The following is a 60948-nucleotide window of genomic DNA, read 5'->3' on the forward strand; positions in this document are numbered from 1 at the left end:
ACAATTGTGATACGTGATACTCCAGTTCCTACATGTGTATATGATATAAATGGGTTTTATCAAATTCTTCGTCCACTGTATTTTGTACACAAGTTTAATTTTACATTGCAAATAAAAATGTATTAAAATTAATTGTATCCCTAATAGATTTTAAAAAATTTTGGTCTATATTAGAGATGCTCATGGGCCGGGTTGGGTCGAATTCTGGTTAGGTCTAAGTATGATATTAACATATTTTATGTTTGTCCAAGTTCGGCCCGATCTGAAAAATGGGCCTAAAATTTTGCCTAAACCCGCCCATATTTGCAAAAGACTAGCTCAAACCCATTTTAGTTTTTTAAACTTTTTTTAAAAATATTTATATTATATTATTTTAATATTTAATAAAATTATATTTTTATTAAAAGTTTTATATAGTCATCTTAACATTTTTTAATGTTTATATTAGAGTAGTATTATATATTTAGGATAGATTTTTTTAAATGTGTTCTAAATTACATAATATATAAAAATAACATAATATAAAGAATTATAAACTTAAAAACAGACCAGTCGGGCATTGAATGTTCGAGCCCGAGTCCAACCCATATTTTAAACAGGCCTAATATTTTTGTCCAATCCCATTTTTCGAACCTAATATTTTTACCCAAATCCTCTCAAATTTCGAGCAGACCTTCGAACTTGGATGGGCAGCTCAACCCATGAACTGGCCTAGTATATATGCAATGATTTGTGCTAAAAGAGGCAAGATTAATTACAACCAAGTAACTATTTAACTGTTGTTAATTTGTCTAAAAAAGTTACTTATCTTTAGCTTCAAAAACAAATAATTACAACGGTAATTCCACATGTTAATTTTCCTATCTAAGATGTTTAGCTTGCCGTTCTCTAAAATATTACTGCTTCAAATATATGTTACTACTTTTAACCCCAAAGCTAAATTACCCATACGAAACTGTCTTCACTTTATTTTATTTTTTTATCCTCTTATAAAAAAAACAACGTGAAATTTTTCTTTTACTTGGGTTCGTAAAAACAAATAACATCAACTTTAAAGAAAAACAACAAAAGTAACCAGGTGGTAATTTTTTTTCACCCCCGTGTAAAACATTGAAATCGTCACGGCAGCAAAGTTTTCAAAGCTTAGTTCCAAGGGTGGTAAAAAAGTCAAAAAATTACCCTTTTTTTTAGTTTTAAAAACTTGTTAGCTAACTACCTTTAAAAGGGTAAAAATAAATGACTGACTTTCTACCTCTATTTTATCTTTGTTTTAACCACCATTTGTTAGAAGAAATGCTTCTTGCTTTGAACAATGAGTAGAAAAATAAGTGGTACTACCTTTTTTTAAAAATATTATTAATTTATCGGTATTATTTATCTAAACTCGAAGCTTTTCTGATATTTAAGAAGTTTAAACAAAATAACATGAAAATTGAGCTCGAGCAAAAAAATTAGGCATGTTTAATGTGGGTTGGGCCAAGCTTCAATATTCAAGGCTAGCTCTACCTTGGCTAGGGGAGAGCATTTAGTTTTTCGGTCGACTTTTTTATTAACCTAGCTTAATCGACTATAATATATTGAATTAGATTTCAAAAATATAAATAACCGAACCAGTTTTAAGTTAGGCAGTTAACCAAATTTAATTATCAGACTTAAATAATTTATATTTATTTTATACATTATAAATATAAATATATTTTAAATAATTAAAAATATTAAACTAAGTAGGTTTTTTCGATCGGATCGGTTTGAAAATTCAAAAACCGATAACCGATTGAAATAGTTGAAAAAACCAAACCCATAGCCAAAAAATAGACCAAACCTCCAAATTGAGATTAACTAAACCAATTGGATTGGTTTAGTTACTTTTCTCGGTTTTAACCGAAAATTGTTCCCCTAGTCTTGGCTAGTTCTTTTAATATTAGGTTCTGATCATATCTACTCTTTTACAATGCCTAGAACTATCCATATTCCCTCCTCAACCCATAAATAGGAAGATAATACACTTTAACGCACTCAAACCTATACATTCACGCATTGGCAATAATACTCATACAAATCGAACTAAACACTATGCTTTTCACCTAAACTTAGGTTTCACTATAGTAATTCTTATTTAATTAATCCAAAAAGGTGGAATAAAATTAGTTTATAATTTAGTCTAAAAGGTAATTAACACCCAAATTCCAAGGAAGGTAAGTGATAAGTGGATATTGTCTACAGAATGTAGACAAATTTAATTATCCCAATTTTTTTAATAATATTATATTTTTAATTAAAAATGGTATGGCTTGTTGGTTGAAAAAATATGTGAAAAAAAAAATAAATAAACATTAAATTCAATGTAACTTGTAAATAAAGATAATGAGGTAAGGATTAGGAGGAAAAAACTCTTGGAAAGTTGGAAGCTCTAACTACTCTTTTTAACTCCGTATTGACTTAGTGAATGAAAGTGATATCACCTTTTTTTTATTGGGGTTAATATGATTTTTAATCCCTGAATTAGACAAATAGGTCCACTTTAGGACCTATATTTTTTCCGGTCCACTTTGGTAACTAAACTTAGAAACTAAGCTCATTTTGGTCTTCACGTAATCTTATAGTATCACATCATCAAATCTTGATTGAATTTAAGTACTAAAGTAAACCTAATTACCATGTTTAAGGACTAAAAGTTATATTAACCCTTATCCAAGTTTTATATTTTAAACTAGTATTAGAAAAATACTATAAATTACACACATTCAAAGAACTATCACTCAAATTAATCATTACAATATACGACCAGTTGAATAATTAAAATAATATCCAAACATAAAATCAGAATAAATCTAATTCGATATTTATATTAAAAATATTTTAAATATGGAATTAAATACATGAACAGTCAAATGAGATTTTGAGACTTGAAAAGTATTTAGCCGTAATTGTAAAGGCAAATACTGATAAGAGGAGGATATTGGAAATGGAATTAGATAGATTGTGGTTGACTGTCATTTTCTTATCCCTGTTTCCAAACAAATGTATCCTTTGACTCAATGTCAATTTCTCTTGGCAGCCTTCTTATTAGATTCAATTTCTTTTTTCTTCGAAACATTTCATTTTCATCAATAATATTCTTCATCATCAGATTTTGGTTGCTTTTCCTTTTAATTTTCTTTTGTCGATTGAGTCTTAACTCGATTAGTATAAGTATTATTGTTAATATAGAATGATATGGATTTAAGTGCACTAAAACACGTTATCCTCCTATTTATAAGGTTAGAGAGGATTATGAATAATTCTAAAGAGAATAGATATAATACACATACAAATACAATAAATATATTATCCTCCTATTTATACATTAAAATTTTATATTTAAAAAAATAAAATAATGCAAGTTTTTTTCATTTTCAACTGTATCATACATATGCAAATACAATTTACTCATTCTTTTCAAATATAATAATATTTATTAATTAATAACATTATTTAAATATAATCTTAACCAATATGTAAATACCAAATTAATATTAAAAAAGAAAAAAAAGGATAGTGTAGAGTAACTTGCAATTAAAAATTAAATTTAGTTATAAGTTCCAAAGGGTATGACATTATTATTATTTTCTACTTATAAGAGGATAATGCGCTTCAAGACACTTGAACCCATGTTATTCGTATTGAAAATAATATTCATGCCAATCAAATTAAAACTTAATTGACATTTTCTTTCCATTTTAGTTTGATATATATTTTTTAATATTAAGTTATATTACATCGTCATCCTCTAATTTTTTCCAATATTTCTCTCTTCTTTGTTGTTGTTAATACATTTGTTTATAATTTTACAATACTTATTGACCAAAAATGGTGATATTGTTCCTCCAATGATCAAGAATTTTGGTTTTTTAGAAGTATTATGATCATCCAATAAGAAAGGTTTCAATTTTTTCAAATGAACGATTTGAAGACCTATTATTCTAACATCTGATTGCAAAGTTGATCATTCGGACCTTTCAATTCATAGATGTTGATCTCAAACCTATGAATGGGGCCATTCCCGAAACTCACAAAAAAGAAAAAGAAAAAGGAAGTGAATTAGACAAAAAAGAGAAGCAACTTGGACAAAAAGAAACGAAGTGGCTTAGACAAATTTTTTTTGTCGATAACCTTAGACTAATCAAATGAATATTGATTACTATGTAATCGATCGAACACTACTTGAAAACGACTCTTCTGCACAGAAACTAAATGTTCCAAATGCTCCTGGAAATTCTTGCTTTCACTGGACTGTAGCGACGTAAAAATTTTAGCTTAGCTTGGTCGCTAATTGTGGCGATTTATTGAAAAAAAGTTTGAAATTTGACGTTTGATTTTTGAAATAAACAGGGAGTCGCCACCGATCCTTTTTCCTAGGTGTGATAGGACACCTATTAGATCTCTTATTAAAACAAATAAAAGGCTAAGTTTAGGTCTACGTTAAATCCAGAGAAAATTTAGGGTTCGGGAGTCGGTTACGCGCGAGGAAGGTATTAGCACCCTCGCGACGCCCAAAATTGGTATTTTATTAAACACATGTTGTCTTGATTTTCAAAAATACGAATTCATTTTGACATTTAAGTGTGATCCGATTGAAGGAAATGAGAAGTTGCAAGTTTTTTTGTTTTTTAGAAGGACGTCCCGTTTTTAACACGCCGATTAATTTCACCCAACATAGCGATAAAATCGATGACTTAATGTTAAAATCGGTACATTGCCTTATTCTTAAAATTAAAATGTAAAAAATTTTTAAAATGATAGTAAAAAAATCCAAGAATATTATTGTCAAAAAATGCGAATAATGATGTGAATAATAAAATATAAAATATTAAAATATCAAAATATTAGAATAATAATAATTAATATTGACAAATAAAAATAAAATAGAAATAAAAAAATGTACATAATATATATATATTAGAAATAATAATGATGTTTAAAATCAATACTATTAATAATACTACATCAATATGTACATATATAAAAAATAAATACGTGATAATATTAAAAATATGTACATAATATAGTGTTAAAATACATACATAATATAGTTAAGATATATACATAAGATAACATGTAAAAAAAAATATATATATATATATATAAATAATATAATATTAAAGATATATACATAAAATAGTATAAAATATATATATATATACACGTAATATAGAATTTAAAATATACCTAATATATTAAAAGAATATATATAATATAATATTAAGAAATATAATAATAACAAAAAAGGAGAGAGAGGGAGAGGGTGGATGATTTTCGGCCACAAGGTCGGCCATCGTCCGTCACGGACATGGCCGGCCACACATCAGACACAGCAATCGGACCTCAAAAAACTTTTTCGGTAAAATGGGTAAGCTTCCTCCTTTTATTTTTTTTACTTTAGATAAAAGAAACAAAATAAGATTGAAAGGAAAACAATAAGTAAACAAAGAACTTAAAATGAGAATAGACAAAGAGACCTCTTTTGCTTTGATCTTTGATTAATCTTCAAAAAAAACTAGCTTCTCTAAAAACTAGCCTTCACAATAACTCTTCTCCTTGATTACTTTAAAAAGAAACCTCTCCAAAAATCCTTTACAATAACTTTCTCTCTCAAAAACTCTCCAAAAAAAAATCCCCCCATATACAAAATATGAGAAGGCTTATATAGCCATTTACAAAATATTTTTTTTATTGTTTATGTCTTCATTTGTAGGTACAAGTGGTGGTGGAGCAAGTGTGGTTAGTGGAGTAGGTAATGGAGCAAGTGTGGCTAGTGGATTTGGTGGTGGAGAAGGTGTGGCTAATGGAGTTGGTGGTGGAAAAGGAGTGGCTAGTGGAGTTGGTGGTGGAAAAGGTGTGGCTAGTGGAGTTGGTGGTGGAAAAGGTGTGGCTAGTGGAGAAAAGTTTAAGTTGTGGGCTAGGTTTTTTTATTTTGATTTGGGCTTAGGGTTTGGGCCATTGGGGTTTTGATGTAAATTGGGCTTTGGGTAGTTAAGATTTTGGGTTTTGAGTTTAATTTTGGTGGGTTAGGTAAGGCTAAATTGGGTTTTGATGTAAATGGGCTAAAATTGGCCTACAACATGGACCATTTGTATCTATATGCATTAGGATCCCGATTCATAGATCTCTGGATCCGAGAAATCAAAATAAGAGGATCGAACCATTGATTTAAAGTTGTTAATTAAAATCAATTTTATTTATCTATTGATTTAAAGTAATTTTTAACTTACATATCATTAAATTGTTTTATGCTATTTTTTCTTTTTGTTGTCAAAGATATTGTTACTATAATTATATTCCTATTAAATTACATTCATATTGACAAAGATTATGTTTATAACTGTAATCATATTACATTATATGCATATGACAGTCTTCATCTTGTTAATAATTTGTGATAAAGCAGCATTTAAGTAAATTTTTTAATTTGACCCCTACAATTTTTTCTAATCTACATTAACTCAGAAGTTTGGTAACCTTTTCCAATTTAATCTTTGAATTTGAATTTCGTTAAAGAGTGATGATGTGGTACTTTGGGGTTACTCCGTGTCATCACCTAAAATTTTCTAAAAATATTATTTAAAATCTACAAAAAGACAAAAAATTATTAAGAAATCATTAAAAATTAAAAGAAATTATAAATATTCAAAAACAAATTTTAAAAATTAGGTGATTACACAACATTTTAGAGTGTAACATCATCACACCTAACAAAGATCCAAGTTCAAGGACCAAATTAAAAAATGTCAAATTCTTAGACCGATGTGGACTAAAAATAATTTATAGACCAAAATGTAAATAAAATTACTAAATTTGAACACAAAATATTATCCCTAATCATTTTTATGTCAACATCAATACTATAGCAAGATTTTCTATAATAGTAGAAAAATATTCTCTACAATTTTTCTGATTAATATAAGCCTAGTGTATATATTTTATATTTTTCAAAGGTTTAAAATTTATTATGTTTAATATTTGTGGATATATAATTTTATTTTATTTTATGTATGATAGATGGATAAACTGCATTTTACATGTAGTTATTTTATACTCCCATTATTGTTTCTTTCCCTGAAATTACTTACCTAATTTAATTTTCTTTTTGAATAATCTAATTATAAGTTATGATCATATCTGCTCTTTTCTTAAGCAATGTGTAACGCCCCAATTTTCGCGAATTCTGTGAATGTTGGCATAGGTTTAATGTGGGCCTCTAGAAGGCCCAAGCTTAAGATGGAACCCGCTAATTTTAGTTAATTTTTGTTCCATAAGAAAAAGGGAGTGAAATTATAAAATAGGACCTATGTGAAAATATTTGAAAATGCTATAGGCTAATTTGTAGTGGCCAAATAAATAGTAGTACAAAATAGGAGGATTTGCATGTCAAATTCCCCACTTTTAATGTAGTGGCCGGCCAAGGTGATGGATAGTTGATAATGTATGCATTTTAGCATTTTAATAGTTAATGGATGATAATGGATGATGGGCATTAGCATTTTAATAGTTAATGGATGATGGGCATGGTAAGCATTATGGGCATATTTTTATTGGAATTATGGCATGAGTATGGCACAAATATTAGTATATCATTTATGCGTCATAAAATGTTGAGTGATAAGAATAACAAAAGGAAGTAAAGGAAGGTTTTGTTCATTCTTTGTTCTTCATAGCCAATTTGAGAGAGAGCAAATAGGGAGGAAACCCTTGAATATTCGGTCACTAGGAGGGGGAAAAATTGAAGGTAAGTTCTTGGTACTTTGCTTCTATCTTGATGTTCATGAGTTCTTCTTGATTCTACCCTAACTCATGAAGCATATTTTGGTTTTTGGTTGTTGTTTCATGTTCTTTTGATGAAAAATGGAAGATAGGTGAAGTTGAGCCAAACAAATGATCATGCATGTGCCTTAGATGCTAAAGGGAAAAATCGGCTAACATGTTGTGCTTTAAAATGATGAAATGGAGATAATGCTTAAGTAAAAATCATAGATATGTGATGATTGATTGGTGATATACATGTTTAAATAACATACATGCAAGATAGGTGTAAGAAAGAGTGATTTGGTAATAAATCTGCTTGGGACAACAGAAGTAATGTGACTTTGGAAAATCACCATAAATTGTGGGAGATGAATTAGAAGCTGAATAAATTATGTAATTAAAGCTTAATGAGTCTAGTTTCAAATGAAATAAACTAGAACATATTTTGAATTCTGTACAATGAGAAATTTGATTTGTAATGAAGAGTGGTCAGATTAGTCAAGCAGTGAAACATGGGAAACTTTGAGAAAAATCTGGTATTGATTGGCTAAACCAAAAATTCTGAAAATTTTATCGATAGAAGATATATGAGTCTATTTTCAGGGAAAATTAACGGCACTTGATTTGGAGTTTCGTAGCTCCAGTTATAAATGATTTAGTGACTATTGCTCAGGAAGACAGCTTGCAGTGAAATTATGATTATGTGGTAAACATTGACAAAAATTTGTTAATGAGTTGCTTATTGATTTCTTATAAACTTACTATGATCTGTGGGTGTGGTTGGCCGAATATTGTAAGGGGTTAATACGTAGTTTGTATTTGAATAGTTAGATTAACGTGTTAGTAATCCAATTGTAGGCGGTTCGTGTGTGGATCTCGTCAGCATATCGTCGCAAACAGGTGCGTAACTAACACCCTCTTTCTTAGTCTGGATCGGCAAAAGTCGAAAAGCCGAAATGCCGAAAACCGGTATTTTGTAGATTTGCAAGTGTACGAATGCTCGTGAGGTAAATCGATTAATGTTTTTGGTAAGCTGCAAAATTTGGACTACAAAGTGCATGATTTACGTGCCTCGATATTTTTGGGCTTAATGGGCCAAAATTGGAATGATGGGCCAACGGCCCAATTCGTAAGAACCCTCGACGTGATTCTGTTAGTACGTGAAAAGTAGGAATATGCATGAAAAACCCTAAAATAGATAAATTACTGAAATACCTTTCAAAGTGAAAATTTACGCTTTTACCCTAGTAGATAAATTATCGAAATACCCCTAGGTTAAATTGACCTAAATGCATGTTTGATTGTTGTTATTTATCGCATGCCATGTTGTTATTATCTGATGCATGGGATTGGGATATTGACGGAGGAAGTACCGAAAGTGGCTTGTCCATGTCTTTGGAGGCTTTGCCTCAATTCTATCGTTAATCGAGCAAGCAAGGTTGCAATCTGTGGAGTGTTGGGTGGGTGGGTTGAGCTATTCCCACATGGAATGTATGGCTGGTACGGGTGGAGTGTAGTGGTTGGTGGGTTGAGTAGTCTCCCAAATGGGCTTGCATATGTTTACTTGATGTTGCATGTATTTTGAAATGGGCCTATGGGCCATCATCATTATCTGAATAAGGGCTAAGGCCCGCTTTATTGTAATCTGAAAAGGGCTTTGGCCCAGTACCACTCTTACCTGAATGGGCTTAGGCCCAATGGGCTTGAGTTGACTTGGGCTTTGAATGGGTTTTCCTTACACACTGAGTTTCCCCAAACTCATCTCTTCTTTAACCTTGCAGGTGAGCCTTGATGTGGGTGAGTTGGAGCCAGAGGGGATTCAGAGTGGCCATGGTGAACACTTTTGGGTTTGAAAAAGAGACTGGTTTTCTTAAGTTATTTTTAATTACTATTTAATTTTTGGATTGTAATAAGGCCATTTTAACTTTATTTTCTTCTTTGATTTTCTGGGATTATATTATTTTAAACAACTTTAAATTGATGGATAATAATTCAAATAGGCTAGACTTAGGGCACGATTTCAAGACGATACTTGTTTTTTTTTTTAAATAACACGATGACACGAATATTCAATTTACCAAAGATAACCACTCAAAAAATTTCAACTTGTTATAACCAAGTGTGGCAATGGATGTGGACATGTCTAGGATTGGATCCAATCGGAGAGCTTGGTACTTAAGCGACCTTCATGGCTCACCTCCTCCGTATGGATACCTACCGGTGCCCACTTCCATTCACTTGGTTAGTTTGACAAAAGTCGGCTTTTTAAAACACTAAAAAGGGAACACGGGTTTTTGACTTCAAAGTGGCACGTCGGATTCGGCCTTAATGTCTGGGCCGGGTTTGGGGTGCTACACAATGTTTAGAACTAGATGTGTTCCTGGGTTGGGTTGTGCTTAAACATGATATTAACATATTTTATATTTATCTAAGCCTGACCTGATCCAAAATTTGGACCTAAAATTTTGCTCAAACTTGCCCATATTTATAAAGTGCTAACCTAGGCTCACTTTAGACCCGCCCATATTATTTTTTATTTAAAAAAATTATTTATATTATATTATTTTAATATTTAATAATTTTATACAATTTTTATTTATTGAAAGACTTTATATAGTCATCTTAACCTTTTTTTTAATGTTTACATTAGAGAAGTATTATATATTTAGTATATGCTTATTTTTTTGATGTGTTCTAAATTACATGATATAAAGTATTATAAACTTCAAACGGATCGGGCCCAAGCCCGGCTCATATTTTAAATAGGCTTAATTTTTTTGCCTAAACTCATTTTTCGGACTTAATATTTTTACCCAAACGTTGCTGAATTTCAAGTGGACCTGAATGAACAACCCGGCCCATGAACAGGTCTACTTAGAACTTCCTATAGCCCCTCCCTAATCTTTAAATAGGAAGATAATGCACTTTAGCGCACTCGAACTCACATCCTCTTGCATTGACAATAATACCCATACCAATCAAACTAAAACTCAATTAGCTACTTAGGTCTTTAATTATACTATCATATCATTATGAAATCAATTATTTTGATAATATAAAATATAATATTATATAAAATATAATATCAATTAAGAAAAAATTGTTATCCAAATTCTAAGTCTGATATTGAGAGATTAATATGGGAGTTATGGCCTAGAGATTAGAAATATATTATTAATTGCTATCTAAATAAATACATTTGCTTATATAATTTGTAAACTTTATTTGGAATTTAATTTATTAACTAAAAATTTATTTATATTACTATTTTTCATATTGTGTAATTTATATTTCAAATTTCTATCATGTGCAGCCTATTAACTTTATATCTTAATTATTGTTATTGTTTTGTATTAGCTTGCTTAATATAAAATTTATTTATATCGGTTAGATGTTGAAATTCACTTAGATACGTCATCTACATAAATTATTAAAAATAATATATCTAATTATGAAAGATAATCTTAATTTGTGGGTGGTATGAAAGAATGGTTAGACCAAAAAAAAAAATAGTAATACTCTTAAAAGCTCATTACGATTAGATATACTATAATTGCAAGACTTTAAAACTATAAGATGAAATTCAAAAATTTTCAAAGTTAAATCTCAACTAAAATAATGTGGAGAAAAATAATGAGGACTAGGAAGAGAAAAAACTTTCAACTTTTCTAGTATTTAATGTGCTCCTAAACAACAATGTCGTGAAAAAGATTTTTAAAATGTACTATGAATTGATCTCATTTTTTTCCAATGACTAAGTAAAATAATGAATTATTAATGAAAAATCACACAATTCGTCCTGCTAATTCTACTTCATTCCCTAAAATGTATGTGGCAACACATAACACTTTTAAAATTGAAAAATATATAGCTATGGTTGCGGTCGTAGTCGTGATCATGGTTAGGAATGTGGGGAGGACGTAATAGTTACCATTTTTATGACAGTCATGCATAGACTTATAGTAACTACACATTTATCTATCATAAAAAGAATAATAATGAAGGACGAGAAAAAAGTGGTCAAAATAAATTCCAGAAATTTTATGTTACCGATGTAATATGAAGAGACATTGAACACGTATTTTTCATACATTCTAACAGGTACTTATGGTTTTAAGAAAAAGGGTGATATAAAAGTTCAACAAATTTGTGTAAGTAATCATTTAGCTTATCTATTAACTATGGGATTAGAAACGTCCACATTTGAATGGATCATATATGAAATTGGGATGTGTCAACTTAGAGATGTTAAGCGACACTGTATCCGTTTTTTTTTTAACTAAAGTTTTGTTTCACTAGATTTTCCTAATGAAGGTTTTTACCGGAAAGTTTAAAATAAGAGTTAAAAATATTATGTACTCTATTTACTTTTAAATTTTTTTTATCTCACTTTATTTTTTTTAGTTAAAATTTTAAGGAAGGACAATTTTCCATATTCATCAACATCCAAAAAGAGTATTGCAAATCTAATCACAAAATGAAAAGGGTTTATTCTCAAAAATCTTATAAACCCTAAACAATTTATATAGTTGAATTAGGAAGATTTAATTTTTATTTAATTATTTATTGTAACTTATGAAATATCATTATAATTAAAGAGGCCATGAACATCCTTACAAGATATTAAAGGAAAAAGGAAATTATATTTCTCATTTTTGTCTTATATTTCTGTCTTCTCTAATTTCTCTTGTTCATAATTTTCATAGATTGAGTTATAGTGTCGCACACATGCGTTTTCACTAACTAAAGGTAGAGACACAATAGATATATCTCCATCGACTAAGTTATGGAAACGCGCGAATTTTTGTATCATCAACCCTTAAAAAACATACTCAATAGTGAAACATACGGATGCATCACCACTCATGTCATCAAACTCTATAACGATGATTGTAGTGTTTATATTTTTGTTACAAAACTTTGAACATTTCCATTTATTTTTAATATCGAATCTAAAGATTGGCCATGGTTTCCCAGATTGATACTACTAATTATGGCTTTTGTCATGCATGATAAGTGATAACACAATATATATATATATATATATATATATATATATATATAGAAATTAAAACAATTAAGAAGAAAAAGACATGATGAGATATTCTTTTAAAAACTTATTAAAGCTTTAAAGAAAAAAAGTTTAAATGAAGCAATACAAAGAATTCAAAGCTGCCCACACATTCAAACATATAATCATATCCCATCTTTCTTTCTACAATTAACAAAACAAAAAATTGAAACCTAACATTGTGGACTACTTTTGCATATGGAATCTCAACAATTTCATTTAGTTTAAGCTAAAGGGTTTGGTTCTAATTTGAACTACTAACCAAACCATACACACATATATATATATATATATATATATATATAAAAGGTTAGTATTTTGTATATTGTCAATAAATAAGACATATGTTATCCTTAAAATCCTACTTTATAGAGTAATAGTATACCAAAGACTTGACTAACAATCAGGGGTGAAGCCAAAATTTTAACATTGAGGAGTCGAAATAAAAATTTTAAAAATTTTGGGAGGGTTTAAAATAAAAATTTCACTTCAAAAAAGGCTTAAATTGAATACTTTGTAATTGGGAGAGACTAAAATTGTTATTTCTCCATTTATATATTAAAAATGATTGTAACATAAGAAATACATATTTATTGTTCTTCTTCATATAACTTGTCAAAGGAGGTAATAAACTAATTTCTTTTAGTCATTGGGTGTATGATTTGGGTAATTGTAGACACTTGGTATTTTGACTTGTAACATTTTTAAAAGATGTACAAGTAACAATTATGTTTGTTTTGGGAGAAAATTCTAGAAAGACAAAAGGAATGTTTGAATTTGTAAAATCAAGATTTTGTAAGTTGGTATATAGATATAAAAAAACAAAATTAATATGTTTTTCATGAAAATAATACAATAAGGTCTCGTTTGGTTACTAATGTAATAACATAAGGAAAAAATTTATTTAATTCATATAGTTTAACACGAGAAAAAAAAACTAATGTACTAACATAATGAATAAATATTCCATCGTTCGTAAGTAGATTGTAAATCATGTAATAAACATATATTACTTTTATTTGGTCAAAATATTAAAAAGTAAAAATAAGTGTTATTCTATAAAATATCAAATTTGCCCATAAATGAATCTATACACCATAAATCTCAATCCAAGAATTCAATTGCATGTATAAAAATGGATGGATACATCATAAATTTGGTTCTTGTTTATCTATTTATTTTCAATCTGGCAATCAATTTATCTCTCGATTGCTTAGAACTACTCATAGTCCCTCCTTAACTCATATAAATGAGAGGATAATGCGTTTCAGTGTACTCAAACCCATGTCAATCAAGCTAAGACTTAATCGAAATATGTTGATTCTTTTTAAATCAAACAACTGATTATTTTAAACTGATGTATTAAAATTGTAATACTCCTATTAAATGAGACATACTCAAACTTAATATTAAATTATATTATAAAATAAAATAACGTATGTAAGATTAATAAATGATGGGAGTGCTACTACAAAAAGCTAACTGTTGCAGTTCACCAAATTGAGGCAGAATTTAAAATGTTGTTTTTTTGGGTACATGGAATTTAAAATGATTTAATTTCAATGGACTTTTTCTTCGCAAATAAATATTATATCATTGGACTTTTTTGCACATACTCATTAATTTTCACTTGAAAACTTTTCTAGAAACTCTTTCTTTCATTTTCTTTTTATATTTTATAACTTTTATTAATTTTATAACTTTTAATAGGAACTAATTTAAAATAAAATTATATGGACTGATCGAGTTTTAGTTTATTTGGTGTGGGTATTGTTGTCAATGCAAGAAGACGTGGGTTCGAGTGCACTAAAGTGCATTATCCTCCTATTTATGGGTTGGGGAGGGATTATGGGTAGTTCCTAAGCATTGTGTCCATAAAAGTTTAGTTTACTTTTTCTTTTTGTTTTATATTTCCTTTAAAATGACGAAATTATAAATTAATAAATGATAAATTTATGTTTTAATCTCTCAAAATTGATAATTAAATTCGGTCTCCACTAAAAAAATTCTAGATTCACCCATAATTGGTGTCACGGATTAATTGGACACCATGTCAATTATAAAATTATTAAAATATCCTCTCATATACAAATTAAGTTATACTTATGAGAATATTTTTGTCTTTTTCGATAAAACTAAATTAATAAAAAATTGATCATAATGAAATTTAAACTCGAATACCATGATGCACCATTAACTTTACCATTGTAACCAAAACATCAATTAATTTTTATATAAATTTTAATAAATATATTTATTATATATTTTTCACTTACATCATAAATGTGCCATAAATCTAATATTAACTAGAATAAATATAAATTAAAAAATCAATAAAATTATAGCCAACTTCTAATCCTATCTTCCCTTTTTTACACAATATTCAGCCCTTCCTCGAAACATATCAATCGAGCTAAGACTCAATCGGTAACATAAAATTACATAAATTAATAATATAATTTAACATCCATAATAATAATAATAATAATAATAATGTAATAATTAAATAAAAGTTAAAATCAGTCGTTAAGGTTTGGTGGGTGTGGAGAATAATATCTTATAGTTTCTTCCCTTTTGCGTGCATTTTTCTGCTTAGTAATCAAACACCAAATAAAATAACGTATAATAAATTAATAGAATAAATCAAATTGATTAAAAATAATAATTAAAGTTTATGTTAATATAAATAATTGTTTTGTGAGGGAGGTTTCGTCTCAAGTGAAGCAACAGAGAGAATTTAGGGAAATGAAACATTGGGTGAACGCCACGTGTTATATTAGTCTTAAAATTGTTGTAATTTAGTTGCTGACGTGCAAAGTAAATAGATAAATAAGATGGAAAAAAAGGTGGCAAAAAGGCTGCCTTCTTTTACAAGGGAAACTCAATGTTAGAAAAGGGTTCAACTTTTGGGTACGTATTATTATTATATTTAAATTACTTTTTAAGTCATTAAATTATTAATATGTTTATATCTTAGTCACTTAATTATAAAAATAAAAAAAGAGAATTTTTATTGGTGTAGGCAGTGCTAATAGAGAAAGTTATATCGTAACAATTTTAATAACCCAATGACTTAAATGAAATCTTTCAAATAGTTTAATGATCATTTTGTAATTTTTAAAGTTAAGTGACTAAAACGTAAACTTACTAATAGTTTAATGACCTTAGGTGTATTTTACCCTATTATTATATTAGTTCCTAAACTGCCTTATATGGAATTTTGTATGTCAAATTGTTGTTTTGCTTTTATTTTTCTTGATGAAAACGTGGGCTAGAACAAAATAAAAATAATTTATAAATTATGAATAAAATAAAAATAATTTATAAATTATGTATTGAAATAAATATGATTAATGATACAAAATAAATCTAACGACCTCTTAATTCTCATGTCTGAGATGATTGGATTTATTTTAATTTTAATTTTTAGATTTCATCTAAATTTATTATGAATTAAATTAGATATATTTTTAATTATTATTAGTTTGATAGTGTATTATAATGTTTCGTTTTAATTATTATTAATCGAATGTATTAAGAATAATTGTAAAGCTAATTATATTTATAATCAAGGATGTTTGAATTGGATTAGGCCGAGCGATTGGATTGAGAACCGTTTGGGGTATTAATTTGGAGAAAGTCATTAGATTGGTTAATTTGGGAATCAATACGGACTGGTTGAACCAAATAAAAAATCAGTTAAACCAAGCAATTGAATTAGATTTTTTTTTAAATTTTTAATGATTTATTTCATCAAACAGTTAATTGAGTCTTAAACTGGCATGAGCATTGTTGTCAATGCAAGAGGACGTGGGTTCAAGTGCGCTGAAACGCATTATCCTCCTATTTATGAGTTGGGAAGAGGTTATAAGTAATTCTATATATTGTATCAAATGCCAATCAGTAAAACAAAGTTGAAAAATGTCAAAAAAAATACAATGACTAAATTTCGGGTTTGAGCATAGAAAAATAGGGTCCAAAATCATAATTTGACCCATTCATTCATCTTTATAGATAAGGATACAAGAGTAATTTTCTTTTTTATAATACCATGAAAATGCATGTCAAGATGGTATCATGTTACACAAACACTTCCTTTGCACTCTAAGCTTTTTTTGTCTTTAGTTCCCTAAACAAACCTAAATTCCCCACACTATATAAACAAGTCCCCTCATTCACTTACATTCCCAAGGGCCTAACCATATCCCATTACTCACAGCTCTTTTCCCGTCAACAGTTCCGTAAAGGTTTCCAAATCTTTTTTCTATTTGATGAACAAACTCTTTGTGGTGATGATAATGATGATGATGATATAGTGTAATTATTCTTTTTGTGTGTGTTTTGTAGGGATGATGGCGAGACCGCCTAGCGGTAACGACGAAAACGGGGTTAAAAAAGGGCCGTGGACACCCGAAGAAGACCGGATTCTCATCGATTACATTCAAAAACATGGTCATGGAAGTTGGAGAGCACTTCCCAATTTAGCTGGTTTAAATAGGTGTGGGAAAAGTTGTAGGCTAAGATGGACTAATTATCTTAGGCCTGATATCAAAAGAGGCAAATTTTCTGATGAAGAAGAACAAACCATTATCAACCTTCATGCAGTCCTTGGCAATAAGTAAACCCTCTTTCGAGCTAACATCTGCTATGTCTTCAATCACGATATATATGTTATTCTAACACTGTAACTACACAGGTGGTCGGCAATAGCGACCCACTTACCTGGAAGAACCGATAACGAGATCAAAAACTTCTGGAACACGCATATGAGGAAGAAGCTTCTTCAAATGGGGATCGATCCCGTGACGCATAGACCGAGAACCGATCATCTGAACATTCTAGCTAGCTTGCCACAGTTACTCGCAGCTGCCAACTTTAATAACATGAATAATCTATTAGATGTCAATGCTATTAACAGGCTTCAATTAGATGCTGCAACACTAGCCAAACTCCATTTGTTACACAACATGCTTCAAATCCTAGGCACACCAGCAATAAATGCAATGGATTTTCTATCCGGACCCACTTTCCGGGATCATCAGTTATCTCATCTTCAACCGACTACCGGTGAATATCAGCCCTCGAATTTGATCGAAGCTTCTCAAAATACGCATCCATTGAAAGATTTGAAATTCAGTTCCTATATCAACAATGATCGATTCGCTTCTTCTTATTCTTCTTCTTCTTCTTCATTGTTTGTTGCTAATAATAATATTCCGAGTTCGAGTATTCCTCAGCTTCCGGCATTGATTCCGGCATCACCAGAACATCGACCGGCGGTTGTCGAAAACAACAAGATTAATAACCCAAATGAGATTTCTAATCCTTCATCTACTTCAACTACCTTTGAAGCTTGGGGAGATTTAATGGATGATGAAGCAAGTGATTCTTATTGGAGAGACATTATAGAGTAAGTGCACTACTTCTTTTTTTTCTTTTTGTCTTTAATGCATTGCCTACCTCATTATTACACAAATAAATTATGTTAATAAGGGTTACTCATAACCCAAATTTAATCAAAGTTTAATATGATTATCGATACAATAAATTTTAGAATCGAATTATTAATCAAAATCTGATTCAAAACTGGCTTTATATATATTATTCGAAATATACATTATGTTTTATTTATTAATTTATGATTTTTTTTTCTTAAATTGCAGCCAGGCATCATCACAATCATGGCCCATCTCTTAGTTAAGTGGAGCTTTCGGGTTGATATATTATAATTAGTATTTCATTAGATTTAAATAGAATGAACATAAAAATTGCAGGCTAGATGCCATTGTATAAAGAAAATAAATTATAAAGTATTACTATATAGTATATACTGTGTAGTACCAACATGGATTTTATTTATATACATATATATACATAGACTTTCTTTTTCTTTTCCTTAATAAATATTCCCATGGTTTGCGTCATTAAATTTACAACCTTTTTTTTTTTTTTCTGAGAATAAGAACAATTACGTACATATCATAGAATTATATGGAAAAGAAAAAACGCCTTTTGCTTTATCTGCTTCAAGAGGAACTAGAGTTTTCTTTGGAGGGAAATCAAAAGTTTGCTAGTCTTCTCTATTGGCAGAAGCCAACTTTGTTAAACAATTCGTAATTTGATTGTCCTCTCTAAAGATGTATCGCGTGAGCCATTGGCCTTCTTAAAACAAAATACGTTATATTTGTCTGATCGAAGCTGAGTTTGCTGTGTTGGAGGTGCTTCTTTGTATGATTTTGGCAACTTCCAATAATCATAATTATTATATATTTTATATCGTAATGATAAAATATAAAATAAGTAAATCCCAAATTATAACTTATTAAACAAATTTTTCACGAAAATAATCCGAATTTAAATCATCGTCATAAAAAAAGAAAAAAAAGGTTAATTTTAAAGATTTTGCAAATTCATTGAATAGTTGTTAATTATACGAAAGAAGGAAAAAGTGGACGAATAAAAAACAAGTTAGTTGTAGATTGTATTGTACACGAAATTGGCTGAAAATAACCCTTTTCTATCTAATTAGGAAAGGGTTTGACCTTTTATTGTATTAATATTCACATATTTACCCAAAAGATCTAATTCTTTTAGAAAAATTATGAATATATATAAATATTAAATTTGGTTTTACGAATCAATTAAATATTAATTTAATTAAAAATTATTAAAATATTTTTTATATTTTATATAAAAATTAATAAAGTTTCACTTATAATAAGATTTTAACTCGTAAAATAATTGATTTTAAACCTTAATTTAATTTTATTATTTTAACTAAAATTGGTTTTTATATCAAATGAGAGTTTTAAGATGTATTAAAAATGGCGATTGAGTCTCAGCTTATTTAACTGTTAAAGAAGAATTATGAATAATTTTAAGTATTTTATAAAAAACATTTTAAATAATTTTTAAAAATGCTAACTTATTGCAAAAAGTAATAAAAAAATTATAAAAGCATTGTTTACTAAACTATGACATAGCAAAATCTTCCTCATTATAATTTTTTTAAAGTCAAAATTATTCGTTACTCATTAGGTAAGACTATACTTCCTAGAGCTTACTAGAAGTTAATTGATGTGCAATGTTTTAAAGATTATCTCTTATTATTTTATATATTTACTTTTAATTGAATGCATTGCTTTTGCTTAATTTGAAAAACAAAATTGATTGGAAATGTTAATCAATGTCACTAATATCAGGGAGAAGGTGGAGATAAAATATAAATTAATAGAGGATCAAAATTAAAATTTTATGTTAAAAAAGTTAAATTGAATTTTTTAAACAATTTTATTATAAGTTCGATCACATTTTTTTAAATACAATATCTAGAAATACTGATAGCTTCTCCTCAATTCATAAATAGGTGAATAATGTATTTCAAAGCACTTAAACTCATATAAAAGTAAAAAATAAAGTCAAAAGGAGGGGAATTTATTATTATTATTATTATTATTATTATTATTATTATTATTGTTATTATTCATTGAATTAAGTAAAAGTATTGTATTAAATAGAAAAATCATTTTTGAAATTACAATTAAATAATCATTCACTAGTTCCAATAAATCTATGCCATGAATCCTAAGAACTATGCTTTACCTTCTGTCAATTAATGAATTGTGTTGCAATAGTAATGTTGTGAAAAAAAATGTTACCTATATATTATGAAGGGTTTAATAATTTCAAACATAAGATTAATTGTATATTTATTTGCCTTAACATTGAAGGGAAATATGGAAAAACAAAAATGATATAATCATAAGCTAATAACCGATTGAGTTTTAGTTCAATTGACATGAACATTATTGTCAATGCAGGAAGACATAAGTTCAAGTGCGTTCAAGCGGATTATCCTCCATGAGTTGAAGAGAGGCTATGGATAATTCTAAGCATTATGTCAAAAAGAACCAATATGATCAAAATCTATAATGAGTTTATTCAAAAAATAATAATAAACTAATAGTAACGTTTTTAACTTCACAAGTGAAATTATAATACCGCTATGTATCGAATAAATTTTTTTTTCGAAATAGAATTGAAGAAATCCCTAATTACAAGCTAACCTTGTGGAGGGAGGGACTTAGATGATAAATTTAGTAGGTATCCTATTTGACCTTTAAAAAACAACTAACTCTACCTACTTTGCCAAATATGTTGATTGTTATTTAATTAACATTTCTAAATCACAAAATTTTAAATTAAAAAAAAACCAAGTTCCTTTTAACCTTTCTTTTTCAATCGAAATTTTAATTTTAGAATTTAGTTTTTTTTATTTCTAGAAATTTAGTCCCTATACTTTTAGATTTCAAAATTCAAGTCCAATTATTAACGTTATTAAATTTATTTTATTAAATTCAGGTTCATTACAATATTTTTTTAGTTACATAACTATCAAGTGAGTATTTTAATTTCAAAATGTCACACCAATAAATTTAACAAAAAAATTAACAATGTTTACAATTGGACCTGAATTTTGAAATTTGAAAAGTAGGATTGAATTCCTAAAAATAAAAGTATAAGGACTAAATTCTAAATTTATGAAGGGTACAGAGATCTATGACATATTTTAACCAATTTACATCTAACTTTTTATTTTCCTTTTGTATTATCTTTTTATTATAAAATGAGGTTCACGACATGAATTTATTTATACTTATAGCTCTCAACTTTTCTTATTGTTCCCATTAATCCATTCGTAAAATTTTGTTTAATTGTTACATATATATCTTTGGGCTGAGTTTGGGTAGAAATTTGAGCCCATATTTCTAGGGGGTCGAGTTTGGGTAAAGAAAATAAATATAAACTAGAATTTCTATCAATCGTGTATACACGTAGAAGTCACAAATAAAGAACAAAATTGTGTTTAAAAATAACATACAATAAATAATGAAAATATTAGTTTGAAACTAATTAATAATAACACATGAAATATGTACAATATTAAAATATTTTAAAAATAAATTGTTTATCTTTCGTTGTCATCAATCTTAAGTCGATGTCGAGCTAGCTTATAACACCAACTTAATCAAATACATTATTAATATATATATATACACAAATGATAGAAGTAATAAAGTGTACATAATAAAATAAAATGTTAAAAAATTAGTTGGGTAGGAAATTAAAGGTTTTACTAATGTAAGTTCAAATCCCTATTATATGCTTATTTTTATTATTTTTAAATAAAAAGACTAAAATATCCTCGAATAATATAATTTATTTTAATTACGAAAGGGTATGTTCATAATTTCTATAACCAAGTTGGTGATCTGGTTGAGGGTGACACTAACTCAATTAAGAGCTTAAATATTAATATAGATGTCTTGTATGAGTTTGACTCAATCCGGCCCATTTTATGAAACCTTAATTCAAACTCTAATATTGTTATCTGCAACTTTCCATAACATAATACATAATCAATGTCGTTTAAAAAAGTAACACATGCCCGTAACATTTAATAAAAAAATTGTGATATGGTGTTACACATATTTCGATTTTGATATGGTGTTACATGAGAGTCCAACATGAAGAAGTTTTAGGGTTCCAAATTGCCGGAAGTAAAAACTTTTGATCTTTTATTCCATGAGCATTGAAGCTTCCACCAGTGTGGGCATCAATATGGACCTTTCCGGGGTTTCCCGGGAAAGCGCCACTTCCGAAGATGGCTTTGCAAGCCGTGCCGACACCGATCGAATTCTTAGGAAGTCCATCGTAGAAGCCGGTGTTTAAAGGGTTAGTGACCGTATCGGCCAACGTTGTCGCCAAGGCAATCACCATCGCATCAGCTGCCTTGTCCAGGTTTGGTGGTTGTAGGAAGAAAATGGATTTTGGACCGGAATCAATTTGGATGAAAGGCCATTCACATTTTCTAGGGCACTCGAGTTCTGGATTCCCGAGTATGATGTATGGTGTGATGTTACCTGTCATTTTAAAATAGTGAACAAGTTAAGTAATAAATTTATCGATGAAGATATTTGTGGGTTGGGTTAGGTTGCAACCTCAAAATATTCATATCTCTTACTCAACCTCATTTGAACCGACCCATGTAACTTATTTCACTGATTAAAAATTATATTTAATAATTAGCTTTAAATAAAAAAAAATATCAATTCAGAAAATGGATATATTAGAGGTAATAGCCATGTCCATCACAAATATTAATTCAAATATCTGAATCCACAATAACCTGAATCCGAACAAATAAAAGAACCTAAATCAGATATCCTCGAATATTTGAAAGAGTCGGAAGCTTACCGACGATCCCATTATAGGCACATGTTTTAGTGCAAACTCCTTCCATATTAACATCCTTTGCAGTAATTATAATGGGAAGCATGTTTTTCGCTTCCTTTGTGTGCTCTTTCACAATTTTTGTAATAAAATCACCAATGGTCAAATTCCTCCCATACTTATAGGAAGTATCATTGATTTGTTTAGCCACATTCACAATGATTTTAGGGACTTTATCATGTTTAGCTCCGGGCAACATGGCTTGGTAGCTTTCCACCATTTTCCACCACTTTGTGACTTGAGGTTGGAGGTTGAAATTGCCATCGGTGTTCAACGATTTTAAAAAACTGGCGATGGCTTCTTTTTTGTTGAGAGATACGTTGCCGTACCAAATGAGGGCTACGTTGATGGTTTCGATGAGGATAGGGCCACCGTGGTAGACGATTTTCGCTCGTGTTAGGATAGAATGTCTGGTCAGTTGGCCATTATTTAGGGAAGGAAGGAAGGAGATGGAGAAGAGGGCAAGAGAGATGATTCGGATCGGAAAAGAAGACATTTTCGCCATCAATTTTAAAATGAATTCTTAAAAAAATTGAATGGAATTGAGATTAAGATATCTAATTAAGAATAAAAAATCGAATATCTAAATATGATAAGCTTAATTCAAGGAATTAAATGTTGGGTTGATCTTTAGAATTTTCTTAAGATAAAAAAACATGTTATCAATGGTAAATTAATTTCGAACACTTCAATTTTACTATTGAGTGGATATCCTTAAATTCCGAATATTTTATGTTCCTTATATTATAAATATATTTCAATTAAATATTGGTATTATGGGCTCTTTATAGATTTAGTTTCTTTCTAATCCCTATATTCTCTTTTAAGTGTGCATTTTTTCACCATATATACACCTAAATATTTTTTACCCCACAATTTTGTAAAGAAAAGATAAAATAATAATAATAATAATAATATTTGTTCAACTATACTAAAAATGCCAAATTATGACATGTTTAATAGATATTGATTACTTCACTGTTAAATGGTCACAAAATATTGACCGCAAAATTAGGGTAAACTACTCATTAATCACTCTAAATAGAGATCATTCTTATTTTGGTCACCCAAAGACAATATGTGAAAATGCATCATTAGTTTTTCCTGTTACCATTTAACCGTGGAATGACCAATTTGATCAATTTCTTTTCAAAGAGTGATCAAATTAACCAAAAAACAATTTGAAATAACAAAAAAAGGAACAACCACTACTTAAGAGTGACTAATGGGGTAATTAACCCTAAATTATTTGATAAAATTAACGGGAAAAAATTACCTTTGGAGTTTGGCATAAATATACATTTCAAAGAGTTGAGAATTAGAAATAATCCACAAAGAAAACGCATAAAACAGGGACTTTCCACAGAATTTGACCAAAAAAATTAACACTCAAAAACTAGAAGATTAATTATAAATATTTAACTTCAGAAGAAAAACGGAAATTAGAATTACATATGTAATATTTACAAACAATCTTGAAATAATATGTACATTATTTTTTATGCCACAAACAAAATTTTAACACCAAATAAATAAGTTCTAGAGCAAGGGAAAATGGGAAGAATTACATATCTGTAGTCTGTACTGTGTTTACATTTTCCAGGTCTTGGGAACTAACAGCATATCCTTCTACTGTTACACAAGCATCAATGAACCAAAAGCTTCATTAACTTACAATGCAGTGAAAAAAAGAAACCAACAGTTGTATTGTTATGTAAAGAAGACAAATCCCGACTTTGAGATGAATATTAAGGATATTGATAGGTGGTTCAAGAGACTCTTGCTACAATCTATCACGATAATGCATTTTATTGTTTGATCATGTTTGAAAGACTGCAACAAGTTTCTCTAACTCAAGGACACCTTTTCTGTACAAAATACTTCAAACCAGAATCTAAGAAAAGTATAAAAGCAAAAAATTTCCTAGGGCAATTTACCTATGGTAATTAGATGAACACAGTAGAAGTATCATAAGGCTCTTGTATTAAGTCAGATTGCATTTTGCCCCTTCTACTAAAAAAAGGGGCAAATTAGTCCTTATACGTTAAATCAAAGAGCAAGTCGGTTCTTTCTGTTAAAAATTTCGTCCATTTGTACTGTTAAAAACTGGTATAGTTGATGGAATAACCAGACAGTGGCAAGTGGCATGCCACGTGTACCTCATACTGTTGTACAAGGACAGTTTTTAATAATAGAAATGGATGAAAATTTTAATAAAATGACCGATTAGTTTTTTTATCTAACATACAAAAACTAATTTGCTCATTTTTTGAGTAGAAGGGACAAAATGCAATTCAACTTCTAGTACAGGGGCCTCATGGTACTTTTACCTATATAACAGAAAGAATAGCTACTATAAATCGATGTATAAATTAGAATGGAAAACAAAATGTTCAACTCATCTAATGAAATATGTGATGACTGCATCATTTTAGGTAAACTTTACCTTAAATCATTGGAAGTCAAAGAACATTAGCAGTCAGGAAGCGGTGATTAGCAACAGCTTCTGCTATTGGCCGTTTTCGAAAGTCGGGATTCAGCATTGCCTGCAACGAGATGAAAATTTGTTAGAGCCAAATTGCGAATAAAGACGAAAGGTAACCTGGCTGTGAACCCCCTCCATGTAAAAGAACCCATATCATATATACTAGCCTGTAAAAAAGTTCAATAAAATTAAGACATTTACACCAGGTACTATCTGGTTATTAATCTCCTCTACTTGCTAACACCTTCCTTGACCATGTTTTAGGCAAATTAACATTCCTACCGGTCATAAGAAAGATGAAAATATGTAATAAAACTTTCATATTGCAACTTACCTGAAGTAATTCCCAACCAGCAGCATCACCCAGATCTAGAAATTTGACAGCTTCTAACAACCGGTCATCTGCCAAACAATACCTGCACAGAACAAGTGAAACAAAGGATAAAATTTGAACACTGATTATACTAGCTGGCTAAAATGAAAATTTGAAACCCATTTCCAATTTCTCACAAGATATATCGAGTAAATGAGAGATAATCATTTTATTTTCCTTCAAAGGTGTCCAATAGAACCTACACCTAGCAGAAACTTCTAAACTTTTACTTCAGAAAAATTAGAAAAGAAAAGTGCAACCAATTTTCGCAGTGTAAATAAAAAAAAAAAAGTTCTTTCAACTTTTATATGTGACAGCTTCCTGTTTCAAGTCATTAAGGAGAAGATCAGTTTTTACGGTTTATAGAACTTTCGAAGGCTGTCAACAATATATTAGGTAGAAGTACCATAGAAACTCCCGTACTATAAGTCAGACTGCATATTACCCCCCTTTACTCGAAAATTGGGGAAATTAGTCATTGTACACTAAATCAAAGAGTAAATTGGTTCTATTAAAAACTGGTTCCTATATGTTAGCATGAGGTACATGTGGCACATCACATGTAATTGTTTGATTATTTCGTCAACTTCGCCAGTTTTTAACAGTAGAAATTGATGAAATTTTTAACAGAAAGAATCAGTTTACTCTTTAATCAAACGTACGAGTACTAAATTGCCCTTTTTTAAAAAATGAGGCAAAATGCAATTTGACTCAAAGTACTAGAGCTTCCACGGTAGTTTTACCCAATATATTATGTATAGGCACTAAACACTGCATTGTCCTATAAACTGGATTGTATTATGATCATATGATTAAAAAAAAAGGAACAATATGCCCCTCAGTACAATCAGTACTTGTTTTGAAGATTTGAAAGGCTTACTCTCTTGTAGCCATGACATCAAGTTTGAAAGTGCTTTCCAAAAGCCGCTAGCAATACATGAAACCACAATTAGTTTGGTCAGAGAACTGCTCTTCTTTTTGGGGGAGGATGCTTACGTACAATGGGCCGAACCAAAACATTTTAAAAGGAAATGCTGATATAGTTGCTTACTTGCAATGAAAGGCCATCCATGATCCCTGCTTCACAAAATGGAACAAAAGCCAAGTATGCAAAAAGAAGACCTGCTTCGTAGCTGTCTAGAGACAACAAAAGAATTAATTTCTGGTATAAACAGCCAATAAGGAGTAGCTAGAAATCAAAACATTACATGTCATCCGCAATTCCGAAGGATCTTCTCTCCATAGGTGTAAATGCACCGGCAGATGATGCCCTTCTCCAAAGATCCTCTGAGAATGTGCTAGGACCTTCTTCCAAAGATGAAAAGCTATAAAGCAAAATGCCATATCATTGGATATGAATAATACTATGTTGAAAAATTAGAGCAGTTCCAAGCAATATTTAATGGTGTGTTTCCCTTTTTTTGGGAGAATACTCTAATTAGCAAAAAAGGGAACCAAGATGTATTTCTATATCTTTTAAATAGATGATATTATACCTGCTCATGTAAAGGATCCTTAACCTTATTCTCAACAAGATTGGTATCTTTTTTGCACCCTTCATAAGTGTCATCTTATAGCTTTTCGGTCAAACAGCCAATCATTGTGATATCATGCAAAAGGGGCTTAATCTAAAATATTCAAAATTTCTGTAAAAACTATGTCCCTTCTGGCATTATATCACTTCTGGTAGCACACAATGATTTTGCGATGGCCATCTAGAAGAAGAGCTAAACAACAACATAGCAGTACCTGATGTCAACAGAAAAGGCTAGATCTCGAAGCTTTGGAACCAAATAAACGGCATCTCTTTCTACTATTGTACTGCCATCATTCAGTGAAAAGTTTGATTAAACTTCGAAGTGAACAGAGTAAACTGATTGTCTTTTAAGGAGGACAAACAAATCCAGACTTCAAAAGAAAATGGTCAAAAAATAACAACATATACTTGAGTATAACAGAAGCCGGTCCAAGACTCTGGTGTAATCTTTCATGATTATGCATGTAGGCTAAACCATTCATAGCACCCTGAAATAGCCTAATGACAAAGTATGTTCTGCGCTTAAATGCTTGCTCTTGCTCAAAAGGATTCCAAGGCTTTTCTTGTAGAGAACGGGCTCTTGATATTTTCTCACTAGTTGCTTTTGCAAAGTCAGCCGCACTATATTTACCATTGTCACGGAAGGCTAGCCACTGTACAGAACAAAGCTACATCATTTGTAAAATTACTTAAAACAAAAAGCAACTTGACTACTCACATATAGTTGATATGAAATGACAGACCTGCTCTCCTGTTTTTGTCTCAAATCCACCAAGAAGTAATAGAAGATTCTTACATATACCTTCGGAACTGCTCTGTTAAAAAGGTGCATAATCAAGATAAATCAGTACCATTCTTTTGTAATTGTCAAAAGAAACACAAATTTACTTTTGTAATTGGTTGAAATTTATTGTTGCACTTCATTTTACCTGGAGGAAAGCATGGGCATTGAGTTCATTGGCCGCCATCATATCAGCCTCAATACCGGCAGCTCGTTGTCCTGGATAAACCTTCATAGCCAATGGTTTTTGTAAAGTAAATAAAACTAACTAAATGGTTAACAACACCAAATGTAGTCTAAGAGCCTAATTTGTGACTCGGTTTAGATTGCATTTTCTTTCTTTGCGGTTCTTTGTAATGGTAGATGAGCTAATACTAGAGAAAATTTAGTAGACAAGCTCAACCTCCAATCATTTAAACTCCACATAATTATACCATGGTACATTAATTCAAAAGCAACTCCCTGCGACAAGTTATTGACATCCTTTCTTTCTATTTGAAACTGGAGAATCCTAATAACTTGGCCCAGCAAAATTTTACCTATGAAGAACTCTAAGGCGTAATCAGGATTGAAATTTAAAATAGATGTTAACTATGTCACATACTTACATTTTTCTTCTACGTCGTGAAAATATGGATGTTAAAATAGGTGATTCTTGAGGAAAATATATAAATAATATCACCTTAAAGATCACTGGTGTGCCTTTAAATGGACCCTGAGCTATTCTTCCTTCATAAAGCCTGCAGATGGACTGCCATGAATAACATCAGTAGGAAGATGGAAAAGATTCTGCAAGTTTCATCAACGGTAGCAAACATATTTATTGTGTAGATGTGCATGCATTTATCCATGGAAATGCACCTGATTTTTACACTCCCTTCTCCAACATCTTGAACTCTCAATTGCCCCAAATCTCCAGATGAAAATTCAAGATCAGCCCCTGACTGGAACCCTGAATAGCTGGAAAATAAAAAATTAAACCATTTTCCATGTCATATTTCAATAAGAGTTGTATCCAAATCCAGAATTTAACAGAAAGTACTAATAACACTTTCCAGTTGCAGATTCAAAACCTCATTTAGTCCCCGAAAAACACAAAAGGGAAATAAATAAAGAAAGAATACACTTTTGAGAATGAGCAGAGCTTAAAGTTCCTTTACTATATACCTGCAAGGCTAATTAACAAATATATCTAACACAATGAGGTTCACACTTCAGATAAGTAACTGAAGGTCATCTCCAAGGTTTGAACATGCATTCTCAAGGTGAGAATGCAATGTGCCTCATCACTGCACTCAAAACTTAGTTACTAATAAACCCCAACTTGTCATACCTCAAACAAAATTAATATTTATCATTTTTCCCATACTTTCTTGGAAAAAACACACACATATACACACGAAGTCCAAATTTTCTATTCTTTTGTTGTCTTTTCTTAGTTTCCCAGAAAATATAACCCATTGACTAATGCTTAGTACCTAAAAATGATCAAATAACAGAACCCCAAAACACTAAACATCCACACCCAAATGCCTGAAAATTACAGAATGAAAAAACCGAATTTACCTAGTAACATTCATGAAACCATAGCTACCAATTAGTCTCCCAACTTCGAATGAGTCAGGACTGGTAATAAGACTCGCTGTACAGAGTGAACTCGACCGAGTTCGACTACTCACCCAGGTGCTCAATCGCGGTTTTTTCGAAAGGAAAAAACTGGGTTTTTTAGAAAGGGAAAAAGGAAGAGAAGTAGAACAAGAGAAGAAGCAATGGGGTGTGGTAAAGGTCATGGCTTGTTGGGTTTTCACCTTATTAAAGACTCTTCTTTTTAACTGAAAAAAAGTTTGTATAAAGAAAGAGGTAATGAACCTGGAAATGGCGGGGCAAAACGATAAGATTCTTTTTTTTTCTTTTTTTGGGGGTTAACATTAAACCATATTACTCATCTTTTTTTTTAATATTTTTTTTGGTAAAAAAAGTTAATATAACTTTTAGTCCCTAAACTTATCAATTAATTTCACTTTGGTACATATTTTTTTTGTCGACTTTTGTAACTGATCTTGACAATTAGGTCTATTTTAGTTCTTTGAATTTGAAAAATATAAAATTTTGATGACGTGATATTCTTTAACATTATCAAATCTAGATAAATTCTAAGTTCAAGGACAAAGACAATGACAAAGGGTTGGTAAAGCCCCAACGCCTAAAATGTGAAATTCATGAACCTTTAAATTTTATAAAATTTTAATTTAATAAATGGTAAAATTATACTTTAACCTCTAAAAATAATAAAATTGTGGTTTAGTTTAGCTTTCATAAAAATATACGATTTAATTCTAGCCTATTCAAAAAAATCCTAGTTTCAACCCTGTACGAGAATCTAAATGAAATTAATTTTAAGTTCTAGTACTAAAATGGACTTAATTGTCAAATTCAAAGACTAAAAGTTATATTGACCAATTAGATAATTTTGATGATTTTACTATCTATACAACTATATATAAAAGGAAGGTGGCGTTACTTATATAACACGTGTAATAATTTTTTAATATGAGAAGATAATAACTAAGTTTTAATACTAATTACTCTAGTTTTTATGGCTAAATTTCAGTTTTGATCCTTATATATTACTCAGATTTCGAGAAGATAATTGCTAAATTTCAATTCTAATCATTTAAATTTTTATGGTTAAATTTTAATTTTGATCCCTATATTTCACTCAAATCTATAACCCTACCCCTAAGGCCTTCCTGACATGACACATGACAAATTTTTTTTGGACATGACAAGATAATGGCTAAATTTCAATTCTAATCCTCTAATGTTTATGGTTAAATTTCAGTTTAATCCTTATATTTTATTCAAATTTGAGATTTAATCTTTATACTTTACTTTTAACATAAATTAGTACTTACATTTTTATAATATCATTGGTTAATCTAAATACTTTATTTTGATTAAAATGCTAATGTGAATTTTTAAAATTGTTAATACTATTAAAATTCTCTATTAAATTCGTAAATTACAATGTTATTTTTTGTTACATGGATATCAATTAAGTATTTGTTTTTCAAGTTTCAAAATGTCACACTAACAAATTTACCAAAAGAATTTTAATGGTGTTTACAAACGAACCTAAATTTTCAAATTCGAAAAGTAGAAGAACAAAATTCTCGAAAATAAAAGTATGAATATTAAATTCTAAATTTAGGAAGACTTTGAGCATTTTGTAACATTTAAAATTTTACTCTATAATTTAGCAAAAAATAAATAATTAACCCATCGCTAAGCGTGAGTGAAAACCATACTAGTTTTCATATAATAACCTCCTTTCAATATCAAAATACATTATTTTGTTCTTATTTAAAATAATATTAGAATATCACTAGCTTTCAAAAACAATAGATTAATGTTTTCATCATAAGTGTAAACTATAATCAAAGTTACTAAATTATTAGTAAATTTTTGTTTTAGTCACTCGACATCAAAAAGTTACAAAATAATGATTGAACTATTCAAACTTTTATTTACTAATAGTTTAATAACCTTAAGTGTAATTTACCGTTTTAATTTCTAAGGTTCACTTTCAAAATTTGCATCCATAACCAAACCAAGAAGAGCTGAATTTCAATATCCTTATCAATAAACCACTTGATCATGTTAAAAGAATATTATAAGAATATGTAAAAATAAAATAAATTATTAGGGTATATAAATATATGGAAAAAAACACAAATATAAATATATAAAATTTTATCTTAGCTAAGTAAATTAATTCAAAAAAATATTCAAAATTATTTTCTTTACTAATTATTTAGTGTAATGGTAAGTCACATTGCATTTCTAAGGGGAGACGTTAGTTTGAACATTGGAGTCAACATTATTAGGAGAGACAATTACGAACCTTAAATATAGACTGTAAAACAGACTTGAAAAAATAATATTTTTTTTTACTTTTTTTTCTTTTAGATATTCTCCATGTCTGTTTTATGATTAATTGTTGGAACTGTTTTTTGGTTCATGGGAATGGCCCCACGTTTTGTTGCCCACTACTTTCACACATTTGTTTGTGTGATAGTGGGACATGTAGTTGATGAGTTTTTATAGAGAACCACTACTATAAATACCAACTTAGCTTAAGGTCCCTAAACATTAAAAAATCAAAAAACAAAAATATTCCATCTAGTGTTTTTAATTTTTCATACAGTTAAATTTGACGTCCTCGTTGGTGGTTTGACGTGCTTGCCAATGGTGTCACAACATTTAGATTTTGGCATTTGGTTCAGACAATGACTGGAGGTATTTACGTTCTATCTTTTTCCCTGCTCTATATTGTAAATCATTATTTATGCTAACATTTATGTATGAAGTTTGTGATTCCTCCAACAATATTATCTCCAAGTTTCAAACTTACGTCTCTTCTTAAAAATACAATGTACCTTCCCATTATCTAATACTTACTGATATTATTTTTCTTTAATAATATAATTTATCTCAACTAACCTCAATTTAAATTTTAATCACACTACATATGTGTCAGAATAAGCCAACTTCTCAATCTTTAATTAAGAGATCTCATGCAATAGGTATTGCTTTAATAGTAGGTAGGTTACAATCAATATTATAATTGTTTATGATATTAAATAATTAAATATATAATTATTATATTTAGTTAATATAATTTAATAAAAATATAAATAGAAAAAAATTATTTGGTAGATTATTGACATTTTTATTATATATTAAATATAAATAAAAATTTTAATTATTATTTAATCGAAATGTAATTCTAGTTTTATTATTTAATACAAATATAATTTTAATAATTTAAAGTTTTTATTATATTTACATATATTTTAATCTAATGCCTTTTAAGACCATTTTAATCTTAGTAAACATATAAATAAATATGCTAAGTTGGCAAAATTGATACAAAGTATTAACAATATTAATTATTAGATTATAATTTTGGGGAGATATCCATTTACATCAATGTAAAACTAACATGTTTTTACACGCTTTCATAACTTTTTCTATGATTGATGTTTTAACAATTCAACCGTTAAGTTTATCAACATAATTATATTTATCATGCATGTAAAATTTTGAATGATCCAATATCTCTATTATATCGATCTGAAATATTGTTTATATTAATATATATTTAATTGTTGAAGTTTTGCTTTACATAAAACAAATAGCTAATATAATTTTCTTTACTTTAAACTTGACTTGCATAATCTTCATGAATGAAACATGAAATATAACAATTGGATTTTTAAATGTCAATAATTGAAAAAGTTACAAAAGAGTTTTAAACGGTGTTAGTTCTACTCAGATAAATGAATCCTTTCCCAAAATTTTTAAATAAAAAGTAAGAAAATTTAATTTTATGGAACTTAAATCTTGAACTTTACCAAAATACAAGAATACACAACATATTTTGACATTTTTAGAAAGACTAACTATGGTTTAGTCCATCTACTATGCTAAAATTAGAGATTTAATCTCTATTTTTAAATTGTCATTATTTGATCCTTTACTTTTATAATGTTATATTGATATATCTAAATTAATAACATCATTGTTTGTTATCGTTAAAGTGGTTATGTGAAATTTTTTTATTGATAATCTATTATACAATTAGGGTTACATGAAAATCGATCAACTATGTTCAACTAATAATAAATTTACATATTGATCGAATCTTAAATTTGCTTTTTTTTTTAAAATCTATGACGTCACTTTAAAGACAATAACCAATGCTTTTTACAAGCATCAAAAGAGATTAAGTCTAAAACCATATAAGCATGAAGGGAGTGTGAGGTAAGTGGTTGAGGCACCACATAAGCATGTCCCAACAATTACGTAATTAACAATGTTTCCCTTTATAACACCACCCGAAAAAATTCCCATGAAAAATTTACTCATATCATCACCCCCAAATGACCATCAAGCTGATGGCAACTCACACAATACTCACAATGTTTGCTCTTCTAATGGCAGCACAATCCAAATCAATATCTTCAACGAACCTTCCACCAAAGGACGATCAAGATCTCCGTCTTGCCATGGAAGAGATGCAAAAAGCCAATTACTTCACATTTGTAATGTTGCTCAACATGTTGCCCCTTGACCCAAAGTTCCTTGCTAACGTAACTTTTTTAATGCCCAATGATCGGATGTTGTCAAAAACGGTAATCCCAGATAACGCGGTTTCCAGCTTCTTGCATCGTCATTCAATCCCTTCACCATTGATTTTCGAGCATCTTTTATATATCCCGACGGGTTCGGTTCTTCCCAGTTTAATGCCGGAGTACTTGATGAATGTCTCGAATGGCGGTGGTCGAAGAACTTTTGTCCTCAACAATGTTAAAATCATTAGCCCGAATATATGTACTGTCGGGTCGTCCATCCGGTGCCATGGTATCGATGGGGTGTTAAACCCTGAAAGTAATATATCTCTACATACTTGCTCTAACACCATGGTTCCTGTACCACCACCACCTTCTCTGGTGGCCCCATCACCTTTATTGCCACCACCACCTCCATCACCAGTCCCATTTTTTTCTTCCCCTGAAGATGATTTTCCGGTGCCTGCCCCATTACCGGCTGATAGTAGCCAACATATTTCTGGGTCTTCAAAGTTATCATTAGGTAGAAAAATGTTGAAATCAATGGCTACCATTTTGGTACCACTAATGATTGGTGTTTCCATTTGAAAAGTTGATAAGTATTTGGTGAAATTGTTGGCAATAGTTTTAAGATTAAATGTTTGAAAATTAATGCATATGTATGTGAGCAATATTCTAGTAAACCTTATTTCAATTTATTGTGTATTTTTTTTATAATAACTTGTATGAGTTATCTCGAGTTAGTAGAGGAACTAATTAGACATATATAATTAGACCTCAAATAATTTATAATTAAGTTTTGGCTTTCCACTTATTAATTACAACTTATTTAATTACAAAGTCATTTCATTATAGTACCATGGCTAAACTCTCATTTATTATATATCATTATGAAACCTACTTATTAAGTGTTCATCCAATAACCTTGTCTTAAGTATTTTACACTCATGGGATATCATTAATCTCTTTGGGACAAAATTTTTCCTCTCAATATGATCGTTTTTATCTCATGGTTTCCATTACATCTTCCGATATGAAAAAGTCAATTAGTAACACATAGTAATTAAATAATTTGTCTTATGCCAAATGACCCATAATCACGTTCCTTTTTCATCAATCATGTAATACCAATGGGATGATACTATTGACTCTTATAAGGTTACAATTCTACTATTATGGAATGATACTACATCATGCAAAAGTACATCATGCAAAAGTCATATACCCAACGTACGAGCTTTCAGTTCCTTATCTATTTGACTTAAACTTTTACTACATCAAAGTATATGAGTCACGCATATATAGTTCATCATTCACTCAGGATTAAGGTATGCCACACTATGAATGTCATAAGTGAATAAATTCATAAATGGATTCAAGATGAATTCAAATTAGATTCTATCTGATGTATTGTTAGTCCAGATAAAGACATCTATGTCTCTATCTTCTGGGAGTCATTCACTCCGATGTCCAAGACAAAACATCTCCCTAATTGGATTTGATAGATGTCACAATAATTTTTCAATTGATTTTCTCAATGTCGATTAGATTAAGAGCTGTTTAGATTATTTACTAATACAAGTTGTCTTATCACATTATGATCCGACGCATAATACAACTTAGTATATTTAAATATTAGATAATCAATGAGCCAATATTTGTTTACATTTTACTTTATATGCAAAAACTGTTGAGAAAAAATACAAATAATTTAATATATTATGGGATTTTATTTAAACCAAGTTGTTCGAAAAATTACAAATATAAAATGACTAATATACTAAACATAAGGCACTTGATCCTAACACATACACCTCAATGATCAAAATTAGATGAAGTTTAATTATAGGAAGAACCTTACACCTCTACTGAGTAGCCACCGCATGACACCCAAGCACCCAACAGAGGAAACCAATATGAAGTCCTAGATAACAAGGGCTAGAGAAGGAAGTTCTCAAATACATTACTGCAAGTTTCAAAATCTTTATGCTTAATTGGAAAATATTTGACTTGAGTGTCAGAGTGCACATTAAGAAAAATCTTCGACATCTTCTAACTAGTGTTTGCCTTGCAAGTTTGTTGGCCACTGATATGAAAGCTTGAACCAAAGAGATCTTCACCACCCAGAAGGCCTCCTAACTAGAAGAATCCTACCAAGGGATCATCTCCAAATGAGTTTTTACCCACAAAGAACTCCACCAAAGGAACATCACTAAAGGAGTCCTCATTTTGGAGAACTCCACCTAAAGAAGCACCATTAAAAGAGTCTTCACTAAAGAGACTTTTGTCATCGTAAAGACCACCATTAAAATATGTCATCACCTAGAAAATTTTCGCTAAAGATACAACATCCCTGAGTCCTACATCACCATAAAACTTACACTATAGTAAACTTTACCGAGGGGATCTATACCATTATGAAGACCTTCACAAGACTGAGACCTCTCCAAAGAGCACATTATTTACCATGGTCACCATAGTCTCTACATAACGACCAACGATAAGGCATCGATCTACCACGGTACAATGGTCCTCGTACCATGGCCATATTGATCACCAATGTGAACCACTCCTACTGGTCCTTTTCACCTCGAGTATCATGGTGACTCATGCCTAATAGCTTTTTCCAACTTGGTCATCACGACCTCCTCACCTCAATAACCCATGTCAAAAAGCTCATTCTCCCTCTATAACAAGACCACCATGATTACCACAAGCATTGTGGTTCCCTTGCCTCTTAGGCTTACTTCTAAATATCCCTTTTGCACCCATTTACTGTGGCTACCATTATTACCATAAAACCAATTCACCTCGGTGATGCCTACCCATCATGATCATTGTTAATTTACATACACTATTAAGGCCTTTTAGTCTAATATCTCTCATTGTTGTGGTTTAAGAATATTTAAATGAGTGGCTTATCTTTGTATTTACTTTCAAAGAATTTAGAGGTAAGACAATGACTAGAGCTTTAGTATTGATTAGTCATGCATGTTAGACTATTAGGAAAGTAGGTGTCAAGTTGTGTTTCAAAAGAAAGAGTTAAAACCAAGTAACAAGAAAAATTCAGAAGGTAATAGCTATATTGGAAATGGAAGAAGAATGTTGATAGGTAAGAGGTTTGTGATGGAATTATGGTCAACATTGGAAGTGGATTGGGTGAAAGTGAATTATATTGAAGCTTATAATGAGAAAAATAAAATTGTTGGGATACAAATGGTGATAAGGAATTGTAAGTACACTTATTGGTGTCATTTTTGAAAGGTATCTATTCAAAAGAGCTTGAAAGCAAAAGCTATATGTGAAGAAATAGCTCTAGCGAATCAAAAGTGCAAAAAAGTGATTGTTGAGATATAAAATACTATGGTACACTCAACAATCGTATGAGGAGGGTAAGTAAGTACATTGGCAAATGACCTAAAACTGAATAGTAAGTATGCATAAAAAGTTTGAAAACTTATATTTTTGAAAAGTAAACTTGAAATCTAACTTGTTTGCGAATTGAGTAGGAGATGAATATGTCAAATTTCGTTAATCAACCTCTATCATATTTCGTGAATATCTTGAATAAGAATAACCTTCTCGCACCCAAATAAACAATAACTTTATTAGTTACTAAATACCGAGAGTCATGAGTGAAAAATCATATACTAGGTCATAAGATGTAAGTTGTACTTGTTTGAATGATGTACATGTATTGACTATTCTTTGCAATATAGTATATGCCTATGACTATTTTGTTAGAAGAAAATTATAATAAAAAACCATGGAAGTTTCCTCACAGTTCAGTCCCACCCCTTAAAAGCATATAAACAAAACAAAAATGAAATTGAATATGTCCATTCTACTTTCACCACGAAACCTTCCCTTTCTCTCTTTCAACGCTTTCCTTTCCCTTTCTTTTTCCTTTCTTTCCTTATTCTCATTGCTATAAAACCCATCATTTCTATCATTAGCAAGAAAAAAAAACCAGACCCATTTTTTATTTTTATTTTTTAAAATTTTTTCCTGCTTGAAATTGCTCTCTCTGATAACCCCAAATCCTCAAGTTTCTTGTGGAGAGAGAAAAAACAGAAACCCAAAAACAAAAAAAGGGGAAAAAAATTCTAAATTCAGTATCCATTTTAATCGACAATTTAAAAGGATGGGTCAAGCTTTTCGCAAGCTCTTCGATACCTTTTTCGGTAACTCAGAGATGAGGGTATTTTCAATCTCTCTTTATTTCTTTTGTTTTGTTGATAATTGGCCATTTGCATCTCGTTTAGTTATATTAACTGAAAGTTGATCATCGTTAGGGTTCTTTTTTCTTGTACCCTATATAATATGGTTTTATAATTAATGTGGAGTTGAAGAAAAGTTCTTGACATGGATATTATAGGGTAGTTTTGCTGAAGATCTTATATCCCATTAAAGTCAGCTAGATGTCTGTGAATTTAGCTATATATTTTCAATGAATTCTGTGAATAGATACGGGTCAACCTCTAATGTAGAAATACGTGATTGTACTAAGATTTTTGTTGCATAGAACAAATTTTCACTTTTGGGTGTTTTGAGGAATGTGTTTGTATCATATTGAGTGCCGTTGTCTATTGCATCGAAAATTCAATCTTTTGTTTTGTTCAATGAAATGGAAGTGGGAAATGCAGGTGTTTTCTGTCATTGATTGAGTTGTATGCTGCAGGTATTTTCTTTTATCACGTTGGTTGTAGAAAAGAAAATGAATCCCAAATGTGTTCACACTTTAGTATTTGTTATAGCTTGCTCTTTCTTGAATGAGATAAATGAAAAACACGACAATTGTATAATGTCCTCCTAAGTTATGTTGAGAAGTTGAGTAACCTGATTTACCTTTGTTATCTTTTACTCTTGGTAAGGCTCAGCATCTATTTGCTAATGTTCAGAACATAGATATTTTCTCTGATTTTGAGTTCTATTATAATAGGATGTACATTCAATAATGTAGAACTAGAATGTTCGAAATTGCCAGACTTTTTCATTTGTCGAGATCCCATATGCATCAAATTATGGTTTATGTTTTTCTTTTTGGGGCAAAAGTCTTCTTGTGAAGCAAAATATTCTACTTAATGTTGTCACTTTTCCCCTTTAACTATCTAGTTTGATATTGTTATAAGAAATATTAAACTTTGTTGATTAGTTGTCATCATCAGTGCATCAAATCTTTCTTGGCAGTTCCTTGCCATGGAAGATGATAAGAATTCTGTTACACTAGTATTCTAGCCAATGCAAAGGGAACATGTTATTCTAACGTACTTATCTGGAAATTGCTCAGTAAAGTATTTATTTTTGAATTTATTCCTGAATTAGTTATCTTATTCGTCTGTATCCGTGCAACATGAAGTTATGCTAAATGTACAATGATATTGTATAGGATTTGATGCATTCCTGAAAAGGTTTGTAATGCCTTTATATGGTTCATGCTTTGTCCTATGTTTATTTTGTGGTTGAATAATATCTTAATATGTTGTTACTACGGGGCAATATATAATAGAATGCTTAGTTGATATTTTGCATTGTCATTAGACTATGTTAGAAAATTTAGAAATAGTAAATAATGCTATGAACCTGCGAATGATTGAAGTCGAAAAGTTGCTTAATTTACTTGTTTGTTGAGTTTAGGTGCCATGCTAGATATTCATTGATGAATCAAACATATATATGAATTATAATGCTGATCAGTTTAAATATGTATTGACCTTTTTTTGTTTTTAACTCTGGAGATAATGTTTTGATATGAGTTCACCCTAGAAATTAGAGTCCTGAGAATCATTGAAGTCAAAATGTGACTTAATTTACTCATTTGTTGAAATTAGGTTCTATGGTAGATATCTTAGAAGGACCAATAGAGATGAGTTATAATTCTGATCAGTTTATATTTGTATTATCCGTTTTTCCCCTAACTTGAGAGATACTGTTTTGATATGAGTTCACCTTAGAAACTAGGATCCAAGCCAGTGCACTTTTGACATATTAGTACATTGATTCAGATTTCTGAATTTAGGTAGTAGCATAATTCACATGTCTTACTCTTTTCTGTACCACATCTGGGCATGCTATTATTTATCTCAGTCTATTATTGAAGGTTCTTCTACTTTATGTTTACTCTTGCAATTAGATACCAGTACAGTTCACCTTTTATTTTTTATTAAAAAAATCACTTTATATTCTCCTTTCTCGTTGTGATTTTCTGGAACTGGTTCAGGTTGTGATGCTTGGCCTTGATGCAGCTGGAAAAACAACTATATTGTACAAGTTGCACATTGGAGAAGTTTTATCAACTGTCCCCACTATTGGTAGGCAACTTAGTCTATAATAACTTGATTTTAGAAACGGTTAACTATATGATTGAGACTCTTGTATTTTGCTGTTCTTTCTTTTCCTTCTTTTTTTTTTCCTTTGGGTCCTCACTGGGAGAATGGAACTAGAACTCTAACTGGCATTGGATCTGAAATCCCAAGGAAAGAAAAGTCTCTCTTAGCCCTATATCCTTCTTGCCTGGCCTACTATATAGCCTGATAGATTGGCCTTGCCAGCGTAGGATTCCCCCGCACCCCCCGTAAAATGCCCGCTATCAATAATAGCTTTAGGCATGAGAAAAAAAAGGTTTCAACCTATACACCCAGATCCTCCATCCATATAAGCTTGCTTTTGTTTGACACATTCTCAGTCCTAATGTTCACTAAAATTGGCATGCAAGGTTCCACTTCAGGAAGGACTAAAACCATAACGCTAAAACTAATTCACTTTTTTTTTTTCTCAAAATGCTACATCAAATCTGAATAAAACTAGCAAATCTGTCAGAGTGGACTAGTGGGCCCTTATGATAAGATTATTTTTCCTAGTTGGCCAAATCACTATTCAAGGGACTGTATAGTTTAAGGAAATATTAATTCAGTAATAAATTATCATTCTAGTTGTTCTGTTGTCTTGCATTACTGATGAGTTTAGACTCACTTCAAGTCTTCAATAACAAGTATTAACTGATTTTATAAAGTTCCCTGACTGTGTCATGCACCTGCTTTGTACAGCAATGTGGTTGTTGTTTGGGATAGAGAAACCGTGCTTCTCTAGTCTTCGTCCCTATAGGTGCTTTGTGAACAAAGTAATTGAGTTTTGTGAACTCTGATTCAGTGTGTATTAGATATATCATTGATTAGATTTTTCTTTTTGTTTAATTTATTTTCCTTCTATATTCGCTGAATCAATTTTTTTCCTCAAAATTTAATTTTGACATAGATCATTGATTAGTGTTATGGCCCATTTTTCTATTCCTCACATAATCTTTGGTTGAAATTTTGGCTTTAAATTGGATTTATTAACTTTTTTTCCTTGAGGTGGATAGACAAGTTGATATGAGTAATGAGTTCTTATTGATGTCTCCTTCAGGATTCAATGTGGAGAAAGTTCAATATAAGAATGTGATGTTTACAGTTTGGGATGTTGGTGGACAAGAGAAACTAAGGCCACTCTGGAGGCACTACTTTAATAACACAGATGGATTGGTGATAATTAGCGCTCTCTCTCTCCTCTTAAAAAAATGGAATACATTTTCACCCTCCAATTGTTCTTCTGATTGTTTTGTTAATTTGTCAAAACTGAAAGATTTTATTTGTTAAAGTGATTTTACTCCGTTCTTCACTACTGATTGAAAAGATAAGCTATTCATCTCTCTCTCTAATACATATTTCTGTTCAGATCTACGTTGTTGATTCCTTGGACCGAGAGAGGATTGGGAAAGCTAAAAATGAATTTCAGGTTGTAAATTTAGAAGGTACAGAAACTTGTTAAGCATTTGGGCTTAATATTTGTCTAATTTTCTCTTTATGTTCTTTCAGACTATTATCAATGATCCATTTATGCTCAACAGTGTCATCTTGGTGTTCGCCAACAAACAGGACATGGTATGTTTTGTGTAGTTGTTTTGGACCTGTGTTTTTCTGTATACATTGCAAAGTGCTTGTGGTATCTGCTAGATGAACTATTCAGAACAAAAGCATGCAATTTTTAGTAATCTGACATAACAATCTTTTGGTTATTTTACTTTCTCACATGTAATGGAAAAGTGAACTGTTGAGAACAAGACATGCAATGTTGCTTAATCTGACATAACAGTCTTTTGGTTATTTTCCTCATGCAATTTTGCAAAAGATTAATAGCAGCAAAGAAACTGACACTTTAATAGCATTTACAATTGTAACACATGGATAGCATTAGTAATGTTGCATATTTTTATGTGCATAGAATTCGAACTTACTTATGCTCTGTGCTCTTCAATATAGTTTAACATGTCTGCTTATCATAGTGATTTACATCTTACCTTTGAAGATCTATGAACAAAACCTTACTTCATTGTTCAATATTGATAAAATGTGGCTCTTGTATATAGCTGCATGTTTGATGACTTCATTCACTGTATGAACTGTAAATCCTTCAACCAAGGGTCCTTATCAAAGTTCCCCTTGCTCTCTCATTCCCCTTAACTTTTTTCTACTTCAAGAAGGCGTCATTTTACCATTGTCTGAAAACTTTGATTGCCTCAAAATTGATCATCTTTGGCATAATATGGAAAAAGCATGTGAAAGTGCAGCATGGCTGCTTTAATTCCTTGGACTAAACAGTAAACACTATTGTAGTGTTGCTTTTTGGTTGGATGAAATTATGACACATGAGTTTTCTAGAGTTCTCTGCTAGAAGACGCAGCATATATATGTGGACCAGGTTGTTGTGAGAGTATCATTACTTCTGTTTGATTAAATTTTGACCTGTTTGGTTTTTGTGATATTTGCCTAGAACAATGATACATTTTCATTAATAGTATCAAGATATTCATGTGATCTTAGCATGTGTTTTATCCTGTTAGAGACCTGTATCAATACTATTTGCCCCCGTATTTTCTAGCATTTGCTGGTTGTAACATGAATTTCTAGTTAGATTGTCTCAACTATATCAATGGCTCTCTTTCCTTGTGTACTTTTTGGTATAATATGTACATCCAAGGTAAAATGAGATCTAGGTGGCATGGGAGATTGTTGCCCTCTTAAATGTGTTTTTATCCTAATAAATTTGGTTAAACAATGGATTTGGCGGAGTTGGAATTCCCCTATAACAAGCAATGCTTAGCGAATGGATAACCAAAATACATATAGAAACATTTATTGTAGTTCTGTTTTTGGGCGAAAGTAAAATCCGTGAAGCTAGATTGTAGGCTAACGCTGAAGTTCATTTTGCTTCCTGGCTTAAAATTCAATGGCTCTTTTGTATGGATATCGTGTTGTTATTCTCCGTTCTCACATTACTACTAATGATGTAATGTGGAGATCGATTGTGTAGGACTGAGCATCAATATCTAATCCTTTTAGCATTCATCATTCCGTTAAGCTTGTTTTCGTGACAGATGAAAAGGGCTAGTTTTTCTTACCTCTTCCTTCTCCCATTTTGCTTTGGCTGAATAATTGAGATGAAAACTGCAGTCTTGCACGCTTATTTTTTCGAGCTTGCTAGTTGAACTAAATCAACCATTATTTGCTTTTCCTTGTACTATGATGCATGCATCAAAGTTCCCTTACAAAAATGTCTCTTTCAGTTTATCTGATTTTGTGTTTTCTCTTTCCAGAAAGGAGCAATGACTCCAATGGAAGTATGTGAAGGATTAGGCCTTTTTGATCTGAAGAACCGAAAATGGCACATACAAGGTACTTGTGCACTTAGAGGAGATGGTCTCTATGAAGGCTTGGACTGGTTAGCCAGTACGCTCAAGGCAATGAGAGCTGCTGGATATTCATCGATAGGTTCATCATCATTCTCATAAACACAGGTTCCAACCCCTTCTCTTGCCTATATTCCCATTAAAACGGAGCTCGTAAACAAGAAAATGATTCTTGACAACTTCATTCCCAGATGCATCATCATCATTGAAGCTTGTAAGCCGTGTTTAAATCACTAGGAAGTTCGATGTTGTAATCGAAGTGTTTTTTTTTTTAATCGGTTTAGTCTAAAAGCTGATGAAAGTCTAGTGGGGGGGTGTTTCCCCTTGCATCTTATATGGCACTTAGATGAGTGAGTTTCTACCAACGTGTGCATATTAAAAAAGGCAGGTATTACATCAAATGAATTTCATTTGCTTACCAGGGATATTTAGATTATTGACCCATAAAACTCATATAAAGTGGAAAATGATTGTCATTTTGAGTTTTCTTTTGTTTTTTCAGTCAAGAATTTGAGGTTGCAATGCTTGGTTTCTGGAATTTTCGTCGGATACGATTATCGCCTTTTAAAGATGATTGTATGAACTATGCTAATCGTATGTAAAGTAAAATTATTATACATTATATCAGGTCAGCCCTACTTGCTATATTTAATAATTCAACGTTTAGATAATGGGTAAATTCGACTCTAGTCGACTCCTTTGTAAGGTTGAAGTTGACTTTAGCCAAAAATAAAGGTTAAATTGATAAAGATTAAAATGAAAATGTAAATTTTAAGGATTAAATTTGTTATTATACCTTAAATCTTTTATTAAATTAAATTTCATTCTTATTTAATGCATTTTGACAGAAAATGAAAATTAAAGTAATGTCTCTATATCCTATTTGAATTTGTACTAATAAAAAAGCTTAAGATTTTTATTAAAGAATTGTTTGTGAATTGATATGATTATAAATTTGAAATCATAAAATAATGGATTTCAGTTATTTTAGTTTTTCAACCAAAATTTTCAAATACACCTCAAATTTATTTATAAATTTCCAATTTTGTGTCTAAAAATAAAGAAAAAAAACATGGGTGTAGGTGTTGCTAATTAAAATTGATGAATGAATTGTCATATTTTCATAAAAGACAACATCAAATATTATTTTCATAAATGAATGAACTAACTATTTTAAAGAAATATTGCAAAATAGAAACATCAAATATTTTCATATATGTTAGATAATTAATTTATGGAAATTATATCTAAAATCATTATTATTAGGTATCATTGCTGTTTAAACAATGAGATTCTAATTGAAAATTTGCTCATATAAATATGATGTATGAGACTATCCTTTTATCATAACTCATTCTTCCTTTTTAAACTAAAAATGACTGTTAAAATAGAGTCGTCGTAGATTTTCATGATTTTATCTATGTTATTCATGATTTTTGAAGCACAAAAATTTGATAGAAGGGTTTTGACACTCGAAAGATCCAATCCTCTTCATGACCATTCTGCCATTAAAAATGTCATCATAAAGAAAGAAACTCCGGGAGGACCAAATCCTCTTCATAACTCTAATCCTCCACTAGCACTTAGTGGTTTTAATGTCATTGTGAAGAGAGAAGCTCCGAGAGGTCCAAATCCTCTTCATATTTCTAATCTTCCGTTGGCACCTAGTGGTTTAAACATCATTGTGAAGAGATAAACTCTAGGAGGACTAAATCCTCTTCATAACTCTAATCCTCTGCTGGCACATGGTGGTTTTAATATCATTGTGAAGAGAGAAACCCCGGGAGATCCAAATCCTCTTCATAATTCTAATCCTCTGTTGGCACCTAGTGGTTTAAACATCATCATGAAGAGAGAAACTTTAGGAGGATCAAATCCAATTCGTAATTCTAATCCTCTGCTAGCACTTAGTGGTTTTAATGTCATTGTGAAGAGAGAAACTCCGGGAGGACCAAATCCTATTCATAACTCTAATCCTCCGTTGACACCTAGTGGTTTAAACATCATTGTGAAAAGAGAAACTCCGGAAGGACCAAATCCTCTTCACAACTCTAATCCTCTGCTAGCTCTGGGCATATGATTAATCCGAGTCATTTTTTTTAATACAATCCACAATTATTTAAATAAAATAAGATATTGTTTTATACATTATTTTATGAAATATTATGTTGTTTTATTATCATGGTTACTGTTCTTCAGTTTCATAGATTAGAGATTGAATACATCAACTTATGAAAAACATGGTTCTGTAGAAAGCTATAATGATTTATTTATTAGATTAATCCAAACAGAAACTATTTTAATATCTTATAATAAGATATAATATAAATCATATATTTTACTTATCGTTGATATAATTATGTTAATCTTATAAAATCTTACGTTAGTATTATTTAAAATAAAAAGTACTATCATTTTTATTTTAAAATATATTTTATTTAATTAAGAATATATTATATAAAATAGAGGGTTCATTTATCCAAAAAATCTCAGTTGAATTAGGTGAGTCATTGTATGCCCCAACATCGTCTGGTAATTCTCATTCTGGATGACCTGATTTTGTAGCTGCCTCTTTGAATGCTGCTTTCAAGTACTTGTCATAGCACTGCAAAACGGCTTCTTAATAAGTTTGTGGTTCAGGGACAGCAGAGATGTTAGCAGCAAAACTATGAATATGATGTGGTAAATGAGAAATTGCATACTGACCTGATTCAAGTGGAGCAGAGGATTGGTTAGAATAAACATAGTCTTTCATCTATTGTGGATGTTTAGGGAGATGCAAATTACGACTTAATGAGATGTAGGTGATGAAGACACAATAGGTGAATCAGGTGGAGGAACGAGTATGACAAATGGTGAATCGGGTGGTGAAGCCATGATATTAGGTAGAGGAGAAAGTGAATTATCAATCTCAAGAAAAGTGGTATCATTGGATGTAGGAAAGAAAAAAAAGAGATTTAACTGGAAAAGTGATTTCATGAAAAATGAATACCCCATGAATATAGACGGAATTGCTTTGGGCGAAATTTGTCACTATAATGAGGTGTGATAACGTAGCAAAGACAACCAGAAACCCTTAAATAAGAACATCAGCTAGTTTCTTATAGAAAACTTTTCTAACCTAAAATAGGAGTTGGTAAATAATTAATGATAAAACAGGTTGCTAAGACACACTCACCCAAAAATTTAAAATGCATATTAGACTGAAATTTTAAAAATTGAGCTACTTCAAGTAAATGTCGATATTTACGCTCGGCCACCCCATTTTGCTGTGGAGTGTGAGTACATAAACTTTGATGTATAATTCTCATGGGACTAAAATATTCATTACACAGTCTTAAAAAATTCACATCCATTATCACTTAAAATAGTTTTAACAGTGTAGCTGAAAATCATGACAAAGAATTGCTAGAGTTGTACAAGAACATCACTTTTTAAACGTAAAAGATGCACCCAACTCATACAAGTAAAATCATCTACAATGGTCAAGAAATATCTATGCCCACTATGGGTTGAAATCCTATACGGACCCCACAAGTCTAAATGAATAAGAGAAAACACTACCTCAGCCCGAGTTTTACTTATTGGAAATGACAATCTAGTTTGTTTTGCTAATGGGCATACAAAACATTTTAGTATAGAAGTACTATTGGAAAAAATGCAAATAGAAGCATGACCAAGATGGGAATGCCAGAGTAAGGAAGAATCAGTAGTGGTAGTTGTACGAAATAAGATGTTACCCACGGTTGGTGTAGAAGTTGGTGACAAAGTTGAAGCTGAAGTTGGTGAAGAAACAATTCGAGAAGGTTGAAGGATGTACAGACCACCTTGCTCTTTACCAATCCTCTTTTATCTTTCCACTTGAGTGATCCTGAAATATGCAAAAATAGGGATAAAACGAAACAAAACAATGCAAGTCTTTAGTGAGTTTAGAAATTGAAAGCAAATTATAACGGAAGTTTGGTATATATACAACACATTGGCTAATCTAATATCAGGAGAAATAGTACAAGAACTAATGTGTGTGATTGGTGACGAGGAGCTAGTAAGTAATCAGACACAAGACGAAGATGATGCACATGAAACAGCAAATTCCAAATGTTGAAAGTTAGATAGCATGTGGTTGGTGGCACCAGTGTCCAAAATGCATTCACAAGGCGGGACGATACTTGCCAAACTAGTCTCTCAAACTTGCAACAACTGCTACCAAAGACTCCTTATTCAAAAAATTTAATATTTGTTGATATTGAGCTTGTGTGAATATAGGTGCTTGAGGAGTATTGGATGTGCCAACATCAGCAATTGCATCTATCGAGTCAGTTGCTACCACATTATTTACTACAAACCCAGTCAAATTCGAAATCCTTTTTGGTGAATTTAAAATCTAGAGGATATCTGATTAACTTGTAGCACCTCTTCCTTTTGTGTCCATGGATCTTGTTATGGTCACAAACACCATTGAACCGCTTTTTTTGAGCCATATTAGCCGAATACACCAATGTTGGATCTAAAGCAACTAGCCCTGAAGCATGATGCCTTTGAGATTCTTCTTGCATCAACATGGAATAAGCTTGATTGACAGTAGGTAACGGAGTCATTAACAGAATCTGACTACAAACAACACCATAAGTATCATTCAATCCCATTAGAAATTGGAACAAACGTTGCTGAACAACATGTTCAACTTTTTGCTTTGAGTGTCCTAAACAACCACAAGAAAAAAACGGAACGAGTGCATCATACTCATCCCAAAATAGATGCAATTTGGTGAAGTATACAGACACTGAAGCAGTCCCTTGACAATGAGAAGCAATCTCACGATACAGGAAAAAAACTCGAGAACCATCAACCTTGTTGAAATGTTCACTAAAATCAGTCCAAACCATTACTGCACTAGAAGCAAAGACTATTCCTGCTGAAAGTTCCTTGCTGACAATGTTTAAAATCCAGAATAACACTATAACATTGTATCGGTCCCATTGTGGATGCAAATCGATTGTCACCAAGTCTTTGGGACAAGTACCATCCACCAAACCCAATTTTTTCTTCGCCAACAATGCTATTCACATTGCTTTGGCTCCAAATAGTATAATTCTCAAACCCAAGAAGTTGATGAGAAACTAGTTGTGCACCTGGATTATCAGATGGATGTAAGTGTAATGGATGGTTGAAATCTACAGTAGAACCCGATGGAGTCACCATTCTCACCAAACAACAATCAACAAGTAAAAACCGACACTTTTGGTTTAAGAAAGTTACCAATTAACAAACAATCAAGCAGAAGAGATCTGTAAAAAAAGATGACAAATGTAAATTGATAAAACCAAACAATCGATCAAAGTTAACCTACGAAAGAGGAGATGTACAAAAGAGAATGATAGGCTGAGGAGAGACTCACGTTAACCAGAAAAAGATAATTGACAGTGGCTCTGATACCATGTTGAGAAACATCGGTGACTGTAGTCAACCCGTGACATGTCCGTGATGAACAAAAGAGAAGCAAGACAGAGGAGCAAAGACGACAGCTAAGGCACAAAAAAGGAAAAAGAAAAATAATTGAAAAGTAACCTTCATTAAGGGAAAAAAAGATATATTTAAAATTACAACCACAATATATTTATATACCAACAGATTAGTCCCTAACCAACTAACCAATTAACAGTTTCTAGTTAGATTACAAACTAAAACATTAACTAACCTATAACTATCAGCTAACCTTTCAACAGGACGGTCACGGGTCCCCTTTTTCTTTTGCTTTTTCAACCTTTTTTTTAGCAATTAAAAAAATAATTTCAAATTATTTCCTGGTGCCGCCTAACATGTCGACGACACTATTAAAAATATTTTTTTAATCCGATATATTAAAGAAATATAGGTATCCCATCGAAAAACGTGCAGTCTTTCCTAACACAATAGTAAAAAAATATTTTTTTAAAAAACTAATCATGTTGTAATAATTAGGAGGAAGTGGGGGTGGTGTCGCCAATTGGTTACGCGGCACCAGTGAGCTATTGTAGTGTTTACCTATTCCGGTAAATAAATTTTCTCCTATCCTATTTCAATAGTAAATTATTCTTTTTTTATATTAGTTGGGGAAAAAGCCTAAAAATAAAAATGAAAAGTGTAAATTTTGGATTAAATTTATTATTATACCTTAAATATTTTATTAAACAAATTTCATGCTTCTTTAATGTGTTTTGACAAAAGTGAAAATTAAAGTGATTTCTCTATATCCTATTTGGAATTTGTACTAATAAAAACTAAAGATTTTTTATTAAAGAATTGGTTGTGAATTGATATGATTATATAATTGAAATCATAAAATCATGGATTTCAATTATTTGAGTATTTATATGTACTATTTTTTCAACTAAAATCATTTTTGGAACCAAAATTTTCAAGTACACCCCAAATTTATTTATAAATTTCCAATTTTATGTCTAAAAAAGAAAAGAAAAACATGGGTGTAGGTGTTGCTAATTAAAGTTTGATGAATGAATTGTAATATTTTCATAAAAGACAACATCAAATATTATTTTCATAAATGAATGAATTATTTTAAGGAAATATTACAAAATAGGAACATCAAATATTTTCATAAATTTTAGACAATTAATTTATGCAAACATTATAAGTAAATGGAAATTATATCTAAAAATCATTATTATTAGGTATTAGTGCTATCAAATAGTGAGATTCTAAGTGAAAATTTGCTCATATAAATAGATGTATTAGACTATCCTTCATATCATAACCCTTTTTTCCTTTAAACTAAAAATGGTTGTTAAAATGGAATTGTCGTTGATTTTCATGATTTTGTCTATGCTACTCATGATTTCTGAAGTACGAAAAGTTGATAATTTAAATGATCGAAAGTTTTTAACACTTAGAAGCTCTAATCCTCTTCATGATCATTCTACCATTAAAAATGTTAAAAATGTCATCATGAAGAGAGAAACTCCGGGAGGATCAAATTCTCTTCACAATTCTAATCCTCTTCAGGTACCTAGTGGTTTTAATATCATTGTGAAGAGAGAAACTCCGGGAGGACCAAATCCTCTACATGATTCTAATCCTTTGCGGGCTCTTAGTGGTTTTAATGTCATTGTGAAGAGAGAAACTCCGGGAGGACCAAATCCTCTTCACGATTCTAATCCTTTGCAGGCACTTAGTGGTTTTAATGTCATTATGAAGAGAGAAACTCCGAGAGGACCAAATCCTCTTCACGATTCTAATCCTTTGCAGGCTCCTAGTGGTTATAATGTCATTGTGAAGAGAGAAGCTCCGGGAGGACCAAATCCTCTTCACGATTCTAATCCTCTGCAGGCTCCTAGTGGTTTTAATGTCATTGCGAAAAGAGAAACTCCGGGAGGACCAAATCCTCTGCAAGCACTTAGCGATTTTAATGTCATTGTGAAGAAAGAAACTCCAGGAGGACCAAATCCTCTTCATAATTCTAATCTTCCGTAGGCACCTAGTGGTTTCAATGTCATCATGAAGAGAGAAGCTCCGAGAGGACCAAATCCTTTTCACGATTCTAGTTCTCCGTAGGTACCTAGTGGTTTTAATGTCATTGTGAAGAGAGAAACTCCGGGAGGACCAAATTCTCTTCATAACTCTAATACTCTACTAGCTCCAAGCATATAATTAATCAGAGTCTTTTTTTTTTTTAGAATAATCCAAGTCAATTTTCATTATTAGTGTAACAATCCACAATTATTTAAATAAAATAAGACATTGTTTTATACATTATTTTATGAAAAGTTATGTTCTTTTATTATCATGGTTTTACTGTTCTTCAATTTCATAGATTAGAGATTGAATACATCAACTTATGAAAAAAAATTGTTCTGTGGAAAGCTATAATGATTTATTTATTAGATTAATCCAAACAGAAACTATTTTAAGATCTTATAATAAGATATAATATATTATCATTTATCATGGAAATAATTATGTTAATCTTATAAGATCTTACGTTAGTATTATTTAAAATAAAAGTACTTTATTTTTATTTTAAAATATAATTTATTTAATTCAGAATATATTATCTAAAGTAGAGGTTCATTTAAAATATATTATATATATGTGTGTGTTTCTTCCATTGAAATATAATACAAGGTCTAATTATTGTTTTAGTCCTTGTACTATACTGAAATTCGAGACTTGATCATTCTATTGTTACAGGTTCGAGTTTTCTTGGACTCGAGTTTATTTTGCCAACTTTACTCTATATTCTATTTGTAATTTGTATTAAGTAATTTTAAGACTGTAATTAAAAATAGCCTATATAATTAAAAAAATCACTTAATATTTTTTTAAAATTTGTGATTTAATATGATTATATATATTTGAAAACATAAAATCATGAATTCCAAACATTTAAGTATTTATGTGCTATTTTTTCAACTGAAATAATCTTTTGGAATGAAAATTTTCAAATACACCCATAGTTTATTTATAAATTCCCAATTTTATGTTTGAAAAATAAAAAGAAAAGAAAAGAAAAACATGGGTATAGGTGTTGCTAATTAAAATTGATGAATGAATTGTACTATTTTCATAAAAGTAAACATCAAATATTATTTTCATAAATGAATGAATGAATTATTTTAAGAAAATATTACAAAAAAAAAGGAACATCAAATATTTCCATAAATTTTAGATAATTACTTTATGGAAACATTATAAGTAAATGGATATTATATCTAAAAATAATTATTATTATGTATCAATGCTATTTAATAGTGGGATTCTAATTGAAAATTTGCTCATATAAATATAATGTATTACACAATGCTTCTTATCATAAGTCATATTTTTTCTTTAAACTAAAAATGCCTTTGTCTATGTTACTCGTGATTTCTGAACACAAAAAGTTTGATAGTATAAACTCTTCATAATCATTTTATCGTGAAGAGAAAAATTTCTGAAGGGTCGAATCCTTTCTTAACTGTAATCTTTCGTAGACACCTAGTGGTTTTAATATTGATGTGAAGAGAGAAACTGGACATTAGCTCAATTTACATATTTATTGTACTTAATTTTGATTAATTTTTGAATGAGACGTCATTAATTTTAGGTTTATTATTTGATTTTTGATTAGTGCACAAGTAAGATCGGAAAGTAAAAAAGAATTAGAATTTGAATTGATATAAAAGTTTGGTTGAAGGATCACAATAGAATTTTTAGAACTTCATTTAGAAGATTTATTTGTAAAAATATTACTTTAAAATTTTTTGATTAGGATAATATTTTAATTTACTAGTACTTTATCTCTTAAGTTATTTTAGATAACTCTTTAATAATATTAGATTAAATTTCATTAGTAGCTAAATTTTCCATCTACCTTTAGGCCGATAAATAATCCGGTAGAGAGTTATGAGATATGAACCTACATTTTAAAACCTTCAATCTGGTATTTGTCGTTTCTCCGGTTTAGGAGATAGACACCGTCATCTCACAAATTTATATTAATAACAAGTTAAACAAAACTCATTGATTCAGTTTTGATAGGCGTACTGTTGGAAGTATCGAGTCGACCGTCTATTGTATTCGGTCTACCGAAAAAAAGTTGGCTTGTCCAAGTAAGAAGTTAGTTGGATTCTGTCAAGGTAAATAGCAATCGGATTTAAACGACCTGAGCAGTTGAGGTTGTTGGTTCGAGTTTGGCCCTTCTAGTTCACAAGGCTACCGAAGAGCTAAATCTTGGATGCGTGTTTTGTGGTTGTTCGTTTGATAAAGATTAGTTGTTGGGCATTCTTGTAATTAATTTACACATAGAAGGGTTGGTGATTTTGGGCATCCTCGATCACTATAACTAACTTATTGGTTGAAGGAAAAGACTTCTTATCAAGGATTAGTTTGAAATCGGAACAAAATCGAGCATGAAGCTAGAAATTTGTCATATCACTTTATTTAATTAATTTTCGTTTTTGCTTATTTTTACTGTTATTTTAATTTCAATTATTTTTATTATTTCTATTAGATTTAAATCCCCCTTTTGAATTTTGCACAGACCATCACACGTCGTGGGCACGACAGTTGCCTAGATGCACAAACTTGGTTGAACCGGACAATAATTTTAGATATTCCAGTCTCTATGAGATTGACCCTACCCCCTATATTGCTATTTTTTTACTGTTTAGGCTTAGGAATATTATTTTTGGTGGATTCAACACCCATTAGAAACTCTGAGAAACCAAATCCTCTTCATAACTCTAATCCTTCATTGATACCTAGTGGTCTTAATACCATCGTGAAGAAAGAAACTTTAGGAGGGCCAAATCCTCTTCATAACTCCAATCCTTTGCAGACACCTGGCGATTTTAATATCATCGTGAAGAGACAAATACCGGAAGGACCAAATACTTTTCATAGTTCTAATCCTCTATTAGCACCTAGTGGTCTTAATATCATCACGAAGAAAGAAACTCCAAGAGGACCAAATCCTTTTTATAACTCTAATAGACACTTGGTGGTTTTAATATCTTTATTAAGAGAGAAACTCTAGGAGGACCGAAACCTCTTCATAACTCTAATCCTCCGCTGACACCTAGTAATTTTAATATTAATGTAAAGAGACATACATCAGAAGAATCATAACTCTAGCCCTCCACCGGCACTTAGTGCTTTTAATATCATCATGAAGAGACAAATGCCAGCAGAATCAAATCCTTTTTATAACTCTAATCATCCGCTAGTTCCGGACAATTGAATAATCCAAGTAAAACTTTGGCTAGGAATAAACTTTTTATGGGCTTGGACACAAATAGTCATTTTAGAGTATAAAAATAATTTTATATTAATATTTATATATTTTTATAATTAATTTAAATAAAAATATTTTGAAGAAATTTTAATATAAATTTAGGTTAGGAGAGGCCTATCTTTCATTTTCTTAAAAAAAAATTGAAAGAATTTTCTTAAAAACTTTTGTATATGAAGCAAGGTTGTTGACACCATACAGAATTGGTTGGATCGGGAATTAGTCGATAAATCAGGTTGAAGTAAGGAAAAAAATTGATTGACTCGTGAATCGACACGATTCAGTTAAACTAGTTGAATTAAATTTTTATCATTTTAATTATAATTTTTAAAAATTTTATAAATTTTAAATAATTTATTTAATTGAATCTAGATCGATCACTTAAATAAAAAATCGATAATTTAACCTATTCGATCACATGTCTAATTTCGAAACTGGAATATGTTGGGATAACAAATATAACAACAACAGATAATTAAACTGAACAACAACTGCCTTATTATTTTTCTCACAAATATAACTTAGGTGCAAGTACACTGCATATAGATTTTCTCCATTACAATCACCATATATGTAACAAAGCTGATTATTCCACTCCACTTCATAGCCTGAGCTTTTATTCATTAACTTATTATTAATCCAAGCACTTGATCTTCCATATATATATATGTATATATATATCAGCCATCAACTTTCATGTCTGTTTCTTCATCCCATGGAAACGGCTTCATTGGCGTGGTTGCATCAAGAAGGTCTTCAATCGGAATCTTCGGCTTTGAACGTTTCAATGGCTTCAGTTCTTTACCATACTTTGCCGGGTCTGAACAATACTCCTACAAAAACAAAACGAAAAAAAAAGTAACTAAATCAAACTCGAATAGCTTACGAAAAAACTCATCTTATACGTACTTGGTCGGCATGCATCTTCTTCACGAAAATTTTGAACAGCTCGAAATTGGTGTCTTCGAACAAATCATCAGATGAACGAAGGTAGGTGAAGCCATGCATCTTTGGTACCCCCTTGTTTGTTATACCATTAGGCCTTGCGTTCAAACGGATTTGATTGTACGCATAGCTGTCGTACCTCGACAACGCATTCTTGCCTGCAACTTCAATATGCTCTCTCCACGCTCCACTGAAAACCTATTCGATGATAATTCAATCACGATTCGGGATTGAAACACACTAAAAAATAATAGTACATGAACCTTTTATAGATCTTCAAAACATCACAAAAACGTTTATCTTTTTTAGAGAACTTCACAGATAATATGACTTTCCGTGACGTTTACTAGAAAAGCCATTGAAATTCATACCTTTTGTGGCATTTTCGTAAACTAAAAAAAACATCACGAAAGATCAGATTTCTTGTAGTGATAGAATTCAACCGTCGATTTTTACCTGTTGAACAGGTTCTTGAGGCGCACTTTTAGCCGCAGCATCTTGCTCCGAGTCCCTCATCTCAAGGCACGTGAAATTCAGTATAGCAGTATCGTGCCTCGACAACATCCTAGCAATGGGGCGATACCCATCTCGATCGTACAGATTGTAATAACCAGCCGTTAGCTCGGCCGCATGGCTCGGGGAATTGTACCACCAGTGCATCCCAGATATCTAGCATCGTTTTCAAAAACATTGAATATTTTAATTTTCTTTTTTTTTAAAATACTCATGTCCAACACATATATCGGGCATATTTGCACTCACTTTTGCTGCTAACTTGAGCTTGCACCCTAGAAAAGCTTTGTTGGCCTCATCAAGGATATCATCACCATGGGTGATTAACTTGTTGGAATACCATGTCAAGAAGAATTTGCCTTTGTCAGTGAGATAAGTCCCATTTGATCCAAAAAACTCAGTTGAATCAGGTGTGTCATTGTATGTCCCAGCATTGTCTGGCAATTCCCATTCAGGATGACCTGCTTTTGTAGCTGCCTCTTTGAATGCTGCTTTTAGGTACTTGTCATAGCACTGCATGTAGGGTAGATTTTATGAAACATATAACATTATTAATTCCATGGAAATATCATGTAGTCTAATTGGTGTTTTTGTCCTTCTTGGTCCCTCTACTTGTATAGGGTTAGTAGCTGGTATAAATTTAGAGATGAAATGACCTAAACTGTTTGATGGATTCGGAACCAATCCGCTCTTATGAAGTAAATTTCCTTTTTAAAAAGTGGATGTAGGGTAAGATGAGATCATTTTTTTTATGTGGGAATGAAACAATTACAGTAATTGCTTACTTTGTTCTACTTGCGCTATATAAATTAACATTTTACCCTTATATATAACTATTAAAAGGGTAAACATGCAAAATGCATTATAGAAAACAAAAACCTAATGTTTTATGTTAAATTTTTTTTGAAAAGTTATGTATAAATATTTGTTTACCTTTGAAAAGATTAAAAGTATTAGAAATAATTAGCAAAAATCAAATTGAGGTGGGACTGGGTGGGGATGGATATGGGACGAGTGGTGGATCAAAATGTGCTAATTTTAGAGTGATGAATTTCACAACATTTGTCTCTGCCCTACTCCATTGTTATCCCTATAAAAGTTATTAATAGTGTGTTAACATAATTTGGTATACTTTGGTCCCTACCTTTAAAATGTTAGTAGTAGGTCTAAAATAACTCTGTCATAACTATTAACAACAAGATGTATCAATTTGGACCTACTTCTAATATTGTAAAAGAATAGGGGTTAATTCTTCCGAATCAAAGTAGAAAGATCAAACACCAAAATTCAGCATAATAGAGGGATTAAAGCCAAAAATAAACCTATATATATGTTTTTTTTTAGACCTGAAATTCTCCAATGCCAGGGAAAACCCATCCCAGGCTTTGAGGATAAGAGGGATATCTAAGCTCGCCTGCAGCACCAAGTCCCACTTCTATATCAATTATCACTTCTCCTATAAGATCTGCCATTGTCTCCTTGAAGCTCTTCATGTAATCACCATAAACCTGAAATTTGTTGTACAATCTTTCTCAGTAGGCAGTGTAAATTATATAATATAGATATATTTAACTTGGATTTTATCTTCTTTTTTTTAAGGGAAAGGGGTAGAGGTTGTTTAGGAATCCATTTCAGGATTGGTGCTGATTTAAGACATGATATCAATTTTTTTGTCACTTTACCCGTGATTCAATAAGAGAACTTACCAAAAGATTTCATTAAAGGGGTTCAAACAATAAATATACCAAAGACAAAGATACCTACCCCCAGTCCTTGTCTCCGTACCACTTGGTTGCATTGGTGAATATAATTAATAAAGAATACTTGTTTGAATAATTATCAATAGTGGGAGCTACAATGATGTTGCCTCCCAAAACGCAGATATGTGATAGAAACTGAAATTTAATTATTTTTGAAGGTTCAAAATGTAATTTCACAATTATTTTAATTTATAATTTCAATTTTTTTAAAAGGATTAAAAATAAATTTTACCATTTTAGCCCTCTTGGTACCATCCTTGCATGCAATATGTCTTATTTATATTTTACGTGAAAATATATAATAAGGTATTACACTACCAATAATTGTTTAGGACAAAGCGGAGAGCCGATGATATGGTTGGGTTCTCCAGTGAAGAAAGAGATAGAAAAAGATGGAGTGGAGACCCAAACCTCTTTTCTTAGCCCTCTTAAGGTACTTATATACGGGCTTCTGTGGAGTTGCATTAATGCTCTACTAAATGTAGGGTGGTTATATGAACCCGTTAGATTTATAGTGTCCAATTACGTATAATTTTATACATTATCAATAAATTAGATAGCTAACAAAATTATTCGAGTTTACTGTAAGTGCATCAAATATAAATCCTGTACCTGGACAGCAGTTCTTCCATGGAAAAGAGGGAGAAGATCAACACCAAGAGTGAGGTACTCCTTGTTCCTATCACCTTCCCTATCGGTGTAAAAGATATCAGGGTTTGCTTCTCCGATATCAAGCACCCATTGTGGGATTGGGATAGTCACTTCATCTCCTACATTCCCACCACATTGATGGAACGACATTATAGCTTGCATTTTCAATCCACATTCTTTGATTAGCTCCACCAAGCTCCGGTATGCACTCCAATCGTATTGCTTCGGTCCTTTCGATTCCACTATTCCCCACCACACGTCAGACATTACCCCATCGATACCGGCCATTTTCAGCTTCAACAGCTGCTGTTTCAGGCCTTCTTTGTCTAGGAGTACGTTATCGGTTGATATTATCTCCAACTGTGTGATACATTGGCCAACAAAGGTGAGCTTTGATGCAATGATCGGTAAAATTTTGGATTTCATTTTTGCATTTTATTTTTCGTAATTTAATCTTCTTCTTTTGTGATCGTATTAGTTTGAGGGGCGAAGCTAAAAGTTCGATATTGGGGACATAAAGTAAAATTTTAAAAGTTTAAGGGGCCAAAGGTTAAAATTTTGTTTAAAAAAGAGTTAAATTAAATACTTTGTTATTAGAAGGGACTAAAATTGCTATTACTCCATTTAACCAAAGGGGGCTAAGGCCCCCCTAGCCCCTTAACTACACCCCTGATCAATTTGTTTAAATAGTTAATATTATCTATTAATCCATATAAACATTTTAAATGAAATAGTTAAATAAAAAGAACAAATTATGTCAAATTATAGGGATTGAATATTAAATTTAAGTGTAATAGAAAGATCAAATTTGTAACTTGACAAACATATTCCGGTATGATTAATTCCCCTTGAACGTCACTAAACTATGAGATAAATTTAAAATTGATCTTTCAAATTAAAGTATTGTTCCAATCAAGTACCTCAATCAACCTGGTTTTCAGTTTTAGCATTAAATACACAAACTTAGATCTAACGTATTTCAAAATATTTAGTAATCCATACATGTTTAAAAAAAGAACCACATTAGATCCAAGTCGATATTTAACGTTAAAAGCTGACCTCCTAGATTAAATGGTAAAATTGTAATATAAGGCCCGCCAATGAGTAAAACATTAAATTTAAGTATTTTAAACCTTTAGTTAAATGGAAAAAAAAAATTCACTCTTCTAAATAACAAAAAAATTCTTGACTTTGCTTCTGAATTAAGATTCTGCTCTGATGTAATTAACCCATAAAAAGGGATTACATATATTAAAATGCAATTGGGAGCCTTACCGGGAGCATGACATAGACAGGCACATAATTAGCCAACATTTTTTTGCTCTCAGCCATGGATGAACTTCTAAGAGAATTGCAATAAACTTCAAACAAGATTTATACACGTGAAGAAAAGAAAATGGAGATTGCAGTGATGAACAAATGGAGATCATACCTCTCTATTTATAGGCAAAAAAAAAAAAATTGGAAAGGACAAATTAAAATCTATAATGCATTAAATTGTTGGGTACAATCTTTGGGATATCTTCATCATTGCTTTGGTTGAAAACACCTGCGAAAATCTTTCATGGGGCCTCATCTAAATCTCAAACGTGGCTAAATAGAGAAGAAAAACAAAGAGATATTTGATATAATTTATGTGAACATGGATTTTTTTGTGGGAAAATTAATAACATGCTAGAATTATTAATTAAAAGATCTTTAATCAAAATTAGGGACATTGAGTGGGGGAGAGGAAATAAGGGAAACATAGCTAAAGAGAAAGACAGCATCAAAAGAAAGAAAATAAAGGAAAGTGTAACGCCCCAATTTTCGGGAATTCTGTGAATGTTGACAAAATTTCATGCTTTGATTTTGTCATTTGTGAGTGAAATTATGAAATAGGACCTATGTGAAAATGTTTGAAAATGCTATAGGCTAAATTGAAGTGGCCAAATAAATAGGAGTGCAAAATAGGAGGATTTGCATGATAAACCTCCCATTTTACATGAAGTGACCAACCATCATGTTGTTGTAGACAAAATGTACACTTGATATCCATAATTTATGGTACAAATTGATACAAATTGATAATAGGTTAGGTAATGTTCCATGATAATGGGTTAGGTAAATGTTTCATGATAATAGGTTAGGT

At 30.8% G+C, this 60948-nt stretch overlaps 7 protein-coding genes and 1 long non-coding RNA gene across 11 annotated transcripts; 4 read left to right on the forward strand and 4 right to left on the reverse strand.

Moving 5' to 3' along the window:
- Positions 1-17040: 17040 nt before the first annotated feature.
- Positions 17041-18776, forward strand: LOC108471843 (transcription factor MYB53). Its single transcript, XM_017773397.2, has 4 exons — positions 17041-17100; positions 17201-17471; positions 17550-18263; positions 18517-18776. The coding sequence occupies exons 2-4, from the start codon at positions 17203-17205 to the stop codon at positions 18548-18550; spliced, it is 1017 nt and encodes a 338-aa protein (XP_017628886.2). The 5' UTR covers positions 17041-17100; positions 17201-17202; the 3' UTR covers positions 18551-18776.
- Positions 18777-22207: 3431 nt separating this feature from the next.
- Positions 22208-23804, reverse strand: LOC108471842 (protein EXORDIUM-like 6). The gene is made up of 2 exons (XM_017773396.2): positions 23111-23804; positions 22208-22776 (listed from the first exon to the last, which is right to left on the reverse strand). The coding sequence occupies exons 1-2, from the start codon at positions 23649-23651 to the stop codon at positions 22364-22366; spliced, it is 954 nt and encodes a 317-aa protein (XP_017628885.2). The 5' UTR covers positions 23652-23804; the 3' UTR covers positions 22208-22363.
- A 746-nt stretch (positions 23805-24550) lies between these two features.
- Positions 24551-30233, reverse strand: LOC108471033 (uncharacterized). 3 transcript variants are annotated; one of them, XM_017772598.2, is made up of 13 exons: positions 29889-30233; positions 29184-29282; positions 29005-29062; positions 28471-28551; positions 28285-28356; positions 27950-28194; positions 27754-27825; positions 27213-27329; positions 27056-27137; positions 26885-26931; positions 25966-26047; positions 25593-25692; positions 24551-24775 (listed from the first exon to the last, which is right to left on the reverse strand). In XM_017772598.2, the coding sequence occupies exons 1-12, from the start codon at positions 30110-30112 to the stop codon at positions 25609-25611; spliced, it is 1263 nt and encodes a 420-aa protein (XP_017628087.1). In that variant the 5' UTR covers positions 30113-30233; the 3' UTR covers positions 24551-24775; positions 25593-25608. The 3 variants fall into 3 exon arrangements, 2 of the variants coding, with proteins under 2 accessions (XP_017628087.1, XP_017628085.1); XM_017772596.2 differs by having other exon boundaries at positions 24551-24778; XR_008274377.1 differs by lacking the exons at positions 24551-24775; positions 25593-25692 and having other exon boundaries at positions 27056-27141.
- Positions 30234-34306: 4073 nt separating this feature from the next.
- Positions 34307-35044, forward strand: LOC108471841 (FAS1 domain-containing protein SELMODRAFT_448915-like). Its single transcript, XM_017773395.1, has one exon. The coding sequence runs from the start codon at positions 34307-34309 to the stop codon at positions 35042-35044; it is 738 nt and encodes a 245-aa protein (XP_017628884.1).
- A 3175-nt stretch (positions 35045-38219) lies between these two features.
- LOC108474166 (uncharacterized) lies at positions 38220-44807 on the forward strand. Of its 2 annotated transcripts, none has more exons than XM_017776086.2 (7): positions 38220-38657; positions 40677-40767; positions 41861-41976; positions 42170-42229; positions 42310-42375; positions 44088-44288; positions 44372-44807. In XM_017776086.2, the coding sequence occupies exons 1-6, from the start codon at positions 38601-38603 to the stop codon at positions 44280-44282; spliced, it is 585 nt and encodes a 194-aa protein (XP_017631575.1). In that variant the 5' UTR covers positions 38220-38600; the 3' UTR covers positions 44283-44288; positions 44372-44807. The 2 variants fall into 2 exon arrangements, with proteins under 2 accessions (XP_017631575.1, XP_017631576.1); XM_017776087.2 differs by having other exon boundaries at positions 44683-44807.
- A 1787-nt stretch (positions 44808-46594) lies between these two features.
- LOC128284065 (uncharacterized) lies at positions 46595-48225 on the reverse strand. Its single transcript, XR_008274378.1, has 2 exons — positions 47921-48225; positions 46595-46785 (listed from the first exon to the last, which is right to left on the reverse strand). It is a non-coding gene; the product is annotated as an uncharacterized LOC128284065 (long non-coding RNA).
- A 2900-nt stretch (positions 48226-51125) lies between these two features.
- LOC108471840 (uncharacterized) lies at positions 51126-51650 on the forward strand. The gene has a single exon (XM_017773393.1). It carries the CDS (start codon positions 51126-51128, stop codon positions 51648-51650), a length of 525 nt encoding a protein of 174 aa, XP_017628882.1.
- Positions 51651-55348: 3698 nt separating this feature from the next.
- LOC108472956 (beta-amylase-like) lies at positions 55349-60425 on the reverse strand. The gene is made up of 7 exons (XM_017774522.2): positions 60093-60425; positions 58779-59177; positions 57753-57914; positions 56656-56919; positions 56350-56562; positions 55858-56091; positions 55349-55781 (listed from the first exon to the last, which is right to left on the reverse strand). The coding sequence occupies exons 1-7, from the start codon at positions 60147-60149 to the stop codon at positions 55629-55631; spliced, it is 1482 nt and encodes a 493-aa protein (XP_017630011.1). The 5' UTR covers positions 60150-60425; the 3' UTR covers positions 55349-55628.
- Between the last annotated feature and the right edge of the window lie 523 nt (positions 60426-60948).

This window comes from Gossypium arboreum, chromosome 11 (assembly GCF_025698485.1).
Source record: "Gossypium arboreum isolate Shixiya-1 chromosome 11, ASM2569848v2, whole genome shotgun sequence".
Classification (NCBI taxonomy): Eukaryota; Viridiplantae; Streptophyta; class Magnoliopsida; order Malvales; family Malvaceae; genus Gossypium; species Gossypium arboreum.

What these genes read in the sequence shown, in the direction of transcription:
- LOC108471843 (XM_017773397.2), top strand. Translation starts at nt 17,203, where the DNA reads ATGATGGCGAGACCGCCTAGCGGTAACGACGAAAACGGGGTTAAAAAA. An exon ending in CATGCAGTCCTTGGCAATAA is followed by an intron (nt 17,472 to 17,549) that starts GTAAACCCTCTT and finishes GTAACTACACAG; the next exon opens with GTGGTCGGCAATAGCGACCC. An exon ending in TATTGGAGAGACATTATAGA is followed by an intron (nt 18,264 to 18,516) that starts GTAAGTGCACTA and finishes CTTAAATTGCAG; the next exon opens with CCAGGCATCATCACAATCAT.
- LOC108471842 (XM_017773396.2), bottom strand. Translation starts at nt 23,651, where the DNA reads ATGGCGAAAATGTCTTCTTTTCCGATCCGAATCATCTCTCTTGCCCTC. An exon ending in TGCCTATAATGGGATCGTCG is followed by an intron (nt 22,777 to 23,110) that starts GTAAGCTTCCGA and finishes TTAAAATGACAG; the next exon opens with GTAACATCACACCATACATC.
- LOC108471033 (XM_017772598.2), bottom strand. Translation starts at nt 30,112, where the DNA reads ATGACCTTTACCACACCCCATTGCTTCTTCTCTTGTTCTACTTCTCTT. An exon ending in TTCGGAATTGCGGATGACAT is followed by an intron (nt 27,138 to 27,212) that starts GTAATGTTTTGA and finishes GTCTCTAGACAG; the next exon opens with CTACGAAGCAGGTCTTCTTT. An exon ending in CTGGTTGGGAATTACTTCAG is followed by an intron (nt 25,693 to 25,965) that starts GTAAGTTGCAAT and finishes ATCTCGTTGCAG; the next exon opens with GCAATGCTGAATCCCGACTT.
- LOC108471841 (XM_017773395.1), top strand. Translation starts at nt 34,307, where the DNA reads ATGTTTGCTCTTCTAATGGCAGCACAATCCAAATCAATATCTTCAACG.
- LOC108474166 (XM_017776086.2), top strand. Translation starts at nt 38,601, where the DNA reads ATGGGTCAAGCTTTTCGCAAGCTCTTCGATACCTTTTTCGGTAACTCA. An exon ending in ATCAACTGTCCCCACTATTG is followed by an intron (nt 40,768 to 41,860) that starts GTAGGCAACTTA and finishes TGTCTCCTTCAG; the next exon opens with GATTCAATGTGGAGAAAGTT. An exon ending in AAGCTAAAAATGAATTTCAG is followed by an intron (nt 42,230 to 42,309) that starts GTTGTAAATTTA and finishes ATGTTCTTTCAG; the next exon opens with ACTATTATCAATGATCCATT.
- LOC108471840 (XM_017773393.1), top strand. Translation starts at nt 51,126, where the DNA reads ATGAAGAGAGAAACTCCGGGAGGATCAAATTCTCTTCACAATTCTAAT.
- LOC108472956 (XM_017774522.2), bottom strand. Translation starts at nt 60,149, where the DNA reads ATGGCTGAGAGCAAAAAAATGTTGGCTAATTATGTGCCTGTCTATGTC. An exon ending in AGCTCAAGTTAGCAGCAAAA is followed by an intron (nt 56,563 to 56,655) that starts GTGAGTGCAAAT and finishes AAACGATGCTAG; the next exon opens with ATATCTGGGATGCACTGGTG. An exon ending in CTCAAGAACCTGTTCAACAG is followed by an intron (nt 56,092 to 56,349) that starts GTAAAAATCGAC and finishes ATCATCGAATAG; the next exon opens with GTTTTCAGTGGAGCGTGGAG.